The sequence below is a fragment of the Scophthalmus maximus genome, chromosome 18 (genome assembly GCF_022379125.1).
Source record: "Scophthalmus maximus strain ysfricsl-2021 chromosome 18, ASM2237912v1, whole genome shotgun sequence".
Lineage (NCBI taxonomy): Eukaryota > Metazoa > Chordata > Actinopteri > Pleuronectiformes > Scophthalmidae > Scophthalmus > Scophthalmus maximus.
The window spans coordinates 15,235,113-15,307,201 of NC_061532.1; the positions used below are offsets into that span (position 1 = coordinate 15,235,113).

The window sequence follows — 72,089 nt, forward strand, 5'->3', positions numbered from 1 at the left end:
GTATAACTCTTCTGCAGCAGGTCGTCTCTGTGCAGTGACTCCGTCTCTAATTATTTAGATGCATTTTTATGTTTCTCCTAAATTCCAGTTCAGAAATCCTGAAGACGAGTATCTAAAATGTTTTTAATTATATGAATGTTTTGTATTTCATTCTATTGATAGTGTTTTTTATAAAAAAAAATTCCTCCGGAAATCAACAGGTGCCAAAAGAACAGAAAGAATGAACAAAGCAGTGGCTCGACCAAAGACTTAATACAATCCTGTCTGTACAATCCTAACTGTATTTTAATGGGCGTTAAACATTATTTTCTGCAATTTAATCTACTCTCACACTTGACCTTGAAATTAGACCCGGGTCACAGTCCCTTTGCTGCCAATATACCAAATGAAAGACGGTAAATCTTTGATTTGGTTTTGTTGGTTAAAGGAAACTAAATACAAATCTTGAACTGAAACCCAAACAATATTTTTTTTTAAACTAGAATGTAAACTCTTCCAGAGGCAACTAGACGCCGAGGCTTTTATTCCATTCATGGTTTAACAGGAAAATGATACTGTATTGACAGTTCAGATTTTACAGGTTCTAATTTGTTCTAATTTGATTCTAATTAGTTATAAAGCATTTCATCACACCATTATGACAAGTGCTATATAAAGTTTATTAACGTCTGTCGTTTCAGAGAATGAAAACAATAGGCGTCGCAAACAAACAAATAATAAATCAGCTGTATGTAAAAGCTTCCCACACACGTACGACAGCGGAGCTTTTATTTTGGACAAACTCCTCGTTTCTCCCGAGGCTCCACTTCCGGGGCTCGTCCACCTCGGGCTGGTTGCTGTTGCCGAGTCCGTTGACGTGCGGTGACGACTCCACCGACTATGACTGACGGTCAGCTGGTCCATAGGCGGAGGCGATGTCCGGCTGCCTGTCGTCCCCGGGGACAGGGAGCCGGTGAAAGTGCTGCAGCGCCTGAGACACCTTGTCCGGACAAATGTTGTAAACTGGATGAGTTGGAGCCTGAAGCAGAAGAAGGAAACAAAACAAAAGATAACACGACATTAGTCACATTACATGTGGCTAAACTGGACTAATTCCCCAACCACTTATCTAATGTGGTGTGAGTTTAATTATAGTTTCACTATTACGTACACATGTCGTGACAGTGTAGTAGATACTCCCTATCAGTGCTGTGAGGTCGAAACTAAAGAATCGGTTTCTTATATGACACAATGTTATTTGTTGTATGTGAAACTTGAATACCCAGAAAAATTGAATTTATAATATTTAATTTTTTTTTAATCACCTATCTGCATATATGGAAGCTACAGACTTGTCTCAGAAACAATATTTAAGACTTTAAGTCTCAACAAAAAGATACAGAAGAAGAATATTGGTGGACTAAATCGAGAACACGTGAAACAAAGTGATTCACTACAACAGCTGTGTGATGAAAAATATCTTTTGGCTTTTTTTTGGTAGTTGCAGTAGTACCAGTCCACAGGGTATCACAATTTGTATTGGCTGCACATGAACATGATATTTCGTCCATACGCAGCAGGTTTAAAACTAAACATGCATAAAAAAAAAGAACGAAAGATATTCTGGCTTCTGCTTTTCAGAATAATGTCTGCGCTGATGTGGCGGCTGTGTTACGATCTGAGAGCCGACATTCATATACATGCATGGGGCGGGGGGGCAGACTTTACTGTCACCAACTGTCAAGTGCCAGTAATGCAACAGGAAACAGGAAAATAAAACCAACACCACCGCTGCTGCTGTTCACATCTTCAGATGTTACCACGTGTCATTTGTCTTATTTCGATTTGAACCCCACCCAATGTAAAAAAGATCGGCGTCCAATGAAATCGGATCAGGAAATAAAGTAAATGCACGGCAAATGTCGACAGGCTGCTGTCGGCAAATATTTAGCCAACAGTTTAGAGATTAACGCCACGGCTGCTGAGGAGACTTTTTGCAGACTCATTAATGATGCAGACTCAAACATTAAATCATCAGTAAAAATCGAATTAATTGGCTCAGATTAATCTTTTCTGAGCCAATACCGACGCTGAAATTTGGAGATTTAAAAGACTGGAGAAATCTTGAGCAGTTACCTGGGTCTCGTTTGTTTTTACTAAAAATAATACTAAAATATTTCTGAATGAATCCGCCCCTCAGTTATCCCCCCCCCTCCTCACCAATCTGTTCTCCTCCTTGCCGAGGATCAGCTCATGGTGGAGGTCCATGTTTCCAAAGTGCTGTGCGATGGAGAGGCCGCTCAGGCAGTAACACGTGTGGTAGAAATCTCTGGATCTGGACACACACACACACACACACACACACACACACACGATGCAAGATGGTGAACATTTGAATGATACGTCCCGAGTTAAACCACGTGATTAATATTTAACAGCAGAATGTGTGTGTGTGTGTGTGTGTCCAGATGGTGTGGGCTACTGACTTGCCGGGCTTATCCAGCAGGCCCCCTGTGGGGTTCTGACAGCAGAGGAGGATGTACTCCTGCAAGGCTCGCTGCTCGAACATCCACCGCTGCCGACTCAGCTCCGACTCTCCTGCACACACACAAAAGTCAGGAGAGTAAATCTGGACATTTATGGCTCAGGTTTTTGTCTCTAAACACAAAATGAAGAAATAAAAACGATTCAACGGAAGCAGAGGATCTGTGGGTGTTGGTTTAGATTTTTATCAAAGGGATGAAAAATGGCCATTTCAAGCAAAAACATTCTGTGCCTCAGCTACTTATTTGTAATCTTTCCCCAATTTTCTCTTTTTCACCAAAAGATGCAATTTTTTGAGCAGCGAGCTACATGATAACCATGTTGACGGCAAATCGTGATGATCAGCGCGTGATTATAAAATGCAGGTTCAATGGGATATGTTTTTGAGGGTGTAATAAACTGGCAAAGATGAAAATTGTACGCCGATATTCATTCTCTTCATCTTTATTAATATCAGGGCTGAATACCACTTATTCATATTCAGTGTAACAGACACACACTGCTGTGAGGCATCTGTACTGAACATGAACACTGTATATCCATGCAGTTTTTTTTATCAACTTTATTATTCACGATTACGACTTACAAGGAGGTTTTTGTTTTACGGTTAATTGCTGATTTTGCAGCGTCTGAGGAGAAAACTCTCAGTCTGGGGTGATGCGGTTTTCAACTGATGTTGATTCGACTCCTCAGGGGGAGAAATAAATCAGTAATGATTTGCTCGATAATGTGGTTATGAAGTAGAAAGTGATTTAACTGATCACAATCACAAAGCTTCTCAGTATTTTATTTTTTTCCTTCCTCCCGCGTCTGGCCTCGGCGATGGGGCAGGAGATACGGTACCTTCTTTGAATAAGGCTCTGTGGAGCAGCGGCAGGAGTCCCGCCTGCCAGAAAGAGTAGCAGCCGTCCACCAGCTTGTTGCAGCGGCCCTGGAAGCCGCCCTCGAACCGCATCTGTCTGCTGACCACCCACCGCTGAGGGAGAGACACAACACACACACTGTTAAGACACTTTTCACCATGGGACTTTTTCGTCCAGAGCTGGTCTCTGTCTGAATCACACTGAACCATGGTTCATTATGTATGTATGCTGGTTGTAGTAATATCATAATGACAGTGGCAACGAGATTGAACCCGGTTCCTTTAATTTTCTCCATTGAAACCAAAACACTATTACTGTACCCGCCGCATGGACAACACACCGACGTCAGACGCTCGCCCGTCTACAAACCAATCAGGTGCAAAAGATAATAAAAACCCACAGTAAGTTGTAACACATCTATGAGGATGTTCAACTCTGATCCTCTTGTCACTTCCAGTATAATCACATCCACCCTGAACTCAGTGACCAAGAAATTACTTCTTTATTTTATTTTTTTTTACACCACAGCTGAATCCCCCACAGGACCTGAGGTAGAGATATGCAAGAAGAAGGGATGGATGAAAGCAGCAGCGTCACTCATTTTCTTTCTAGATAAAGTAAGGAATTTATAGTATTGTTGCCATGGAGACCCCCAGTCTGCTGAAGAAGAAGTGACGCAGCGAGTTTCGGGGAAAAAAAGTTTTACAAACACCCGTTTCTACAAGGCAGATAGAAGTGCAGCATAAACGAAACACACTTCATAAATATGCATCCTCGTCTGTTTTTAGGCTTCGTCAGAGTCAAACCTTTGGCAAGAGGAAATGCGAAACAGGCATTTGCATCATAAATGCTTCAGGCATGTTGATGCAAACTTTATTTGATTTGAACAGAGACTGAACTGACATGTATTGCTTCCGCTTCTCTGTATTTGCGTGTGACCATGTAGCACCACAGCAACTTCTCCGTTCCATAGTCAAATGGAGCAGCTAACGTCTATAAGCAGGTTATTAGTTATCATATCATTTGCATGTTCGCATTTGGAGGGCGACTTCATGAATGACATTTCTGTTCATAACCCACTTAAACACATGACGCTTGATTTCAAGGAAACAAAATGTTTCCCCGAAAAAAAAGAAATGAATAAAGCTGGGAGCTCTGAAACTTGGAAAAAAAGATTGTGCGAATATAGATCCGAGACGACACTCTGTAAAGACAGACGTGTGATGTTTGATTATCAGATCAAGGTGAATAAATTCTGCTGGAACTACACAATCTTCATTATTTCATTAGTGGATAATCTGCTGATTATTTTTTGTTTTTGATTGATAGTTTCCAAAGCCAACATTCAGGATATAGGCGCCGCCAGTTTCCACTTTTGATGTCATCAGGTTCCTGAGTCAAACCAGTCGTGGTCTATTCTATTTCCATCGCTACGTGCACTCGACCAATCATAAGTCAGTCTCAGCTGTCAATCAGGACGTTTCACTTCATTATCATAGCATCAAATTACTCATTAAAACCAAACTAAGAGGAAAAACTTATATTTGTACTCCCTGAAATGACAGAAACCATATTGGGGAAAAATTTATTTGATGTGTACTTTTGGGACCCGTCATCTCTTCATATAAAATCTATGCTGCAAACCCAACAGACTCTGAAAAGGGAGTTGTGTTTCTCCCTTCGGTGGGAGATGTTAAGAAATGCTGAAGGCGTCACTATCTCTCTCTCTCTCTCTCTCTCTCTCCCTCTTTTTTCCGGACGACCTTAAGCTTCGTGTCAACGAGCATCCGTCTCCAAAGCTCCGGGGCTCCAGCTCTGATCTCTAACTTCACTGTGGAACCGGCAGATGACAAGAGAACTTCCCCACGGGGATAAATCACCATTTCCCAACAGTCACAACACAAGCCAGTGCAGTAAAACTGATGGGAAAATGTGCCAAGACCCTGGTGGCTGCGCACACAAACAAATGAGAATGAAATGATCTCAAGCAGCAGCTCTACGAGACGGAGGATGTTACTGAACAAACATCCACGGAGACTCATCGCGTTATCAGTCGTTTTCACTTCATGAAATCCCGCTCCGGGTCATAACACTGTATTCTTAATATATCACATCCATGTGTTTCGGCTTGGTCCCCCACAGCAGCCCTGGCACAGGGCTGTTACCTGAGCACAAAGGCTCTGCTGTGCCTCGTTTTTAGGACAAATACTACCTGAGGTTTCTCTGAGCAGGGGGGGGGCGTTTTTATGTAATTTTAATGCTTCTGCTTTGTTTAATAACCTCGGCGGGGGAGATGACATGTGGGGTTGCTCACCAGCAAGGCTTTGAGATCCAGCATATGTTCTTTGCCCAGGATGACGAGGGCGGCTGTGCCGCAGAAAGTGTAGCCACCGTGGGCTTCCAAACCCGGCACTCCACTCAGACCGCCCTCCCAGTTCTGACACCTGGACACAGAGGAGACCCGTCGCTAAAACACACAATAAAGTAAAGCAATTCTTGGATCACGGGGATGAACAACACCTCTTTAGCAAGTTCATAAAAACTGCCGCGGGGGTTTGTTGTACCTGAGGATCCAGGTGGTCGTGTCCTCGAACAGTTTCGGAGTGAGGATGTTTGTGAGCGTTGCTACAGATGCTGCACAATAAGCGCTCCTGAGAGAGAGATGTGGGTTATTTCTCCTCTTTTCTTTCAACACCAAGACAAACAAAATATAATTAATAATGCAAAGGGAAAGAAAGGGCAACAAACTCGTTAAAACAGATGTGTATAATCACTGTGAAAACTAGTTTGACTGCTGTACAACAGGGCAAACTGTTATTTAATAAATAATGTCTCATTTCTGAATGTTTTTCGTCCTTATTCCTCGTGTGTTGCGCCGACAGAGCCGATAATAAACTGGGAAAAAATGCACGAGAGAGAAGAGAACAGGGGCCGGAGCGGCGGAGGTAGCGAGGGTTTTTCATTCTCACCTGACATCAACCTCGCCTCCGACATGCATCACAAACGAGCCATCTGGCTGCTTCACTGACCATAGGAAATCTAGCAGCTTCTCCCTGGAGGAGAGAGAGAGAGGGAGAGAGAAGGGGGAGGGGTGATTGGGAAGAAGAAGAGGAAGAGATGTACGGTGACAACAAGAGAAGGAAAGGGGAGGATATTGGTTAGAGGAGGAAGAGATAACGCAGAGGAGAAACCGAGGGAGGGGTTTTGGGAAGCGAGTGGAATTGTGTCAGTGCTGCAAATTTAATAAAGCTCGAATGCAAAGTCAGCACGTGCAGTTTCGAGCTGCTTCATAAAGCTCCAACCTGCCGGTTACACTCATGTTAATGCAGAGGAATGTAGGAGTACGAGTCAAGTTAACACTTCCTCTGATACAAATGGTTGTATACGTTTCTTGGTAAACACATTCTTGAAGAGGTTAATTTAGGCTAAATCCATACAACTGGATTTTCCTTTTTAAATCTGAAACAATCCACGTCCAGACGAGCGGCAAGCTTCATATCATAAATAATCTCCGTCCATACTAACCCTCCTGAAATTTCATTTCATTTCAATTTATTCACGTACACTGGGCATGTGCGTGTCGGTGTAAACAGGAAGCAGATTGTCTAATCTACACAGTTGGTTGCTCAGTTATCGCCCAAAAAAATTGAATGCGCTGAAGCACAGAGCCCGACGAGCAGGAGATCGTGTCGCTGTCGTGTGACCCCGGACGTTACCTGTCGATGACACTGTAAGCCTCGTCCGTGCCGATGATGCAGAGGGCGTTGACGGCAGCGTAGGTGGGGGCCAGGTGGGCGTGCTGACCCGGTCCCCCGGCAAAACCCCCGGTCGGGCTCTGACAACGAGCCAGGAACTGACACACACTGGAGAGACAAGAGCAGAGGTTCATGAAAACATTTACCAGCACTAAAACATAAGATAAAGGCTTTCTGAGATATTTGAGTACTAAAGCTGCACTAATAAAAGTAACCCTGACCAATGGTGACTTGGGGATGAAAATGTGAACATCAAACATGTATAACAACATGAATATGATTTTTTTTAAAATTATTATTACAAAAACACGTGTTTGTATACATGTGACAATGTGCCTCACAAAACTTTGTTCGCTGATGACAGTGTCTTATCACAACCCTCGTGATAATGCCAATTGAAAAAGTTAAGGTCATGACAGAAATGCAGGACAGCAATCTGGCAAAAATTATTTTACACACATTTTTGAAAAATGAATGAAATCAAGCCAGTACGGTAGCTGCAAGGAGCGGAGCCTAATCTGGAAAACTTGGCTAACATTCAACGACAACAGCAAAGGAATCTACAAATCTGCAGTTTACATCCTATAGTTGACTGATAACATGAGGTTCACCAGTTGTGGGAAATCTATGCATATTGATAAAAAGCTATACTTTCTCAGAAACAGCTCTGGACACTGTGTCACTTCCTCGTGACATTGACTCCAGTTGGGATCATGTTGAGATCATTTCTGCACTTTTATCATGGTGCCGATATCCCGTTCTACAACATACCAAAAACGTTCTACTGGACTCATATCTGAAGGTGTCGAAACATTTAAACATAAATCAGATCGTCTGTGACCTTCGAACAATCACCCATTGGATTTAATGGGCCCAAAGCGAGACAAGAAAACATTCCCTACACAGCGTGGACTGTTGACACAAGGCAGGCTGGATCCATGGATCCATGCTGCTGACCCGACCATCTGCAGCCTCCGCAGAAATCAAGATTCATTTGTTTTTTTCCCAGTCTTCATCTGTCCAGTTTGGTTCTGCCCGTGGCGACTGCAGCCTCGGATTTCTGTTCTTGGCTGACGGGAGAGCAACACCCGGTGTGTCTTCTGCTGTCGTCGCCCCGTCGGCCCTCAAGGTTCCAGATTAGCAGACAAAACTGATAAAACACCACCAGGCCTTTCCTGACTCACCAGCCAGTGAAGCTGCTCAGTTTCAGGTTTATCCCACGTGACAGTGTGTGTAACTGGCAGACGAGTTTCTGAAATAGACCACGCTTTTTAAATTTAGCTTCATCTAAACCAATTTTTCTTACAAACAACACTCTCAATTCGTCGGATCGTCAGATCGTCAGAGCTCCAATTCTGTGTTTTGAGCTGCATTTCCACTGCGGGAACTTTCCCCAGGAACTCATTGGAACCTTTGCGGGAACTCTGTGATTCCAGCACAAGGTCCAGGGTCTGGATTAAGTTCGGAGTAAATCTTTTTATTTAGTCGCAAAAAATGAAAAGATGCTTTGTTACAAGTGTTTGTCTCTTTTCAGCTGCATGATTTGAATCTACTGCATGTTTATTTTAATGAATCTATGTAGTGACAGTTGTTATATAGTCTTAAGCATTACTGCCACCTGGTGGACTGGAGTGGAACGGCTTCTTGTACATACATCTGGCAGATTCACTGAAATCTACACTGTTCTTTCGCGAACAACGGTCTGTAGAAACCTCTTAGTTCCTTGAAAGAAGTAACTGGGACTAAAAATCAAAAAAAGCAGCTTTAGGCCTGCAGGGCCACTGCTTCTTTTCTTTCCAGCATCGGTGCACCGAGCAGCATATCTCACAGCTGCCGCAGAGAGAAAAAACTAAAATAAAAACAGAGAGCATGCATACATTACATTCCAAACCTACATCAACTTTGGCCAAAACCAGCCCAGTGGCAATGTTGACCTGAGAACAAAGTGCATTTCATGGTGCAGATACAAAAGTCGGCTGTGGGTTGCTTTGTTAGAAATTCTTCAACAGGGCCGCCAGTGTGTGTGTGTGTGTGTGTGTGTGTGTGTGTGTGTGTGTGTGTGTGTGTGTGTGTGAGAGAGAGAGAGCCACGCGGGTGTCACGTTGGCGCTGGGCAGTGCCAGCCGGTGTGTTGGCAGGCCTCGCAGTAATAATGAGAGTGTGGGTTGGCAGCCTGGCGTCGCTACTCACTACGGAGGTTTGCAGCGTGGGAGTGTTACTTTTGACTGGCAATAATTGAATCAAGTGACATTTCCGTGGCCGTGACAGAGACACTGTTTGAAGTCTCAGCTGCATGAACATCTCTACAATATTACGCCTGCTTATTCTGCTTATTACTGCTGTTAATCACAGTTATCAGTCATGAGCATCTGAAGAAAAAAATATATGAATTTCACAGCTTCTTGCATCAAAACCATCACTATTAATTACGGAGTGTTTCAGGAAAGTTAAGATTAATTGTGACTGTTACTTATGGAAACAACAAGTAAATTGTACGTTCGTGGCATGGTTTGCGACGTCTTCCTCACTTTACATTTAGTGGCTGAAACTTAAACATTTGCAAACTATATATGTTTCTGATTCTCTTAGACTGGTGTGTTGTTGTAGACGCATTAATTTTTTTTTTTTTTTATGTGTCTCAGTTTGAGTTGGGTATTTTGGATTGCATTACTTTGTAATATACACATTTGCGTGACACAATAAACAACAACTACCACTAATTCTGTTGGAGACAGTTTAGGTGTAGCTGCTGCTGTTCATCATCTATCAACAATTTTGCAATGAAGCCACATGTGCTTTTCAGCAGCAATTAGTAATTATGAGAAATATGCAATGGTTATAAATTATAAAACATATTTGGCAATGCGCAGGCTTCATTTGGCTCCATCTTATTGCCCCTTGGTAGCAGTTTAGTTGTAGAGTACGTGTGTGTGTGTGCATGTGTGTGTGTCTGTGTGCGCGCGTGCGTGCGTGTGTCTCACTCTGAGGCGACAGCAGAGGGAATGGGCTCCTCCAGCAACTCCAGACTGTGAAGAATCCAGAAGCAAAGCCACGGTCTGCTCGCATCCAGACACTACTTACAGAGACACACACACACACACACACACACACACACACACACACACACACACACACACACACACACACACACACACACACACACACACACACACACACACACACACACACACAGATCACAGATCACATCAGATAGGCATCACATGACCAATCACAGCCACATCAGTCAGTTCGAGGAAGAGACAAAGGAGAACAAGTCTGTCAGACAGAGGAGAGGCTGAGGAGGAAGATGATACTGCGGAGTCACTTATCAAATATAAAAATATCACATGTATTTTCAATGGTTGGTAAATATTTGATCATGTTTAGCATTTTTAGCAAAAACAATGCAGAATGTGATTTTTTTTTTGAGGGGGATGTTTTCATTACATAATATTATTATGACTCAGAGATATTTCCTTGTGGCACTGCTGCAAAATTTCATTGAACATAATACAGCACACAGTCACAGAACCATGAAAACACTTTTTAGTCAAATCAAATCTGGGGGGGAGAGAAATTATTTTCACTCTCTCCTTTCAGATGAGAATAGAGAATGGTTCACACACACACAAAAAGGGGCGACCTTCCAGAGCCGCTCTCTGGAAGGTCGCCCCTTTTTTTTTACTGGCATAATTTTTGTAAGGTGAATTCAATGGTGACCTATCCAGAGTCAGTGAGTGATACCGTCCTTCAGCTCAGTACAGGTTATTATTACTAACACCTCTGGTAGAAACGTAGCTTGAAGGGCAGAGAACTCTGCTGGATGTGTCAAAGTGCGACACCGTACCTCGTAGGCGTCTGATAAATGACGTAAGCCCTTCTTGAGATACTGGTAGTGTTGATCCCGCAACAACGTTGGCCTGAAGAAACAACAAAAAAAGAGGATAGTAAGACCAATCAGGAATATGCAGCAGGTAATACTGTAACAGAATATGTCAATACAGTCATGTGAGAAACACCAGAAAGAAGATGATCAACTCTTCTCCTTGATATTCTTGGCCGAGTCCCAGGTAAATTGTAGTTGGCTCAGTTGACACAGAGGTATGCTTTTTTTTCTATTTTAAACATATCACTAGTGACTTCAAGTCATAATGCTCAAGGTAGTACGAAATAAAAAATAGTTTTATGTTTTGAAGCAAACAGAAAAAGCTGTTGTTGATTTATTAAATCAATGCTTTTCATTTTCTGCTCACTTCTTTATCAATTTTCATTTAACAAGACTATACAACAGAATATTCAAATCAAATACAAAAGCTATATACTGTATAATAGCCAAGGTCAGCGTACATGAATGTGCCTTATGTCCATTGATATAGTGTGTCCAACAGTAAAAAGAGAAAAGAAATATCCTATAAAGATACTTCTGTTTCTTCACAGTCCTGGGCAAAGTGACAAAAGTGAAGCAAAAGTGTTTGCAGTGACTGTATGAAACAATAAGGAAACTATTGCCTTCCATCATTCCAATGTCAGTGTGCACCACAGGAACACCAGTGCAACTCTCATCTGCAGAAGTGTTTGTGTCCGTGAGTCAAAGACAGCTGACACACTCCCTCCTTCCTAACAAAACACCCGCCCACCCGGTCCTCTGCACACAGCGTCCGCTACAATGACTGTAATTGCGTTTCTACCTACACGGGGGTTAGTCACAGGTCGCTGCTCGTAGGTTTCACAGCGTCAATCCTGCGACCCAACAACGATCAGAGGGGAGCACGGGACCGGCGCTAAGCGGCTACAGAAAGGCCAGGACGCCCACAACCACGGTCATGTCAATCGCACGAGCATTCGACTCGGCTGTTCAAATGCCGAGGGCGGACGGGGCAGCAGGGCGAGTGTGCGCGAGTAAATTAAACCTATACCCTCACTCTCGAGTTGAGCAGAGGAATGAACTAAAAGAGAAAGTCCAAGCAGCAGAGAGTCCCGGCTGAACTCCACCGAGTCAACTGGGTCTTTTCGAACTGATTTTAATTACCTGCAAAGCTCTTGATGGCTTGGCACCCTCGTGCATCTCTGACCTTTTAATACCCTATCAACCACCAGAAAGCCCAGAGATCCGACAAAGCTTTTCTTTTGATCGTGCCCAAAGCACTCCATGACGAAAAGAAGAAAAAGAAGAAGCAGGGAGGCTGCTTTTATGAATTATGCACTTTAACTGTGGTAATGCCCTGCCCATGTTTGACAAAATAATCCAGATGACAGCTTTAAAAAATATTTACAACACATCTTTACCAGAGTCCTGCTAGTTTACCCATCTTAACTTGTTTTATCCATTAAACATATTTTATATTAAACAGTTTTTTTGTTAATTAATTCATATTTTATTAATTTGTTCCAATGTATTTTCATCTACGCTGTCATATTTATTTACTCTTGCTTTAATGCTTCAAATGTAAAGCACTCTCACTTTGAATGTATAAAGGGTGTAAAATTTATTTAAAGGAATTTCTTAAACAATATTCCTGGCATTGTGAAAAGAAATCTTGTATAACTAAGCCATTGAATGATTATGAATAAATGAGTGTTGGTGACGTTTGATTTCTCACCTACAGATTTCTATAATCCTGGCTGTGGCTCCAATTCTTGGAACTTTTCTTTTAGTATTGGCGACGGTGAACTAAAGCGCTACCTTCCTCCGCATGAGTAAAGGCAGAGTTGCTGCTATTAATTTCAATATGAGAAAAAAAAAGACAAGAAAAATTAAGTGCCTGCCCTTTAGAATATTTGAGAATTCTGTCCTAAAGAACTTCAAGAGATTTAATAAAAAGGTCACAAAAGAGACTGTCTTTGTTTCTTCCCTTTTAAATTATTTTTAACTTAGAACCGCTGCCCCGTTTTCCATGGGTATTTAAGACTTAAAAAATCCGTACTTGACTTGACACAGATTGGGACAGAAAACAACTAAACCCTGGATTAGATACCTTCATTTCATTACCTGCAATTAATCTCAAAACCTCTTCTTTTAACTTCTAGCCGAACGATGAAAGCTGACCTTTTCTCCCGTGTGCTGAAAACATGTGTTTTGACCCAAATGATAACTGCCCCAACACATGACTTCTACTGATTAACACCATTAATATTCACATCATATCACATACTACGTACTGAATAAACATCTCCCGACTGTCGGCAGTGACGGTGACATTCGGGCCCCGAGCAGTTGTCATAGAAATGAGATGAGTCACCCCATTAAAAAGGGAACTGATGACAGCTGATAGCAGGAGCAAAGCCTGAGGGCTGATCAGCTCATCATCTAGGTAACAGCCATCACACATCTCCATGTGGCCAGGTGTGTGTGTGTGTGTGTGTGTGTGTGTGTGTGTGAGCAACAGCCAATGAGCAGTGTTCTTGGAAATGTTTCACAACAGCTGTTTTCAACATTACGACAGCTCTTTTAATATATATGATCATCATCATCACTACTATGGAATCACAATATCTGACCAATTTATCACCGTGTTGATGTGAAAACAAATAAAACCCTAATGAAACTGCCCAACAACAGAAAAATCTCTTCTATTATCACGTAGCTGAGGCACTTTAAGTCTGAAATTCTTTTACAGTAAAGAAGCAAGAAATTCAGAAAATCCCAGTGTGTTAAGACCACGTGGTGAAAAGCACAAAACCTTGAGACAAAACTCTCTGACCTCAGACGCTTCCTGTGTTTGATAGACTTTGCTATTTAAGAGACAGCTAGAAGCAGCACAGATTTCCCACAGCATGTTGACACTGTGAATACTTACTGTGGTAAGCTGTGTATTTGCTTGTAAACACTGATGACTTCTTCAATGCTGCGTTCCACCTTTTTCTGATGAAAATAAAAAGGAGAATACAGCCATTATGTAGATGATAAACCAGTGATGAATAATCAAATTGTCAGATCTGGCTACTGAAAAAAAAAACCACGCACTGTTTCCAAGTCACAGTTACACATGCAATTCGATTAAAAAATGTCTGTTTGCAGCGGTGGCTGCATTGACTTTCTTCACGTACAATCTCAACAAACTATGCAATGTGCCCAGCGCTGGCAAAACTTCTAGTGACACACACGACATAAGAGAAGCATCAGTGAGGCTGTCGTTCGGTTACCACAATTCATAGAGGTAGGTTTTTTTAAGGTTGAGAGGTGAAAACTAAAGTGAGGAAAAGGGGGAAAACTATTCTTGCATGGGTTCTGTGGATTTAGTTCTGTGGCCCGGAACAATCTTCACCACACACAAACTAACAGTCATGGGTGTAAGATATTTGAGGGGAATGGACTTCTTCCTTAGAGTTTTATTAATGATCTCACTTTCAATTTACCTGGGCTGCATTTTTAGGATTGATCACCAAAGTATCAATAGAATCCATCACTTTGTTAGATCACATCCAGGCACTGACTTGCATTTGTAAAAGTAGACCAGTCAGTTTAAGGCAAATGATAAGATGGTGATTAAAACTCAAACAGTTTCATTGATTGATCAGTGGCCAGAAAAATCCCCTGCAAATCATAGTGAAATCTTTATGGTTTGCAAATCAATAAATAATTAGCAAATTTATTTGTTTTACATTTCCATTTTTTTTCCAAACAGCTAACCCCTAAACCAATTGGCAGCTCGATGGAGCATGGACATGATCGTTAGTCACGATGTGTTGATATCGTGGCCCTGCGGTCACATCTCATGGCACCTCCCTGTCCTGCTAGCAGCTAATTCAAACTTAATCCCATTAGCGGGTCCATGCTAGCTACCGAAAAAGCTCACGCTTGCTTACTCCAGCACGCCGAGGTGAGACGCACGAATACTCGTTTTCCTAAACCACGTATCAACTCATAAGTTAATACGGAATTGTTTTAAATCGATAAGTGGGTGTGTGTGACAGACACCTCGTCATCTGCCTCACTTCTTCTCTCCCGTCCAGGGTGGTGAGGGAAAAGTCCTTGCTAGCGGCGCTAGCATTAGCCACATGCGCTAACGGAGCTCACCTGCTCCAGTGAAGTCACGGTATCCACGCCGTCATCCGTGAACATCTCCGCGGGGTGACACTCGCTGAGGCACCGCAGTGGGGTCGGTAGGCCGTCCATCGTGGAGCTGAAGCTGAAGCTCGCCTTGGTTTGTTTTGATTGTTCGCTCACCGTCACTGGGCTGCGCCGCTCACTTCCTGCCGTGGGCGGAAACTGCGCGCGCACCCGCTAAGGCGTCTCCAAGGGAACCAACCCTCTGTCAACGTAGTGCGATTATTAAATCAGTTTTAGTCTAATATAAAATATGGTTACCTGTATGTGCGAGCGTGTGTGAGCGCGTGTGTGTGTCAAAACAGTTTATTGAATCCCTGCTCTGTCATTGGCCTTTAATATTGACGTCAAAATAAAGCAATGCAACCGCGCGTATTCCCGAAGTCAAGTCAACCACATCCACACAAAAATGCACCGGACGTGAGGCCTTTTGGTCTTCAAAATAAACACTTTCCCCTTTAACAATGTCACCTGGGTCCAAATCTGCCAGGTGACTCATGTTGCCTTCAGGTTCCAACCACCAGATCTGCTATTCTGGAAAACTACCTGGACCCTAGATCTCTGTGTGTCACTTAGTTCGTGGTAATTTGATTCAAACCATTATTTGAACAATGCATCACACAAGTACATGGTACATAACGTTTCTAGATACATATATATGTGTATATATATACATATTACATTTTTTGTCACATGACATTTCCTACAAGACAGTCCTAAAAGAGATAACACAAGAAAAGATAAGATATACCTTTATTCGTCCCACAATGGGGAAATTTGGGGATATACAGCAGCAAAGTGGACAGAAGAATATGGAAAGAAATTTTTAAAAAGCAATAGGTATGTACAAAATATAACATAAAATATAAAAAAAATACATATAAATAAAAAATACATCAAACTATAAATATCAAACTATAAAAACTCCTAAACATAAGTGAGTACATGCAATGATCAGATAATACTGTGGTGTGAAATATGAGTTTAAAAACAATTTATTTTTCATCATTATCATAATATCATTATGATATCTTAGAAAAAATATTCTGAAATCATCCTTTATCCCAACCTAAAAAAAAATTGTCTGTCAAAGAAATTCCTTTTCTCAGACGGCAATAGAGCTTTTATGTTGGAAAGCACCACCGGAAGTGCTCGCTCCTCATTGGCTTGACACCGGTCCGCCGCACCCACTGGAAGCTGGCGGCTGCCTGGGAACCCGGAGCATCCCTGACTTGTAACCCACCGACCCCAGTGAACACAAAGACGCCACGCCAGAGCCTCGTGGGGCACAGCCGAGCAGACATGGGATGCAGGCGGGCTGGGATCGGTCATGCATCGCTGAGTTAGCTGACTGGGGCTATTTTTAAAAAATTTAAAATTCAACATCCACCGCACCATGGCTAAACAGTACGATGTCCTCTTCCGACTCCTGCTCCTCGGGGATTCGGGGGTCGGGAAAACATGCTTGCTGTGCAGATTCACGGACAACGAGTTCCACCCGTCTCACATCTCCACCATCGGTAAGACTGGAGTTCATTTCTCTCAATTGTGTTGTGCACTGGTGTTCGTGTGTGAGCTGAGACACCCCCCCCCCCCCCCTCCCATTCGTTTCCAATGGATGTCATCATGCGTATGGGCACCCCTCTCCTCTGTTGTGTGGCCCCTGGATCTTTCAATGTACATCATACATAAGACTTGATGGTGGAGTTTGAAGGAGGCTGTGATTTGATCAGGGGACTGACTTCACGTGGATGAGAGAGAGCGTCCACTGTCGAACCCCAAGTGATCCCATTGGCTGAGGGAGCCCAGCCATCCAGATGAGTTTGATATAACTATCAGCACTTGGCACTGACTTCCACTCACTGTAAGGGTTCGTTTTGCTGTCATCTTACCTGGCCAACTGGAGTCTGGACGACCCTGGGTATCCCTGAGGGGTTCCTGCTCAAAGAGACTCATTTTTTAATTATTGCCATTTCCTTATTGCTTCATTTTTGTTTAGATGGCATCTGAGGTATCATCCTTAGAACAGGTCACAGATTTCTATACGAAATCTCATTTTGGGACAAAAGGGCTCAGGTTGCTACAGGAAACATCAGAGAAAATTAGATTTTTTTCTGGGGAATTTTTATAGATAGATAGATAGATAGATACTTTATTCATCCCAAGCTGGGAAATTCCGGTGTAGCAGCAGCACGTTTCACACAGCACACATTAAAAATTTAAATATATATACAATATCTACACAAATAAATTTAAAATACAAATTATTATGATTTTGACACATTCAGCTGCCTCTTCACATGCAGAATGAAGTATTCATTGCGTCACTTTGGATTTTGCCACATCCCTTAAAAAAATAGTAGAATCAGCAAAGCTGCAGCTTCCCAGCTCGTACAGTTAAAGGCTGCTCTATGTGTGTGCACCGTGACAGTCACATCCCCATGCTTCACTTTGTGGTAAGGGAAATGAGGATGTACAGTAAGCAGTGTTTTTTCTTCTTCTTTCCCCTTACATGCTGCAGTGGTGTCTAATCTTGTGTAGCACCTGCTCTGTCTTTCCCAAGAGTCTGTGTGTGTGTGTGTGTGTGTGTGTGTGTGTGTGTGTGTGTGTGTGTGTGTGTGTGTGTGTGTGTTTGTGTGTGTGTGTGTGTTCACCTAATAGACATATCGTCCTATAGGACGCTTACTTTTTTTGAGGCTGCATCTACTCTCTGACTAGCCTGAAACCCAGATGAATTCTGGGAGCTCATTTCATTTGCTCTGCCAGAATACGCATTCGGGTATTAGTCTGACTGCGCCAGGCTGCTTCCTGACATTGTTTGCGCTAATTACAAAGAGAAGACAGATTTAAGGCATCCCTCCCTGGCTCGAGGAGGAAGCAAAAGTATATGTTGTCCAAATAAGGCCAAGATTATGAATCATCCATCCATCCATTATCTATAAGGCTTATCCTTGAGAGTCGTGGGTGGTGCAGGAGCCAATCCCAGGCGAGAGTTGTTGTACATGACAAATAGAGAAATTCACACCTTCTGTTAATATAGTCTCCAATTAACCTAAGCTGCATGTGCTTGGCCTGTGGGAGGAAGCCGGAGTAGCCAGAAAAAAACCAACACGCCCATGGGGGGCATATCGGCTGTGAGGTTCGAAACCCCAGAACCTGTGAGGTCAAACCACTGCACCACAGTGCCGCCCCACAATGAATCATGAAACTGGTTCAGATAGTACAACCACAAGCGAAGCTCTGAAAGGAAAAGACGACGGAAAAAACCCATCGCTCCATCAATTTTTAAGTTGAACATAATTTATTGATCCTTTATTATCGACCATCGACGTGCTTACATGGACGCTTTGATAGTCAAATCAAAGCTTATGTGGGTTCCGAGTGCTCAGTGGGCTCCTGCAAACAGTCACAGCGTGAAGCCTCACCACGCCGAACCTCAACAACAGCCTTTTTTGTTGTTGTTGTTGTTGTTGTTTTCGCCTGCTCCACCCACTGATGATGCTCGCACTCTTATGGAAACTGCAGTATGCTATTTGAAGTTGTGCGCCCGCAGACTATGAAAATACAGATCAAATTGTGTAATGTATGTACAGAGGGCACAGAGTGTAAAGTGTAAGGGTTTAAGGTTGCAGTCCCGTAAAAAACAAAGTATAAAAATACAGTACATTTATTTATCCCTGACTGAATAGTCGAGGGCAGCAGACCGCGTCCACACGCCGTGCTGGGGGGTCTTTTTCGCGGCCCTGCAATGATTCAAACCCCTCCTCAGACTAAACAAGCCCGGCAAAGTTGGTCCTGCGATGGATCAATGAATCATTTTCCAACCTCCGCGGTGACGGAGGGAGATAAATTTCCCTCCCACCGCGTCCCCCTCGCCACGGGGGGGGGGGCGCGCTCCGTTCCTGTGACCACGGAGGGTTGTTTGTTCAAAGTTTTTACATGAAGGTTTGGATGCCAAGAAGCTGATGAGTGTCTTTATTAGCGCGTCCTGAATAACCAGGATAATAGATCAAACACTGGGAGCTCCCACTGGACTGTGTGGGGGTGAATAGAGGCTGACACAGTGTGTGTGGACACCCCCAAAAAAGACTTGATTTTCGCGCAGCATATTCCAAAAGCACGGGCAGTAACGATGGGTAGCAGCCTCCAGCCCTCTAGGGAAACTTTCCATGAGGTTCTCGGCCGCAGGGATCTCGCTCCCGTTCAGTCACAGGAACTTTACTGATGGTTTGGCGATGAGGCCCGACTCACGACGTTGTGCGTCGATTAATCCTAAAGGTGCTGGACGGGACTGAGCTCGGGGTAGATTCTTCACGCGCACGACAGTATCGTCACGTCGGGAGGAAAGTATATTTTAGCCTCGTGGTCGTGCGCGATAATAATGGAGAAGTTGAAAGACATGTCTGGATTTCTATATCGCACGACAGAGAGTCGAATCCAGAGAACTGTATATTCAATCCAAAGTCAAAGTGTCTTTCTTTGATTAGATGACAATGAACACGATTCTTATGATGATAGGACAAAAGTAAATAAAACAGCTGCCAATAGGTTGGACAAAGGATATGACTTCATCCCCTTGGTTACAGCTCAGCGTAAAATAAAACCTTAAAAAAGATTGAAAATCGACTAACTCTAGTATTGCACCCGTGCTCATCGGCGCTCATATTTTATTCAGGCAGGTCACCGTGTTCCTCGTGAGATTGTCATCAGGGCCGTCGAGAGCACACTGATTTAGCATCGGTACTCGGTCACACCGCTGAGTTTAATCTTCTTGGCCGTTACCTCGGCAGTCAGCGGACCCTTCAGAGCAGCCGGCTGTCGGCATATCTGTAAAGTATGAGCTCCATGCCATAGCTCAATAAGCAGCAGGCCTGGGGAACTCATTGGTCTGAAGGGGCCTGGCATCGGCCCCCAAAGACGGCCGTCCTGTTGTCGACAGGTTACCGACAAAGGGCATGATTTCTGTCGCAGTCTTGACTTTTCCCTGGATTCCTTGGAGCATTGAAGGCGTGAATCTTAAACACCTGCAAAGGCTCACAGGCTTACATGTCCCAAACCACAGCATCTGTCCGTCTGTCGCTCGTCCCTCTCTGCCCGCTTCCTGTCGCCGTTCCGCAGCGTCTTTCCAATATTTCAATAAGACGGTGGTGTTAGCGTGGGTCACGAATCAAGGAACAAGTTTGTCGGTGGTGCGGAGCAACAGTGCATGGCTATTACACACGTCTTTCCACATGCCTTTTAAACCATAAGGTGCAAGCCGCAGTCGGACCAAATCTGCACATTTGAGGCCAACACCAAAATAAATCTGAAAAATAGATATGGTCCAATATTATTTTCTAATATAACAAGTAAAACAACTACTCCTATACTTGTGGTGGACAACAGGGAACAGATAAACCATCGCCTCTTGACGTCACCCTCAATGGAAACCGATTGTTATCAGCATGCTGATTCACGAGTGTTATGTCGGCAGCAGGCAACGCGTCGCCCGCCCTGATCCGTCTCGCGCAGTCGAACGCGGTCCTCCTGGTAATTAGCCAGGGTCAATTTCTGGGGCGTGTTCCCAATTAGGGTTTGACACGGCTGTCACGCCGCCGAGTGTGAACCGCTGCCGCGTTGAATTGACCGCTGTCGCTCGTATTGTGCTTATATCCCCACTGTCACCGGTCTCCCCGAGGGGAGGAGGGGGGGCAGCGCTTTTTTCAAGCCGTCCTTCGGGACAGAATTCTTATAAAAGGTTTAACAGCTGAATTTGAATAAAACTGGACAAAAGCAAAGGCCTCATCGGAGTGAAGTATGAGGTTTGCTTTACAGAAAACACACAGGTTAAATGTGTTTAATTCAGTTCACCCGGGTAGTCCACTCTGTATTAAAGGAGACACATCATGCTCCTATTCAGGTTCATCATGTTACTCTGGGATATTACTTGAAAAGGTTTACATGCTCTTTCCAGCCTCCAACAAAGAAGGATGTTTCGTGGAACCGTCGTCCCGGAGTTCCAGCCGCGTCGTGTCGGAGGGGTTTTCATTTATTCGGGCCTCAATTGCTCAACCCGTTTCTATGGAATGTTCTCATTTGTGCTCAGTCCGCTACGAAACAGCGCAAAGCAATCGGACGGACGCCCGTGGAATTCATTTGACGGCTTGGAAGCAGACCGCGTGGGCGGAGGCTTTGTTCAGTTTCTCCTTCCTTCCAAATAGAACAGTTTAAGCGACTTCCCGTTGACGTTTGTTCTATAACGACTTGCCGCCTGCGGTCCCCTCGATTCATCTTTTCATATCTACTTTTGTCTGTGGATGAATTCAGACGGGCGCTGAACGCAGTGCTACAGACGGCTGGACAATGACGCGGGGAGACGGACTCTTCCTCCTCAAGCCTCGGGCAAGGCGAGCCGCTGATTGCTCCGCTGACCTTTCACTGGGTCTTGGTCTGAACGGTCCCCGGCGACGACAGGCAAAGGTCGCCGCACGACTTGAACGAGGCCTCGCGCTGTCGAGTCGGCGAGCCAAAGACTCTGTGGAGTCTTCGCCTCGACTCCGGCTTGTTCTCAGCAAACACACACAAAATAATCTTAAAAAATCAGCCCGGGCCGGCTATGGTGCGTCTGTCAGCTCTTACCATATGTCAATATTTTTTTGAATTTTGACCTTCTGCAGAAACGCAGCAATTAAAAAATCTCTTCCGGTCATTTGCATCGATTTGACGCGGTGGCTCTTTCTCCCGGCGCGAAGCTGCCTGTGAAACCTGACTGCTGCTGCTGAGCATCAGCTTAATTGGGATGAACTGTTAATTGATTTCCCGCAGATTAGTGTGGTCTATAGAATCTTGTGGCTTTGCTTTTGTTATTGACCGGAATGCATTAGGGTGAGGAGGAGGCAACCACGGAGGAAAGAGATAAGACACAAAAAAAACCCCAATGGAGTAGAGTTGAGTGTGAAGAATCAGATTCTATTATTGAGGCATTTTTGATTTTACGTCCCATCAAGAAAAGAAAGAATTGTTAGTGTTGTCAGAAGCGTTAGTTGTATTGTGTGCAGTCGCACCGTCGAGGATGATGAGGCCCTGTAGACCATAGGGCTGCAACTTACCATGTTTTTCATTATCGATATAAAAATAATCTTTGGATTATATTTAGTGTTAGTTGTTTGGTTCATAAAATGTCATAAAATGGTGAAAATTGTTGATCATGTTTCTCAAACCCCAAGATGATGTTTTGTTTTGTCCACATACCAAAGATATTCAGTTAACTGTCACATAGAGGAGCAAAGAAATCAGAATATATCCACATTTAAACTGCTCAAATCTGAGTATTTTTACCCTTTTTTGTCATATAACTAATTGGATTTAAATTGTTGCTGTTCTATTCTAGGCATAGAAAAACAAATATCTTGAAATCGGACTAAATAAATAAGAGATTTGTATAGAATCACCCACCTGGAAATAAAGGAAAGGAAGAAAAAAAACATTTGTACCATTACGTAGGAAACAACATGCACCGAACATTATAATTAAAAAGTTCTGAACATCCTGAATGTCCTGAACAGAGACCTTAACTGCCCGGGGGTCTGAGGAAATACATTTCTGGGGGACGTGATCGATACAACAACAACAACAACTACAACTCAACATCAGGCACAAAATGTCAACTCTCAGCGACTTCTCCTCGAGAACATTCATATCAGTACTGAGTCTCTGTAGAAAAAAGGAAAAACAAATTGGCCCTGTCTGTTATTTTCTGTCCATGAACAGTGTCACACCGAGTCGTCTGAAATAGATCGGAGATCGCTGAAGCATTAGCGACTGCCTCGCTTAACCCCTTCCTCCTCGCAGCAGCTCCTCTCTGGTCTGTTCCTATGTGGCCTGGCCCTCCTCCTCCTCCTCCTCCTCCCTCGTTTCACCTGCCATGTGTGATCGATGCAAAGGGCTGAACGAGGAGGACCCCCCCTCACTGGATCATTAGCCCCGTCCTCTAAGAGGTTGATTATACAGGGATGATGTGATTCTCTTTGTGTTAATGATCCCTATGATGTTACAAAGCTGAAGCAGATACTGGTGAACCTTTGTCTGTGGGAGACAAGCTGGTATTGATTTGGGACACTTATTGGGTGGGAGGTGCTCACGTCTCAGGGAATATTCACAATGCTGCACTCACAAATTTCAAATAAATACATAGAGCCCCCCCCCCCCCCCCCCGTGAATCCAATATTTTAATATTTGCTTACCGTATCTTCTCTCCGTCTTGCAGGCGTCGACTTCAAAATGAAGACACTGGTTATAGATGGTATCAAAGTACGGACACAGATATGGTAAGATATTGGAAAGTCCTTGTCCTGTACATGAGATTGACACGGTGTTATTAGACTTTACTCAACGGTTCCGACTGAGAGGATATTCATTCATATTAGCTCACCTTGAGGTCATGACCTCTGTATTTTTTTTCTGGGAAATTTCTACAGCACATCTTTAAAGTTTTTGTGACTGTATCTACCATCTATTGTGGTGACAATATCTGACAGACAGATATACGAAGAAAAAAAACACCTGCCAACTGCCTCTGTGGAAGTTTATGTTATGATCACACACATATGCACGAACACACACACACACACACACACACACACACACACACACACACACACACAGGGAAAACAATACAGGCACTGCTGTAATGGCTGGTAAACATTTGTCTTCCATTATCAAATTTTCCATCTGGAAATAGAGTCTACAGAATCTACAGCGTTATGAAGAGGCAGATATGAGCAGAAGGGTTCTCTAAGGTGAATGCCTACGTGCTGATGTTGAGCAGGTATACGTTCCTGGTCAGTTTCCAGTGTGGGTGCACTGGGGTGCGGACTTGCGACCTCGTCACATTACTGTTGTGTGTTTGTCGTCTATCCAGGGACACCGCGGGCCAGGAGAGGTACCAGACCATCACTAAGCAGTACTACAGGCGAGCACAGGTATTTGACCTGAAGTCTCCTCTATTTACTATTTGCTCTGTCACTTAACGGAATCTAATGTATTTCAGATGAACCATTTAGATGCTTTTCAAGTGATCAAAAATATCTATAAGCTTTAAATCATCAATATTGTTCAAAACCATTTGCTCAGCGCTCCGTTTCCTCTATTAAAAGAGCACATGTCCCTTTACCTCATCACACACAACCACTGCCGCTCTGCCATAGCTGTACAGTACATTCATTTTTTTCTTTTGCTTTGGGCTCCTAAAGAGGTTAAACTGGTTAACAATTGAATTGTCCATTTCCCAGAAACCGGAAGAAAAACGTTTTCTCAGTACAATGCCTCGCAGGCAGACGCTGGTCTGTGGTCTGGTCTATTGACAGTAATCATATCAACGTTTCCAAATGAACTGATTGTACTTTTCCGCTTCTCTTTTAAAGCTCGTGAAATCGAGAACACAAGTGCTTCAAAAAAAAACAAAACACACTGGCTTTCATCTGTTTCAATCTTTGTTCACCTCTGTTCAGGGAATCTTCCTGGTGTACGATATCACGAGTGAGCGATCCTTCCAGCACATCATGAAATGGGCCAGTGACGTGGACGAGGTGAGTCACGCAGATCCGGGGATTTAGGAATTAGATAAATCAGGCACAGACAGTAGGAGAATCAACAAGCGTTGCACAAAGGGCAAAACTGACAGGACGACTTTGCTGTGCCGAGGCTCCAAGTTGACAAAGAACAGATGTGATAGAAACCAAATGTTTTGACCTGACATTCACGCCACGTTTATTATCTTCAGGCTTCATTTTCCAAATACCTGTCATCATGTTGTGAAACGTGTCGTCATAAATATTGGCGGAGAACATTTTTTCCCCTTGCAGTCATTTTTTTTTTTCTTTTACTGGCTCTGAGTTTTCATCAAGCAGTCTCGTCTGCCCTGCTTCCCCCCTGATTTTATTCTATTAATTTAGTAATTATGGGCCTCATTTCCTCCGTGGGTTTATCTGAATGTACACACTATCGATCTTGGCACGCTTCCCACTGATCTATGATCTAGCCCTCATTTCCTGAGCGCTGTCGCCCCTGTGTTTTCTTCCCCTGTGACATTTAAAATCTCTCTCTCTCTTTATTCCCATCTCTTTCGTTTTGTTTTTCCATTCCCCTTTGCTTATCTGCAAATGTCCTTCCTCATATATCCGCGCGACGGACCCCCGCAGTACGCTCCCGACAGGGTCCAGAAGATCCTCGTGGGGAACAAGTCGGACGAGGTGGACAAACGGCAGGTGGCCACGGAGCAAGGTGTCAAGGTGAGGACATGGCGACGACGCGAGCACTTCACTGTTCCTGGGTTCGCCTGAGGTTAACATCACTTAACGCCTAGTATATGAATTCTGAATTATTTCAAAACCTTTGAAAAGGTCCAGCACAATCTCTCCGGTGTGTGTTCTTGGTGCAGTGAGTTTACCAAACACTTCATCTCGTCACGTTTGCAACTTTACGGGCCGACATTTGTATCCAATCCATGAACAACCTCTAAAGGCTCCGATGCGCCAATCTGACCTCAGACTACTGGTGCAGACACATGGTGAATCACCGCTTCACCTCCCGTTGCCCCGCAATTTTCATTAAAAAGCTGCACTTGAACACATCACCATCCGACCGCCAGCCAGCAGACAGGCATGCGTGCGTCAGCTGTCTGTGCTCTCCTCAATCAGAAAGACCAAAAATAGAAAAGCATTCAAATTTTTCCCTTCAGGAAAGTAGAAAAGTCTGTGTTCATCTGTCTTGCAGTTGGCCAAGGCCTATGGAATGGACTTCTTCGAGACAAGTGCCTTCACCAACCATAATATAACAGAGGTGAGGTGATCCAGAGAGAGTCACTGTCCACGCACATACTAGATAGACAGTGCATGCAGGGCTTGATTATATAACGGGAGGAAATGACGCGATGGATGCGGATGCGAGCTAATCCCCCGTCTCCGTCTCCTCCGTTTCCCTCCAAGGCTTTCACGAGATTGTCGGAACAGGTGCTGGCGGCCAACAAGAAGGACCTGGACCTTCTCCGGATGTCCAGTAACGACGAGCTGGATCTCACCGCTCTGGAGGAGGAGGAGGGACTCTGTGACGGCGCGGCGGACGACCAGCGCAAAGGCTGCTGGTGTTAGAGCGACCGCGCGGCCACACACTGTGGACCACTCTTGGAAAAATGTGTCTCCTTTCTGTAGCAAGGCCGAGATAAACGCAGCCCACGAAGTACGTAGGTTCCACAGAGCAATGCCAACAGAAAAAGGAAAAAAAAAGAAATCAATTTGCGAGCAGTTTCAAGGGCAAACATTTTTTTCCACAAAGTGCCAAGTGTGTGGTGAATTGACCGGCCGAAGGTCCAAGGTTTTTTCCCCTCAGTGGCTCAGAACGTTCATTGTCCACAGCACTAGATTCCGCCCGCTTCACGTTGCCCGTGACGTGACCAAATACAATCCCTCTGCAAATTCAGCAATTAACGTGCAGTTAGAAAAAAATGATAATACTGGTACTGAAAAGTAGATTGTCTCTTCTTTGCAGATTTTACACAGCAGCACGGATGTAGGGGGGACAGGGAATGACTTGGAACTGTCCGCCGCTGACCTGAAAATTGTTCACAACGCCGTGTTTGATATGCCTTGCGAATCAACTGTGTGATCGGTTACATTGGGCCTTCCTCCAGCCCTTGAATGCAGTAGATGTGGTGTAGGACATTTCCACAAGAGGGTGCTACATTACCTGCGGAAGAGAGTGGCTCAAAGTTTTCATTTCTCATCATGTGTCTGATTTTGGTTGTGTACTTGCAATTATGGAGCGAAAAATGATTCCTAATATATGCAGCCATTTTATGGTTTTGCTCTGATATTTCCACGCACAGGAAGTTTTTACAGCTTGTAATGTTTTTCATCTGATGTTCCCCTTAGGGTGATGAGATGGAAGGAAAACCTTGTGAGCAAAAATTCTTCAATTTCCCTGTAGCAAAATATGAGTTTTTAATTTTTTTTTATTTTGGTTATATCTCAGAAAAATCCTATCGTTGGATGGTTTGATAACTGCCCATTGCTGCATTGTACATACCAGGTTTTTTCCACAGCATTGTAGATTGATACAAAGATGAGGATACACGATTAATTTAAAGTATTTTCATTAGAGGGCTGTATAGAAAAGAGTCCACAGTGATATATTCTAGATGGTATGAAATATTCCCTCTGTGAATATGATAATGTCTTGGTCATTCTGTCCTCACTGTTTTGTACAGTCCAGTGGAGATTTCCATTTCTTTTTCTTCGCCTCTTAGATTAAACAAGGGACAAGTGAGAGTTTTGCATGCGACTCACTCTTCTTTCCTTTCTTTTATCGCAACTTCAGTGAAGTTAATAATCAGCTGACCGTAATACAAGTATAGCAGTTGGCCAGAGTTGCCCGATGGAGACTTTGGCCCTTTCTTCTTTTACTTTGGCAACTAAATGCAACTCCAAACAACTGTTGACGTGCGAAATGACAGCGCGTCGTACTGAATGAGGCTGGATGCACAATGAACCTGTGTCGTTTTCAAGAACTCTTTCCCCTCCTCTCTTTTAGACTACTTTTAATTGTATTTGTGGAGATATATTACATGCAACATGTAAAATGCAACATGTTATTCCTGGAGAGAAGATGTCAGATGTTTATGAGTAAATAATTGCACATGTGACTCGGTGCCAGCTCGTCTTCTTGCTTAGGCCGAGGCCCACGAATCACCCATCACGAGAGAGAGATACAGGGGGCAACACATGACAGACGACAACATATGATCATTTGTGTGGTGTAATCACTGAAATCTGCAGTAAAAGCTTGACTATAAGATTATTTATTTTTTTACATAGCACCTTTCATAACAGCTGTGACAAAGTGCTTCACAAAGAAGCACAAAAAAATAAATAAAAACAAGGAAACAAATCAGCAATTATCACAATACAGCATTTAAAATCAGATACAACAAAAAAAAGACTTTAAAATTGAAGAAAATAAGTGATATTGCACGTAAAAGTAATGCTAAAAGAAAAGGATAAACATATAAAGAAAAGGCTCAAAACAATTATGTAAATGCCATTCGGTAAAAGTGAGTTTTGAGAGATGATTGAAAAATATGGAATGGATTTAAATATTGAAGTACAGAAAACGCATGAAAGTTAACACACTTGTGGACTTTTCATAGCCTTATGAATAAATAGCACGATATGCTATTAGTATCAATATGCAATTAAGTAAACAAGTTTATGTTCTGTGCACTTAACTGTGAATTTGATGTCATCACAAACCCCTTTTTTTTTGCACAGGCTACGTCAGACTTCATTCAACTCTGAATCCTGAAACAATTTTTTGTCACACTTCTTAATTTGACCACTAGATGACAGATTCACCCCGTCGTCTGGTCCTGCTCCTCAGAGTCACACAGTCCTCACTGTGGAGAGTGAAGGGCACTTGCACACGGTGTCATGGCGAGAAATGCACGAGTCATTTTTGTGTGTTATGTACAAAATCTGGAAACAGGAAACAAAAAAAACCATCAGTTACAACAAATATGGTTAATTTCCAAACAGGTGGTCACTTACATAAAAACATAACCTGAGCCTTATGGCCACGTTATTCATAAACACCTTGAAAACCTGTTGTTTAATGCTCTACAAATTAATTCATCAGAACTTAAATGTAAGGATATCAATTTGTCATTAGCAGTCGGTGGTGGGGATTTCTCTTGAAGAATCACAGGGGGAGGGAAAAAATGCTGCAAAGCTTTTGTTCGTCACCTCATCTGAGCTGTTAATGCTGCGAACTCATTAAAGCTCTTCGGGCTGAATTTTGCATTACGATGAATATGCATGCGGAACTGTTGTCTGGTTGACAGATATGACAGCTCAGTATCTATCACAAGGCTGAGTGACACACGGACACACGGACGCATGAACGGAATAACAATTCAGCCTGCACGCTGACACATAGCACACCCACGCACACACACACACACACACACACACGTACTGTATGTGCACGAGGAGGGAATTCAGTGTTGTTGTTGTTGTTGTTGTTGTGAGCAGAGGCCATCATCATCATCACAATCATCATTGTCTGCAACACAATGCCCCTAACACATTACTCCAGGTCTTGCAGATGTTTGACATTCAGACATATGGCGTGTGTGTGTGTGTGTGTGTGTGTGTGTGTGTGTGTGTGTGTGTGTGTGTGTGTGTGTGTGTGTGTGTGTGTGTGTGTGTGTGTGTGTGTGTGTGTGTGTGTGTGTGTGTGTGCGTGAATGTTTGGTAGTCGGGGTGATATAACTGTATCTGTGTGCGTGGGAATGTGGGAAGGACAGAGAACGAAGAAGAAGACGATGTCGGACGAGGACAGGTGTGTAGAACACCGTGAGCATGAGTTCACGTAAGAGATGGAGCTGAATTCCCCTCGATCTTAACACCGTAGAGGTTTTTTAAAACACGGCCTCCAGATTGCTGATATTTCCCACAGCCGGCAGAATATATAATATCAGACTTTATGCTGAGACTGATGTGGATGTAGAATGAAGAAGTTGCAGAGCAGCCATATGTCCAGCGGCATGACTTAATCATACACAGCGTTGAAAGATTTTCTGAGAAGTGCATACCTAATAAGGCAAGGCCAAGATAAAAATCGATCCTATCACACATTTTTCAACGCTGTACTGAAGATATTGAGACCATGAACTCCTCAGGGAAATGTTTTTAATGGCGTTAGAAATCAAGTGAGAAGAAGAGTCATTGTCTTGTAGACTTCTTAAGAAACAGACTCATTTGTTTGCAACCAGCGAGTCGCCCTCTGCTGCTGGTTCCAGAGAATGCATTTTCCAGGCCTGGCAACCGAGTCCATTTTTATATACAGTCAGTGGTATGTATTATACACGTAACTCAAAAGGACCTGGGGGCTAGTTTGACCTTGTTTTTTTTGAAGTGGAGGCAGGTTTTGACTGCAGTCTGCGGGGTGACAACTTCATGTCAGGGCCACCTCTCTATAGTCTCCACACACCCACTCCTAATCCTGAAATACCTGCCTGGCAACTTTAATTAACCGATGTAGCAACCCGCCAAGCCAGACACAGACGTCAACAACCCCCCCCCCCCCCCCCCCCCCCTCTCATTCTGCACTTCCTAGTATCTTCCTCAAAGCCTCTATTCCAAAGGGAGCTGTGGCTTCATGGTCACGGAGAGCCAGAAAATCAGAGGACAAAAAAAGACTCCCAATCACACATTGAGATGTAGCAGTGTGTGTAGGTGGACGGTTTCTTCTGGAGACAGATCTAACACTGAATCATTTTGTCCTCCCTTCTTTTTCTCATGCCACCTGTGGTTGCAATGTGTGTGTTGTTGTTGCTGGGGTCTTCTTTTTTTTTTACCTGTGATCTCGAGAACCACTTCCTACCTCCTCTATCCTCTTTAACAATGTCTAAAAAAAACCCAGCAACAACAAGCTGAGTGGGAAGGGGTATAGTCTGCTCCGATGTCACCCAAAACAGTGAGCTGTTGTCATGAGCTCGGACTCAGAGGAAAAAGAGAGCGTAGTTAAGGGATGATGGAAAATTTGAGATGAGAGGAGAGATCGAGGGAATACGTGATTTAGCTGGTATGTTCCTCCATTTATAATCTAACACGTCCAGCAGGTTTTCTCGAAGGCATCAAAAAAGCTCCGGTAGACAAAAAGTTTTAAACGGCGAGCATCCCCAAGCATTTCGCAGGTTAAGCCAACATTTTTTGATCTGATGGTGGAGACCAAAACAGAGCGATTCCAATGAATGCTGCTGCAGCTCCGTGTCCTGGTTGTGTAAACACTGTAGGCATCTGTCTGCCCACACGTTGGCCTTATCCACCATCTGAGGTTAAAACGTGTGGTTTTAAACGGTCGCGTTCGCAGCGTATGCTGATGCGAACATTAACAAACAGTGTCTCTTTCCAGGTTACATCGAGGTTGTGTTTTCAGACCAAATGCGCACAAATCCAGAACATGTTGTGGGATTTACGTGGAGCACTTGGGAAGCAATTTGTCCCCTTTGTTCAACCTTTGCATACGCAACAACAAGATGGAGCTAACACGAGAGTGAATATTGAAGTTACATTCATTATGTGGCCAGAAATATGTCTCCAAAGTAAGTAATGCTGATGTTGCTTTGTAATTGCTGGTCGAGGATATGACAATATTGTGCCCATAGCTTGCCCCCAATTTTGCATTTTCTATCTGCTTATGAAATCAGAATGTCATATGAATCACAGCCACTAAAAGCACTTGATTTGAGATTGTTTCGCTGCAGCAGCCATGTTTGCATGACTCAAGTGTGCATTTATCAGCCCCGATAACTATTTTTAAACGCCGCCAGAGACGACGCAGCCCTCGTCGGAAGCACGGTGAAAAGTGATTTTTTTTTTTTTGCTGTTGTCGGTGAATCACCGCATCGGCAACTCGTCTCAGAGATCAAGCGTTTTTTAATCCTGCCTTCTTTGCTCTCAATCGCCTTAGAAACACCGCGGATGCGAGTGTGTTCTCGCGTTCGAAAAATGCAGCACGTATGGGGAGATTTCTGTTTTGAGAATTAATCACACTTCCTTCTTCTACTTGTGCTGTCGTCACAGAGGCTGGAGCTCGGCCCGTGGCACTGGGGGGGTGAATAGCATCTGAGTCAGGCACCTTTTCCTTTCTGGGTTTTTCTTTTTCCTCAAGCCTCAGCCCCCAAATCGTGTCAGAGCATAACCACACGAGGGGGCGCGGACGCTTGCCCCTTCCCTCCCATGAAGTTGGAAATCAAAGTCATAACGGCTCCAATGTCTCTTCAGGACAACCAGTGGTATTTGCAGTGAGGAAATGTTCATTGTGTGTTTGTGCATGTGCGCTGGGGGCGGTTGGTGTGACTGCTGAGAGGCAGGGGAGGAGGAGGAGTGTGTATATGTATGTATGTATGTATATATAAATGTGTGTGCTCGTGCCCCTATGTGCGCGCTTGAACGGAGTCCAACTCCATGGGTGCTGTGATGTCATCCTCCCACCTCTCCGTCCCCACTTTTTCTATTTCTTCCACACCAGTGTGGGTCACAACAGCTCTCTTCGTGTGTGTGCAGTGACAAATGATGGGAATTTTGACTTTGATTTCCGTCTGTGCCTCTGCCTTTTTCAAACACACCTTGTGATGTCTGTCAGTTCCTCTCCTCCACAAAGGGATGCTGGGATTGCGAGGGCTCACAGCGCTGCATGGGTTTATGACAGACAGCCCATGTCAGTCCTCTAAGAAACCACCTGCCTTGCTATCACATGCAAAGACATAGAACAACATGTATACACTATATACTCATCTCTTTCTGTAACACATGAGTCTCTTCATAAGTAATTCATCTTTCAGTTTGCCAGTGGAGTTCGCATGCAGCATGCACAATGATGGCAAAAATCCCCATGGGACAGACCCATATAGGGGCCTGTAGCTGAGGAAAAGACTGAAAATGTGGAGAAAGACACAACATTTCCTCGACCAGTTCTACACAGTTGCTTCAGCAGTGGGAAATCAGCAACATTAAGTGAGCAAGAGAAGAATTAATGAAAAAGTTTCCCGCATGTTTTGCTGATTTTACTGCCGCATTGAAAATGGGGTTTCAACCAGAGAGAAGATGAAAATGCAAGAGGAGGGGAAAGCCTGCTTCTCTTTATTCTGCTTTTATTTCTAACTTTCATTCAAATTGATTCAGTATCCTTTTGGCATACACCCATAAAATATGCACATTAATGATTAACCCTTCCCTCCTTCGTCTTGTCTTTGCCTTGTTTGTTCCAGCAACTGCCATTCAACTTGGCTGACAGGAATTTGAGGAGTGTTCAAATAAAGTTGGTGGCACAGGGCCTTAATGGAGAGGTTTATTTGTCTAGCTCTAACCGTTCCCAACCAAGGACGTCTGAGCCATACGCCCCCAGGCTACGCACCGGTAAGACCTTCAACATCTGTAGCTGTTAATCGACCGTCCACTCCCCAAAGTGTGTATCCCATTAAAAGGTCATTGTACTGACACTTGACATGAATAAGAAAAACTTTTCAATGTTCCCCCAAATTTTCATCGAGCGACTCCACATTATCAACGTCTTCACTTATCCTATGAAATTTGACACATATGTTCCAGACAGTCACACTGACTTTTGTTGCACCATGAGTTTTTTTTCTCTTTTTTCTTCTTCAGTGGACTATCTTCACATCTTTTCGATTGGTTTCCGTGAAATGTCACATTCATCTCCCCCCTCAGGAGGAAGTTTAATAATGTTTCAACTTTCTATTATTGTTTCGCAGGTATTTGTGCTACTTGTATTTCTGCTTTGTGTACAGCTCTTGCATTGGATGAACTATGAATGTATTTTGCACGTGTGCAATTTGATCAACATTTGTGAGGACTGAGAAAAATATAGAAATAAGTCATGAGTCTGTGAGTGTTTGCTCTTTCCTCTGAAACAGCAGTTGGACAGAACACCATCAGCTGCCGTTCTCCTCTCCTGTCTATTTTAAAACTTCTACCGCTCACTCAGCCGAGCAGATGAGCCTGCCAGTTTATCTGCCTGCCAGTTTATCCTCACGATAAAAATGTGCAACCAAACACTAATTGCACACATACTCCGATCAACACAGACTCCTCAGCGCTTATGACAAACAAGCGCATCGAATTCTGTCTATTTCCAGAGCCCCCTGTCTGCATTACGCCCCTTAGTAAAAAGGGACAAAAGAGCCAGTGTACGTGAAAACAACTTGTCGCCTTTCTTCATGTCAATCTCCATTAGTGTAGGAGCGCCGCTTGAGTGGAACTTTGTGAATGGGGCCCATTCTTTTCATTCCTCTGCTTCCAGGGGCAACCGAGCCGGGAACTCCGCCGCTCTCCCTCTCTGGGTTACGGCGGTCATGTATCCGATAGGTGGTCGCCCCATGTCTGACTTCACAGTTTGACATCTTAATACATCCCAGACAGAACCTAATAGTCCGCTGCTGGTGCTGCTGCTGCGTCACCTCGTTGGATTCTGTGATGTCAAGTGCATTCTGTCTGTCGTAGATAAAGGGTTAAAGACTGCGCTTTACAACAACCGTCCTCATTAATATTCCTTCTTTCCTCACAGACCAGTCTATCAGACCACCAGCAGAGAACAGGAAAGACAATTGTGGAGGCATGCAGTTTACCTGAAGTCGATCAGGACACGTATTGGATCTTTTCCTGTGCAAAACAGAAAAGTGCACAATTCATAAACAGTATATTGAGACAATTACTACAGTACAATAAGTTCTATTGGTATGTTAGTAAAGGATAGTGTATACTGATGTCAAAACAAATATAAAGGTATATCATAGGTGTTTTATTATGGACTAAGGACTTTGTTTTTGGCCTGACGAGGGCTGTGTTCACATTCACACAAACGTCTGTACATTTGTTAGTTTGCATGTTAGAGTCTTGAGGAAACTGTTGATGGACACTGTGGTTAAAATACGTTGTGTAGGATATGAAAGACCAGATCAGATCTAAAATAGCAATTATGTAGCGAATATATTTAGTTTCTTTTAAGTTTAAAATTTGAAATTATTATTAGATTTTGTTGTTCATCCATCAGCACACACGATGCACCAATTCAATATGTCACGTTTGTATCACCACTGAAACTGACACCAGGTAGACAGGATATAGGACAATGACATGTCCAGTCCACATTAAATATGTATTTTTAGGCAAAAATAATCAGTGTTTCCATCACCAGTATTGTATTGTATTGGTACATGACTTGGATTTGGTGTTGGAATAAATATCAGTTCACTGAAATAAACTGGAAAGTGAGTTCTGACAGAAAGATGCCAGCAGCCCGAAAAGTTATTATTATTTTTTTGCATCACACTGAAGAACTCGCAGACACACAAATGCAAAAGCTGCAGTTGTCACCTTCATGAGCCGTTACTGCATGAGCACAAGATAGATGCACCAATCTAATAATGACATTACTTGCAGTTCTGGGGGGCTGGGACATTCATTTTACACTCTTCTCATAAACAAACGGATTAAAGACATAGGACACGATAAGTAATTCCACCTCTAGTGTTCACAAATTGTCACGGCTTCCTTCTGCCCAAGTAACTGATGCATCATTACTTTGTGTTCAGAACTTACAGGAACATTTTTATAGTCATTGATTGTTGGTGATAGATCTCTTCAATGCTTTAATCCACACTGAATTGCATTCTGTCGCAAACCCAATTACTCCACTTGAGCTAATCCTGTGGGAGTAGTTTTTCACCAGAGAACAATACAAGCCACCCACACAAATATCCACCCCATGGGTAGAGTTAAGACCCATAGAGCTACAGGAATAGAATGCGTTTAATGACGGAAATCTGTTCCCCCTTTGTCTTAATGAGATTCTTATGCAATCCTGGATGACATTTGAGAGCAATGGATGCTCGTACAGAAAGTGGAAAGCAGAAGAAAGTCACAGGTAAATGTGGAGTGACGGAGTAAAGGAAGATGAGAACATGAACTACCGTCACTGGGCCCAGATTTAATAATTACAGAGAAGAAAAGACAGTCAAGAGTGTGAGGACGGGGCGTACAGAGAACACGGTTGTAACTATTCACAGGTGATTATGTAGGAGAGAGAGATGAATTCCTGTGACTCCTGTACTGTTCACCCACTCCTGGCGTTGGTACCTGCTGAGCTTCTTTATCTCATCTAATTAAAATGTTAAGATGAAATAATTACTATGTAATTATTACTATTACTATTATGTCCCTTCACAATCACATATATACAGTCAATGCATCTTCGTTAGTGTCTACAAATGATATTTAACATATTAATGGCATATTAATGATCCTTGTTACCTTGCATTTATTTCATATATAAATTTACACTAGTTGTTCTCAAGACTGTCTCGTATCTTTTGGCACTTATGTTTGCAAAGGTTTTGTCTGTTGGGTGCCATGAACAATCATAAAAAAATGTGAACGCACCCTGTAAACATTTTGATAAAAGAACCTTGCAGATGCTCGGATGCACTTTTCAATACAATCAATATTGTTGGAAAGTAACTAAGTACATTGAAAATTGTTCCTGAGTACAATTCTGAAATATTTTTACACACTAATACCTATCTTATACTTTACTTATAATTTAACAATACCAATGCAATGATAATGTAATGTATAACCATACATTTGGATTTATTTAAATACCGCTGACTAAATTCAAATGGCACTGAACCATCCAAATCCTGGTTGGTGACTTCTGTGGAACGACTTGATTATTTGCCCTTGACAAACACAAGTTGTTCAAGTTGACATGTTCATCATCCCATCTGTGTCATACCAGGGTTTTGTGTGTAAAAGAGGCGTCGTAATAACATGACCAACACATTCAGAGAATCCTCAGGGGCAAAATTGTTTAGCCGTAACAACGCATAACTCGATTCTTTTCGTTCAGCCTCATTTCCAGCCATATAGTGAGCAGCTGTTTCCACTGAAAAGTGTTCTGATTAAAAACCCACCCGGCAACGAATTGCAAAAAAGATGAGCAAATAAATGGTAATGGCTTGTAGATATAGTCTTGCAGAGTTGGTGGAAATAAAAACAGTACCCCTGCTCAGCTAATGGCTGCGTCTGTGTGCTGCTCTTCAATGGAGGTGTGGCGATTAACCAGCTGTTCTTTTGTCAGCCCTTCATCCTCGAAGCCTTTTTCTCTTGTAGAACTGAAAAAATACAGTTTGAAAACACTTGAAAACACTAGTCCCACCTTAATGTTATTGTCTCAGTATGGTTTGGTGTCTCTTTATGGTGCTCTCTAAGCCATAACGGTCCAATTATTAACCCCTGGGATCAGAGGCCCACTGGTGCTTGACAATTGTTGAGAATTGCTTGTTGTATTTGCTGTTTCTGTCTCCCAACATCCACAAAGGGGCAACAAAGTGCACATTCCACACTCGAAAACAAAGGTTTATGAGATTTATGCTTTATTGGAAGCAATGTTTTGGGGTTTTACAAGAGAAAAGGAGACAGGCTGAAAATCTGCGGGTAGATTTTTAATGTGATGTGCATGCAAGACAGGCAAAAATATACATATCAGAATTTGTGTTTGAAAGCTGCCATATCTGCCAACGAAGGGTTAAGACTGCTAAATACTGTCTTATGGGCCCAAACTTTTTCACATGCCACAATAACTGTATTATTATGTATATTTTTTCTTTAAAATAAATGTGTTTGCTGCAGCTCTGATGGGTTGTGTGCACCTGGAAGCAAACTGCAACAGATGATGCAATACCGGCCAGCAGGCTTTCATCATATGCAGTGTTCATCATCATCATCATCATCATCATCATCATCATCATCATCATCAACAACACCCAAACCTGCCACACAACCGCCAGTTGCTTGCAGATTGGAAGAGGAGTTTGTTTGTTGCAGCCACAGCCAAAGCTTTCCCTCTCTCTCTCTCTCTCTCTCTCTCTCTCCCCTTCCCCTTCCACTCCCGGAAGTATCGCGAGACTTGCGCGTGTGGTGAGCGACACTCGCGGTGGTATCGCGAGAGTGGAGCGCGCCGCTTGGGGGAGGAGTCGAGAGAGGCGGTGACCTCATCGTCGCGGCGAGGCGGAGCGAGCGCAGCGAGGCGCCGCAACTTTGGATGAAACTTCTGATTTGAACGAACCGAGCAGGGCGGTCGGTCGGTCGGTCGGTCGGCAGCGAGGAGGTGAAGAGCCGCATCTCTTTATCTCCATATCCGGTTCGTTGGTTTTCCTTTCTCGTCACCGGGGCCAGCGACGGGTGGCGTGTGCAGGGGACCGACGAGCGAGAGCGTTATTTTTTCGTTTTTCCCTCTCGAAAACGAAAAACGCCGACAAGGTGGAAATGAATAAAGGTGAGTCCTCTCCTCCTCTCCTCCTCTCTCTGACTCCGTTAGTTCTGTCTGTATTTGATCCTATATCGAGCAATAGGCGAGCTGTTCGCGCTTTATTCATCACCTGTGTGTGTGTGTGTGTGTGTGTGTGTGTGTGTTTGTGTGTGTGTTGACGTGAGAAAACTATACCGGAGCCCAAAAAAAAAAAAAAAAAAAAAAAGTTAAGCTAGGAGTCAGGTTAGTGTTAGCAACATTCCCGAGTGGCGTATTATCATGATGCTTTAAGCTAACACCTGCTTTTTAGTTGACTGTTAGCAACCGCGTCGTTAGCTACACATGCCGCCCCCCCCCCCCCCTGACTGTGCCTCTCTCCGGGGACACAAGCCCCCCAGGTTGAAATGGAACATGCATCCTAACAGAAGAGAAAAAAGAGCAGGAGACCTCGCTCAAAGAAGAAAGTCAGGTAAAGGTAGTTGTTGTTTATTGAAGTGTCGGCTAGCTGCTGCTGCCGCCACCCGATCCTCTCTGCCCTATCCTCTCTGTCACTCTGGCCGATCCTCTCTGCCCTATCCTCTCTGCCCGATCCTCTCTGTCACTCTGGCCGATCCTCTCTGCCCGATCCTCTCTGCCCGATCCTCTCTGTCACTCTGCCCGATCCTCTGCCCTATCCTCTCTGCCCTATCCTCTCTGCCCGATCCTCTCTGTCACTCTGGCCGATCCTCTCTGCCCGATCCTCTCTGCCCGATCCTCTCTGCCATCTCTGCCCGATCCTCTCTGCCCGATCCTCTCTGCCCAGTCTGAGTGTCATTTCTTCTCCTGACGTGATTCATTCAAAGCAGATCGACGCCGTCGCAGTTTCCTTCTCTCTTGGAAGTCGCAGTGCAGAGTCCTGGCAATTTTTCTTGTTGTTGTTGTTGTTGTTGTTGCTGTTGCTGCTGTAGTCGTCACTGAGCCTCGTTTGCAGATGTTTGTTGGGGGCATTTGCAGGAGTTCACCCAGAGCTCAGCAAGGTGTGGATTCAGACAGGCGTCGTTCAAGAGGGGGTGTGTTGGGGGAGTTTTTGGACTTTTACAATCAGGCTTCTTGGGTATTAAAAATTAAAAAAAACAAAAAACCCCAACAAATATTAATAATCTATAAATGGAAAAGGGAATGCACATCCAGGAACTCACAGCAAATCGATTAGGGAGTACATGCAGACTTTTCTACCCAATGTCGTGGTCAAAAGCGGACTCATTATTCAAAATGGCCGTCCGTCTAGTCCTCATGTCACATCTAAAATAGTGATGTATATCAGTGCCACGTCTAAATCGTGAGCGTGGCACGGATGCTTTGACCGGCGATCGATGGAGCCCACAGCAAACCATTGTTTGAGACAAACTCCGTAACGCTCAGTAAAGTTTGATCGTATGCAAGTTTATTGTTTATTTGCTTGTGTCCGGGCTCTTGTCTGCCTCGGTGACACCCTGAGAGGGTTTTTATTTTTAATTGTAAGTAAGACCCCCTGTAGCCGCTCTGTATGCTGTTATTGCCACCATCTCCACCTGTGGAGTCTGTCCTCAGGCTACCAGCTTCGACCCTTCAGGGGGCTCACACACACACACACACACACACACACCCTGCTTCCTCCTTTGACAAGTCCTAAATGGACACGTCAAAGAGATCTCATCTCTATTCATGGCGGGGGGTGGGCTGCATTCTCATCTTGAAACACAACAGCAGCGTTAGGTATTTTAACTTGCTGCAGCCACTGTCAACCCCCCACAAACTATTAAAAAAAAAATGTATGAGCAGTCAGACATCTCGTGCCACCAGGTCTCCCCTCGTCGATGCCCGTGAATGCCAACGCTGAGTGGATGTGGCCGCGGTGTCGCGGTTACAGCATGAAGTAGGCTATTCAAATCGAGTGTGTAGGTGGAGGCGTACATGTTCTGTAACACATGGAGCTGTCGATTTGAATGGGAGGGAGGGAGGGGAGGGTGAAAGAGAAAGGAAAAATGTCAGGGTAGCTGATGGGCAGCTAATAGATTATCAAAAGGACATCTGAAACATCTCTCTGGGTGTTTCCTGGATTAAGTAGTCGGCAAAAAAGCTGTCTTCGAAAGGGCTTCAAATCTCTTCACCATAAACACAGCAGGGGGTCTTATTGGGACTTTCAAATGGAGAATTTCCCAGAGCCCTAGTTAGTCTGTGCGCGCAAATTAATTAAAAAAAAAAATCTGTTTCCGATGCATGCACTGTGATCTGGATATGGTCAATCTTTAAAAAGAAAAGAGTCTGTGGTGTGTAGCTGGAGCCTATCTGGGACAGGCAAGGCTTTTGGCAGTGCCCACAGAGAGAAATCTGGCAAATGAAAAGTCGGGGAGAAAAAAGAGGACATTTCAATCCCAATCTGACCAGATTGCACTTTGACTATCTACATGCGACACGTCACTGACGGAAGCAGAAAATTCCTGTTTATCCGTCTTCAACCACCCACACTAACCACCCCCCCTTCGCCGTTACCCGATTACTTTCTCGCACCTCTCTGCCTCGCTTGTATCACTTCGTCTTTACTCTTCACTTCCCACGATTCCCTTCTTCTCCCATCACTGACGGTGTCTTTTCCCCTCATCTTCCTTCTCTCCTGTTGTGGAAGGCATGCCAGGACTCTGACATTCTCATAATCTCCGTCCACATCCCTCCACCGTATCTCTACTTCTCTCGTTCTCCCATTTCCCCCCGGCGCTCCCACTCGTCTCCTTTTACTTGATTTCTCCTTTTCCCTTTCTCTGTTTCTGCCTCCCTCCCCTTCTCCGCTGTCTCTCTCTGTATGCTGGAGATTGGAATGTGAGTTCCCTCTCTTTAAGGTCTTGGGGTGGGCTGTCTCTTGAGAAATACCAGAGCCACAAACACTCCTCAACAGTGAATAGATTACACTGCGTGGCAAGATGATTTAATGAAACTATGAGGTTTTTTTTTCCTGCATAGAGAATTTAAAGGTGGCCATGTCACTCAAATGCTGTGCAGATAAATATATTTTTACTTTAACCTGTGTGGTTCCCATTAATTACCTAGATTGTCTGCTCGACAACAAAAACGTTGACATCATGCATTTTGTGCCGTTGCTTCATTGTAGAGCTGTGTGCAGAGCATTGATTGCCTCAGCCCCTCTGTTGCTCTCTCTCTATATAGCTCTCTCACACAAACATATTGACAATGGACCGGTCTGTAATAGTTGTACTGGCCATCAGGCAGAAACACTGGCAGCAATCCTGCCGTGTCTGTGGACTGTCAGAAAAAAAAAAATCCATAAAAAGTATTTGTCGTCTTCGGCAGGCAGGCTGAACTCCTCATTGTATTTGTGGTGTGTGCTTTAGCCGTGCGTGTTCGAGCGACGGGCATGCGGTTCTCAGCAGGCGGGCAGAACCTGGCGTAACACGGCACAGCTCTGTGCTGAGTGCATGCATGCAGAGACTGGGATTACTAATCAACCCTCACCCCCCCCCCCCCCCCCCCCCCCCCCCCCTTTATTTTAATATTTATCCTGCGCGATGGCATAGCGGGGAGTATAGGGTATTGTTTTCAACCCCGCCGGTGTGTGTACAAATAACTCAAAATCTCAGGGATGTATTTTCACCAGACTTGGAGGGAATATTACTTTATTGATTTAGTTTTTAAAAGTACTGATGAACATTAAATCAAATGCAATGACTTACAATAAAAACCCAAGGTTTAAGCTCTGAAACAGTTTATATGTCATGTTTATATCTACTTCGGAGGCTGAGGAATAAAGGTTTTAGTGACCCTGTAATGTTCAATGGACCCTGTAATCTTTACCTCTGGCTTGTGGTGATACTGGCTGTTACTCGCCAAAATCCACCTCCCTGCCTTTTTTCCCCGTTTCTCCCCCCCAGTGAGCCGGGTTGTTGTTCAACAAGCATGTTGGAATCTGTGTCTGCATCTTCTTAGTCGTCATCCAAGTTACTTCTCTTCTCCGCTTCATCGCTGCTCGTGTGTCTCTCAGGTCATCTCAACTGACTTTAAAGGCAGGCGAAAACTTGCCAAAAAAACAAACCAAATACATTCCCCATGAGGCTTTTCGTCTTCCTGAGGTGAATGTCTGTGACTCTGGATACATTTCATCTGTCATATTTCTAGAAAACTCACCTATGGCCTATCCGGGCTGTAAAGTGAGAATTACGCAGATGTTGCACCCATTCCTTAAAAGCAGGTAAAGGCAAGTGTTTCATCTGGTGTGAAGACTTGAGTGCAGCCTTTGTTGAAAGCCTGGGTCTCTGTGCTCTGACAAATTTGAAGTGCAAGCCGGCATATTGTTTTCACTTAACAAAACAGCCTTTTCAGTGTTTGCTCTGATTTGTGAAATTGCTTACCTCTTTTGATCCATGGGTTTTTGCAGACGATAAAATGGGAGCCCCGCTGAGGCTTTCAGTTGGCGATGTCAGGGCCCCTTCATAGAAGCCAGAGACGGAAAGAGATGGCACAAGAAGAAACAGTTAATTTACTTATTCAACCTGAGGTGGAGGCAATTAAAAGCTAAATTTTCCGTGTATTGGATTCCGTTCTCTTTCTCCACTTTCTACTCTCTGTCTGGTGAAATAACTTCCTAATTAGGGCTATAAGAGTGGATTATAGCACATGAAAGTGGTGTGGATTACAAAAAAAGCTTCCATTTCAGTTGTGACAGATGAGCAAAAAAATCTAAAAAAAACATGACGAAACAATGACTAGGCACGCTAATCCATGTAGAAGTAAACACAAGCAACATATTGTACAGATGGGAGAGTGCTCAGAAAGCGGGGGACCGAGAGAATAGCCTGGATATTATAGGAACAATACTGAAATACTGTCAACAGTAGCAAGGAATTATCATTCTTATAATAGTACAAGCCAGGGTGAGTAATCAACAACAGACAAAGGCATACAAGATAATGCTTATTTTGGGCTAAACCAACCGTTGCCTACAGCGTTGGATGCATTATTTTGGTTGTGTTGGGAAAAATACGGCTGGCTAGTGGCATAGGGGAAAATGACAAGTTGATTCAAACAGATTTTAATCCCCCATAGTTGATTTAATTAGGACATTTGATGACAGTGGGAATGTAGACACCAGGACCTCAAGAGATTTTATAGTATGTTGACTTTTTGAACTTCTGAAAAAATGTATTAATTCATGTAGTCTTTGAGTGTAAACCAAAATTTTCCACAGTTGGTAATTATATACATTGATGGCACATCCTGTCGACCACTTCACCCTCCATCTATGAACTCCTTCTCTGCTTTTGGTTTCACAAAGTAATCCAATATCTATATCTAATAGCAACAGGACTTATTTGGATCGGATTGTTATAGCTTCGTAGACATTGGTGGTGTTTTCTGGCCAATCACAGAGATGCTCAGTGGTACTCATCAAATTTTTATGTTAATTTTTCATATATATGAAATAAAAACTATCAAAATCCCATGCTACACTACTGTGTGGAATTAGCTGTTTTAATTAGAATGATTTAGTGGTTTAGTGGTTGTGATTGTTTTAAAAATACAACAACAACACAGCTTGAAATAAAAAGTCAAGTGCAGGTGAACCATGTTCATTATCCTGCATTAAACATGGGTTTGTGCTTGAAATTGATCATTCCTGTACTCATAACTTCCTCTATTCAACTCCACAGTGACATGAAAAGAATGTGAAATGTGTAGGAGCACATTTACCTCAATTCCCACCAACTGCCTTGCCATCTGTTTCCAAGCAGACAGAACTCTCAAATTTCTGTCTTGCTGGATGGCTAAAAGGATGTTGCTTCTCTTTGCTGCCCGGGCTGGTAGTAGTGATAGAAGTGTGGAGCTGCAACCTGAAATTTATGCGAGCTATTTGTCAGGAAATGAATGTGATTTGGTTGAATTTCTCACACACCATGGGCCTATTTGTTTCAGCAGAATTAATATTTAGCAACTTGAGCTTATTCTCCATCATAGAATTAACTGGAATTTATCACATGCTTGTTGCAAATTCTGAAGACTGGCTTGGCATACATTTTGAGTCGAATGTTAGCGGGTAAATTCCAGTGTAGTTTGTGTGATTTAAAGTTTTGAGAGTGGCCGAGCCTTTTGGTTTTGATGTTGAGGATATTCATTTGTTGCACAGAAATGCCTTCCCATTTTTTGTGTCAACACAGAAGGGCAATACTTGCTTTTTGTCCTGCCTCCACTTGGGGCCATTCGGAACAGTTTCAAACACTTTTTTCCTTCAAATGTCTTATAAACCCATTTTTACAGGTGTAACATCGACGCCATCAAAATTTTTCTCATGTGTTTCATGATTTGCAGATAGAGTACAAATACAAAATACAGGATTTGTCATACTTGTCACACTTTGCAAAACTGAATTTCATGTGATAAAGGTTAAAAAATTCCATTCATGCATTATATTCAATTTCCAAGTTATCTCCATTAGAATGGGGGTTTAATTGTGTTTTATTGATCATGCATTAAATTATTTGCGAATTCTCTTTAAGTTTGGAATAAAAAATTGTTTAAAAAAGTCCAAATAACTTAATTTCAAGTAGTAAAACACCAAAAATGTTAACTCGACTAAATGTTTTGTACATCTCTCTCTGGCTAAGAAAAGCAAGAGAGGAGAGTTCAGGACTCAACAGGAGGTTTATAGAATTGTTTGAATGCGGATGTGTGAGTTGGAATCAATCCCTTCATGTTGTTTTGTACAGTGTGAACCATTTTGTGTGACGGTGAAGCACCAGCCTGAAAGCAACGTGTGAAGTGTGACAAAGCACCATCAGTTCGAATACAGAAATGATCCTTTACCCAATAAAAAACCCCTGCTGTAGTCATTCTGGATAGCTCATCATGGTTCGACAGACTTGGCTGTACCTGAAGCACTGCATGAAAAACATCATGGTATCTCATTAGTGTTCAGTTCCAATGTCTTTGGAGAGCTGAATTTAGTACTTTTTAAGCCCTTGTTTAGGATGCACAGTACAGTATGTCAGTGAATGCCACTCATTAGTTAAAAGAACTGGATGAGGACAAAGACGGTAACAGTAGACGCTGTCAAATGCATTTGGCAGCTGACGGCAGCAGTAAGTGCAAAATTCGAGAATCAAACGGCAGAAACCATGGCAACAATTTCAAACAGTCCACCACATTGCACGCTTAATCTAGGCCCGCCCAAACTGATTTGTAAAGTGATGCCAGGAGCAAAATCTGGAACCAAACCATCCTACTATCTCAGTTCAACAGTAATGGCCTCCAGTCGGCAATGCTCCAGTAGTGAGTGAAAAAAATCATGAGAGATTAAAGATGGAGAGATATATTTTTGCCAAGGACTTTCTATTAAGAGATTTGATTACGTTTTACCTGAGGAGGCCCTGTAACTAGAACTTTCCTCTCCCCATGCCAGTTTTATGTGAAGCCCTTAAATGCCCAGGCTATGTTGGCCTTCTCGTGTGAATCGTGGACCTTGAACTGAAATGTTTAAGCCATGGCCAACTAGACAACTCATCCTTTGCAAATCCTGTGCTCCCCTCATAGCTCAGTGTCATGTTGGAAATTCCATTAGCGCTGCATGCAAATTGGACTCTGTGGGGTGCAATGGAAGTGGTTAGTTAGGATTTTGTGAACCTGAAAAGAAAGGTGATTAACACAAACAAATTTGGGGAAAAAAAGAAACTCTATTGTGCAAACAGTCCTTGTAATTTCAGTAGCTTTCTAGCATTGTATCGAGGCTGTAAACTGTGACTGTAGAGTGTGTAGAGGGCTACTCATATTTGTCAAGCTGGCTGCTTATAAACCTGTCTTCACATGGTCACATGGCCCTGTTTAATATGAACCACCTAGAAACCCCACCGCCAACTTGCGTTTTTGCACTATAATCACAGAGCGACACAATATTTACAGAATGTATAAGTGTACTGCGTTTGAGGCTTCAACCTGGACTGTGCGTCGATTCCTATGCAGAAGAATAATGTGCGACTTCCTTAACAGACCTGTGTTTTTCTCTGTAGGGAAGCCGTCTCTGACGACAGTCACATAAGTAGAGGAAACACAGGCACGGGATTAAAGGAAGACGTATCCTGGTCATTGTTCATCACTGCTGGATGGAGATTCCTCTCTGCCCTGACTGCTTGAAGTTGGGGAAGCTGTCATCTGTTTGCAGTAAGTTTTCTTTTAATGATCAAATGATCAACACACAATCTGCAGTGTAACACTTTGAAGCGGCGAGAGTATTTTATGTGACGACAAACTACAAGGAATGTTGTTTTCTTCTTCGTCGTACCGCACATTGCAGATCTGCCCCTGTGATCAGAGGGAGGGGGAAGAAAAAAAATGTGGCTTTAAAGTCAACATGGTTTTGAGTTTTTTCCCAGCCTTGAAATTGATTCATTAAGTGTGCCGTAATCGACGGCCTCTGTGATTTCACTGTCACTTTGAGTTCTCGTCCTTGGCTGTAATGCCCCACTGAGCCTCAACAAACCAAACAGATAATCATGTGGCCATGTTGATGTTTCTGGTAGCGCCGCCACTTGGGAGGGGTTAAAATAATGGAACACACATTTCAGGCAGAGATGTGGTTTAGTACTCAAGGTACTATAAAAATGTCACTTGTCTCAAGAACTAGGACGTGGACAGTTTTATGAAGAAAAATAATGATTATTTATCAATAACTGACGAAACTAAGCAGCCAAATCAGGACTGTGGATTTAGTATGATTTTCTTTGAGTCCACAGCATGTACTGAACATCCGCCCAGTGCATTTTGAAGGCTCAAGCCTCCCATGACCTTGAAAAGAGTGAACAGAAAATGGATAGATGGATTTTTCTTGCTAACAGTGATTCATGTGCTGTTATCCACCAGCTACCTTTCTGTTTGAGGCTGAGCGGTGGGTGCATGTTTGTTTGGGTGTATAATGTTCATGTAGTGATATAAATATCTCAGTTTAAAACACAACTACTATTTATCTGCTCCAAGAAAAGTTATCTGTATTTAAAAACAAAAACAGTGGAATGAAAAGCTAGATGCATATTATCGTCCTCTTCATCTCTCAAAAAAGTTGAATGAAGCTCCAGAACTCATGGTGCCAAGGAGGAAAGATCCCAATAATGAGAGACATCTTGCTCGGGTTTGTGGTTTCCAAGGAGGTCCTCAATTGTGCCAGGGGTGGTAAACACATAAATCCAGCTTGATTTAGTGAAAGGCAGCAGCAGCTTTTGGCTGAACCCTCTACAGTCTTCCTGCTTTGCAGATCCATGTACTAACACAAAGCCAGAGATTATGCTGATCGTAGTGAATTCCTCACGAACACTCGATAGAGTAGAGTCATTATTTTGTTGTTTCCACGTCATTTTTCCGACTGATTCCTTTTGTCTGTAAAATGTCTGAAAATACTTTAGAGTAACAGGCCAAAATCAGCTAATTCTGTTGATTCCAGCGTCTTTTCAACAGACATACAACTGGGCTATAGGATCGGACTACCTCAAATGGACCCGAGGACAGTTTTCCCCCTAAACCTGAAAAATTAGGTCACAATGCCCACCACATCTGGCTTGCAGGCGGTGGAAGCAGAAACCAAAACAGGAAGGTGGCTTGTCATGATCCAGAGAGCTCACTGCAACCTCTGCGGTCTTTGCTCATCCAAGGGGGGGGGGGGGGGTTTGGCGTGTAAGGTCACTCTGGCCTTGCAAGCCAGAGTGGAGTTTTTCTATTCTAGGTTTTAATAGATTTCAGGTTCGTGGCTTGATAAAGACTAAATGTTTGGGAGAAGTGCATCAGTCTTTTAGCTGAGCCATGAGTGTCCAATGGCACGTAGGGGAATGTGAGAGGAGGCCGTGTGAGTACACAATAAGGATGACCTCATCGTTTTCAACTTCATCTAAAGCTCAACATGCTGAAGAACAATGAAATCTGCATGCCCCTCTTCCCCAGCCCACCCCGTCCCCTTACACTGTGTTTGTATGTGTTCATGTCCCCACCACTAAGGTGTCTATTTACCTTCTAGTTTACAGAGGTTCTTAAAATATTTACCCAGGGTGGAACTGGTTAATGATTATTTGGACAAGCGGGATTGCAAGTGTTGGGCGACTCACACTCGGGACATTTGTGTGACATCGTTGCAGAGAAATCCAGCTCCAATGGGCTTTGTTCCTGGTGTCGGTCAGTGAATGCAGTCCTAACCTCCCTGACTCTCTGTGGGTTAGAGGTTGACATTTTAGCTCTGGCTTTATTGTCAATTACAATAGGGTTAGGGTTGTTTTTTTTTTTTTTAAATAGTCTTGATATAGACGAAAAGTCTTCACATCATGGATTATTATGCTCATCAGTTTTTAGTTAATCATTTGTTCTATATTATATTAGAAAACCGATACAGCCCAAGGTGACATCTGTTCAGACAACAACAGTAAACCTCAAAGAATTCAGTTTATCTTATTTGAAACAAGAAAAATTTACAAATTCTCCAATAGGTGGAACTATAAAATATATCTTTCTTGATTGGACTATTGACAGAAAATGAATCTGCAACTATTTTGATAATCAAGTATCAAGTTTTCCTATTTGTTTATTAATTAGAGCAAAAATGCTAAATGTTCTCTGGTTCCAGCTTTTCCTTTATATTTGATATAATTTGATTAAATCTGAACATCCTTGGGTTCTGGACTGTTGTTCAGAAAGAAAAAGCAGATAATCAGGAGCACAAGAGGCAGACTAATTGATAATGAAAATAATTGTTAGTTTCACCCCTATTTTTTTTTGTCATACCATTGACATTGATATTTCCCAAAGTTTAGTTATTTGTCATATCATTGACATTTCCAAAAGTTTAGTTATTTCCAACCATTTTCACAAGACCAACTTACTATTGTCTTTTCTACCAGTTACCTTCAGTCATTCAGAAAACCTTTCTCGACTCAAGAAGCAAGTGACGGTGACCTTGTCTGTCAGAAAGCCTTCCCTGCAACTCTGCTGTGCTTCTTCCACTGCATCTCTCCTCGTCAGCATGAACGCAAACTGTTGCTGCCTCTTTACCCAGTCACTCAAATCGTGCGTCTGGCTGCTCTATGGCATCGGACATGCAATTCACCACATGACATTTTGATCCATTCCAATGGCGTTCTGACAACTTCTAGCTTGATTATCGATATGACACGAGTGAGCTTAAGCAAACTGCTGTATTTCTGTAAGAAGCAACTGGTGCACTGGGGGGAAAAGTTGACTGCCCCAGCAGTACTTTTCTAATCACAGCTGGGCCAGTTAAGAAGTATTGGGGTTGTTTATGAAGTGATTGCCTGAAGCCCTTTAACACCTCTGTAAAAAGCACTTCGAGAGAGGTTGAAATGAAGGGACTCGCCTCAAACTGCCTCCCTTATTTTCTGTATTTGTCATCCCTGACTAACTGGGTTTAAAGAAGTGGCCTATTCTTTCCCGGTGATCCTATACTATAATCAGTGACTGAAGCAAGTAACCTGTCAGGGGGATACTGCGGCTCTATGAATTTTAAATGTATGAAATTTGTGCCTGTGTGTGAAATGTTGATGACTGTAAGAATCCAGGTGCACGGATGAAATGGGACATCAGCTTACTTGAATAGCATCATTGTCCTTGGACATCACAGTCTGTACCCGAGATGAGAAGAGTATCTAGAGGGTTGTAGCTCAAAGCACCGCTGGTTCTCATTGCTTCCTGATATGAGATTGAATAAGCTAATGTTGCCAGGCAACGGGTGCAATTCCACTTTTGGCAACTATTGCTTAGTAACAAAATTTCCTCCAAAAGAAGTAAAGGCTGAATCACTGGTGGAATCAATGATGGATGCAACCCTGGAATCTAATCGGCCATTTTAGGACTTTTAAGCTCTATATGCAGTGTTGAGCCATATAATTACAAGCTAGTCAGCTGTAACTGTTAAACCTCCTCTGAGGGGAGTATCTGGTGAATATAGGCTTCCTTATGTTTTATTCACTTGAATGAATTTGAAAAACAAAGGCTGTGGGGGGGGAAAAAAAGTATGGACACAATAAGCTTCTTTCCTAATATTGTTGGCCAGCCAAACACCAAAACTCAATTTTCTATATCTATGGATTTCATGTTGAATGTTTGAGTTTTTCCAAAGCTCAATCCTCCACAAATATCCCCACAGGTTGTGTCAGCGCTGAAGCACTCTTGTCTCCCGGTGCACCGCTGCCTGCAAATAGCCAATGGTGCACCAGTGGGAGGCAGAGTAGGAGGAGAGGGGCGGTGTGAACGGGGCCTGCGGGGGTGGTGCTGCGTTACATAATATAGCCGAACCCAGCTGTGCTGTCTTGTTCAGGCCATGGGTGAAGTGGTGCCAGGCGAGCTGACTGATGTGTCCACCTGCGCTCGGCAGAGTCCGCTCAGCATCCGGGCACAGGTCAGTGAACAGATTGACACCGAACAGACAGATCACATGCAGGCAGCGTGGAAAATCATGAAACGGCATCACTTCCATCTCTCTACTGTTGCTATGGCAGCACAGTTGTTGTGTTATCAGAAACCTCAGAGTGTAATGATAATGCAGGATTCCGACAATGGTAATTACAACCATTCTTCGTTCCTTTTTCTTTTTTCAGCATCTGAGGCTTCCTCCTGTAGCACTCTACCACTCTTAAGTAGAGCAATGCACTAAAATAAAATATCCTTTCATCGTTCTCTGGAGAAAGGACAGCTCACACTAGTTGGTACCAATGCACACTTATCTTCTCCCCTCATGTAGCCAATGTGTTACCCAGTGATTGTGCACAGGAACTTTTGTGTGTGAAGATTCAGCTACTGTTAATTTCCCCCAGCCGGCTGGTGTGTTTCTTTTGGCAAACTCCGCTAGCTGAAATAAAAACTGAATAATGCGTGTGCCATTCAGGAAGCAGTCTATCACCCTGCAAGCTTTATTTAAAAAAAGAAAAAGAAAAAGCCTGTACTAGAGTCATTAAAAACACATCATGTTGCCTTCCCAGACCTTTGTAATTAAAGGAAGAAGCATCTGTGTTGCAGCTTGAACCCTGTCTCTGATATGGCTACACAACTAGACAAACAGCCAACGTTTTCTCACAGATATATGTAGAAATTTTGTAGAAAACACTGGCACAAACTGTCAGATTCCTCCTATAGACATCAGCTATTCAATGACTAGAACCTGGAACCGCTGAAGCTTGGTTTGTGTCGTGCAACTATATAGATTATATATCCAACTAATATGTCTTCTTTATGGTTGGTGGAAATGGTCATCTTCAGTAATATGCTATATTAGTTTATGTATCTATTTCCAGTGTATTTCTTTGTATTGATGAAAATGTTACTGGGGAAAAGTTGATATAAGCTTGCCAGTAGGTTTGAAATTGCGCCGTTTACAATGGCAGTGTTAGTAGACTGGACACAATTTCTCAACATTGAGTACACTATATTGAAGAGAAAAAATCTGGGACCACATAAGACAGGTTTCGGGCTCTGGGCTTTAGGGTGAATGATGGATGGATGAAGCAACAATCTTTTGCGCGCTGCCAAAAAACACTTAGCAGGAACTATTTTCTTCTAGGTTTGCCTACAGCAAGGTTCTCCTGACTTTAACCGTCCCTGGCATTTCTAGCAAGGTCAAATTGGAGCATTGTGGGTAATGGTAAAGGCCTACTTTGTTGTTTCCTGTGGAAAAAGTTAAAACTTTGCTTCTTGCACTGTGTGTCTGCACCCAGAGTCTTCCTAACAGCTCTGTTTCAACCCTTAAATGAATGGGATGATAAAATGGAAGAGGTCGGGGAAAAGTGGGAGATCAGAGATGGCAATGGAAAATTACACAGGAAAAACATGTGTAGGAACTGAAAAGTGGATATACAGGATAAGGATGAGATAAGGAAGCCCCCCACAACACATCATTGTTTTGTTTGGCCAGGAAAAAACCCAGATGCCCGTAGTCAAGCAATGGCTTGACCTTTTCTTTGGTTGTTAGCTGCTGGGCTGAGGGCACTGCAAAGAAGTCGTAGCAGTGGGTCTTTCATTCAAAGGCCTTTGCCCCTCAGGGAGGTACAAAAGCCTCATATCTGTCAAAGTGTCACAGGGTTTGTCGTCTGCAGCCCTGTCCTCCTCTGCTCACATCCTTTATGACAGCCATTACCCAGGAACCCCTGCACACACACTTTCTCATGGCCATCAAACATGCACTTGTCAATCTGCCTCCTCCTCCTGTGACCGATGGCCTCAGTCTTTGACTCTCGGCGGGTTCAGGACAAATCAATACAAGTGCAGATTTTCTAATTCAGTGATCTCCTACCATGGGCCTGAGAAACGCATATATTCATGGTAACGGTTCTTTTAAGGTGCTTTATGCACATTTAACTATCGCTATATATGGTGGCAGGCAACACCAGTGTTGAATCATATAAGATGGGCAAGAGTTTTTTCTATATGCCAGATAAAGATTTTTGAAGAGGTGATTGTTGCTTTGCTGTTTACATTTTGAAGCTTACGCTAATATTTTTCAATTATTCAAGTTTGCTTACATGCCACTTAGATCATTTCTGCTTAGCCAAAGCTATAATAAAGTTTCATGGGATGCAGTCATGAAATCGCCGGACAGATCGACATATGATTTATGATGACCACCAGTGAATCTATCGATCGTCGAACTTTTGAGACAGTGTTTTTGACTTTGCCTGTTAATGATGCTGCTCGGGACTGTGTCTGGTACTTTCAGATTATTTAGCGTGTCAGCACAACAAAGGGAAGAGTGAGAACCAGACTCTGCACTAATTGCTTTAAGTACTGGGCTTGTGTCTTCAGATGTCAGGATTAAAAGCATTAGTGTGAGCTTTCCTCTCTCCCCTCTTCTATTTACATTGACGCTAGAGCAGCAATTATTCCCTCATGTTGTCAATAAGCCATTCTTCTTTGCCAAGGGTGTGTGCGTAGTTGGTAAAATTTGCACACATTTCTGGCTAGCAGAGTGACTCGGATTTCTCGACTTTGTCATAAGAAATAAAACATTTGCAGACTTCATGGTAATAATACGTAATTTGATTCCAAATAGAAGGAAATCTGATCATATTAGAGATCAGAGACACATTATGAAATTGATTTGCAAACATGAGTGCCATGCCAATCAATTATATACAGCTTCATCCAATGTTGTATTTAAGCAAACAAATAAAGCATGTGCTTCCACTGTACAAAACGCATTACTGACAAATTGTTTTAAAATACATAGATCCTCAATCAAAACAATGTGAGTGTGTGCATACATATGACTAGATAAGCATAATGCACATGTGCAAGGTTAAATAAGATTTTTAATTTTTTTATTTTAAAACAAACAAAATTGCTTACCAACTTGAAAAATGACTTCAATTGGTAACATACAAGTGAATTAAGTTTGTTCAACCTAAAGTTAACAAGTTACATCAATTGATAACTCTATTAATTTGTGTGTTAATTGAAGTATTTTTATTTTTTCTAAGTTGGTGAGCAATTTTTACAATCACCTTGGAGACACATTGTCAGGAGAAGACCAGAGGTGAGAGTTTTTGTGGGGGGACTTGGTTGTTCTATGGCTACCCCCCCTCCACCGCTCTGGTTTATAGTGCGAACGAGAAGGAAAAGAAAAGACACAGAAGAAACTTAAAATAGGCTGTTGTGGGGCGGCGTTTATGAGCTTTGAGGCTTGGGATGTGGTAGCTGTGATTTATAGCTTTCATTATTAAGGTTTCACCACACAGTTCGCTCCCAGTGGGCACCGCACAGACCCACACAAACACACATTTGAGATACACACTTGTGGGGGGGGGGGGGGGGGGGGGGGGGGGGGGGGTGCTTATGTTCTGCCAGATTGTGGTAACACTGAGGTGCTGAAGAGTTAATGTTTTTTAGGGTGCAGCTTTGACCACAAAAATGAAAGCCACCTGAGGTGAGGCCTCAGGTGGCTTTTTGAGACACACACACACACACACACACACACACACACACACACACACACACACACACACACACACACACACACACACACACACACACACACACACACACACACACGGACAAGTACACACACTTCCCTTGCTACCTGAATCTTTGATACTTGTGCTTTCCTGTGCTCACTGTAAAGTGCAGACACACAGCAGTCTGGAGACAGAGGAGTTGTGAAGAGAAGGTTTTTCCAGTTGAACTTTTGAACTCAAGGTAGGACTGACTCTTCCTCTTTAATATCTTCTTCTCTGTCTCATTTTAACTTTTTAGATTTATTTCTGTAGCACCTCTCTCTGACCGCCATCCCCTCTTTTTCTCAGATTTTGCCCATTTACACTTTCTGTTCTTCTGCGCCTTTCTCCACATCACCTTCCCCTCCGTATCGTACTCCTCCGCCAGGTCTAGTGAGATTTACAGTTTTTGTCATACTTTCCTCCTTGCCACATTTTTCTAAATTCTCGTCTTTGCACAGATGATTCCAAGGCTTTTTTTCAGGCACTCAAATACCTTCTCTTTATTCCTTTCCTTATTTATGTTTTTTTCCCCCACAGTGTTACTTGTCTCAAACAACAACCGCAACACTGCTTTGACACTTAACCGTTCCTCTCCTTGATACCCTAATTCTGATTGATATGAATTCTGTTAATAGGCTCTCATGAACATTTATGGAAAATTACACAAAGCTGCTCGGAAACTCACATGCAAATGCTTCTAAGCACACACCTGATGACTATTAATATGATGATGGCATGTCAGAGGTTTTTGTGGCCTTTGGGTGAACTCCTTCTGGCAAGTCAGGAGCTTCACGGATATCTTGGCCCGTCAAAGCTCACTGTGTTTGCCGTCAGTGCAAACACACACACACACACACACACACACACACACACACACACACTTACCAGGATTCGCTGAATTGCAGAAGCAGCAGCAACTAAAAGCTGACCTAATCCAGGCTCCATTCTGAGGCAGATTTAGCCGACAAATAGATTTGACACAGGCGCCTCCGCCAGCCCTGCATCCCTGTTTTCCACAGGGTTGTAGAGTGCGGGAGAGGAAAACTGAGGCTAACGTCCCCATGGCCGAGGAATGTGAAGAGCAGGCAGCTGAGACCTGATGGAGAACTGTGGGCCAAAACAATGAGGGATAGGTCTAGAATGGGCAGAAAGTAAGGACAAGGTGGCAAAGGAACAAAGCTGCTTGCGCTTTGAAATGTCCTGGAAATCAAATCCACGGAGAATCTTATGAGTTTCCCTATGTTCCCTGAGCTTCCACAAACACCTTCTCGTGGCTTTGTGCTCCTCGACTCCCTCCGTGTGTCACGGCCTACCTCACACTTTATCGACTCACTCCTCTAATGTGGTGAATTCTCTTAGTATGAGATGTGAGGTCGGTATTTTTATTGGCCTTTAAAAAAAGGTGTTGATTTTACATCAGTGTGGTGCGTCTGAGAGCAATCTTTCTTGTGGTATGGCAAAATGATGAGACAATCCAGACCAGCCTGGCAACCATACAGTAAGAAATCAGTCAAACAAGTTTCAAAATGTAGAACTGAAAGGTATTTTTGATAAAATCTTTTGACGTCTGCCTAAATCTTTTTTAGAAATACAGTGATTATAGTATTGAATGTTGTACTAAACTATTATATCTTAAATTTCCACATTCCTCAAAGATTTATAATTTTGTATCTTTATAGTATGTTTTTTTTTTTAAAGTTGGGCCTTCAGGCCGTACATGGCCCACGAGACCATTCTTAAATACAGAAAAGCAGTTCAGAAATGCAAGAAAAAAACAACAACTCATGACGGCTATTGATTTAGAAAATTACATATAACGCTAAAGAAAAAATCTTTTAGATTGGTCCCCTTGGCTCAATGCCTGTCAGTTCACACTCAGTAATGAACACACACTTAGCTTTTATGGGAAAGAAAATTAGATGCGGAATTTCGCACTTTCCAAAAGAAATGGACAAACACTTATTATTTAAGGCTGAATGCAGCTCAGACTGAGATTAGGTGATCGACTTGGCCAGTAAAGACTGTTCCACCTCTTCACTTTAGTCTAATGATGCATTAGCTCGACTCGGATCACGCAGAGTGTTCCTGTACACATCTACATTGATCTTCTCCACTTGCTTGGTCGCCTTCTAACTCCTCATATTGACCGGCAACTCCACCTCAGTTGAACTCTCCACCCTCAATCAACTCTGAGCCACATGTTGAAACAATACACATCTGCCCAATGAGCTTTTGATACAGAAAGTGTTCAATTACTTTTAAACCTTTGTTCCACACAGTTCTTTAAGTGTTGACTTAAACTTGCTCAAATTGAAGCTAAGACAAAAAAATTGTGTAATGGACAGTCCATGTACTTGCAGTCCGAGCTGTACATTGTCCAGGGACCATAAATTGGTCCATTGGTTCGTCATTGGATTTGTTGACATAAAGAAAAACATTCAGCTCAACCTATGGAAAAAAAAAAAGAAATCAGGATTAAATCCCTCTGAATTCTTGGGTGCTTCTCTTGTAGTCCCCAATGGGGGATTTGGCTCTCATTGGAATGGAACCATGGCCACCAGTAGCCCGATTTGGAAGAGAACTAGCTCCTTAAATCGTCCTCTGCGTTCTTGTGTGTCCTGCCAGACATCTGGACGTTGTCTGTTTTACAACCTGCAACATGAGCTAATGCCCTGTCTGAATCCAGTATACCACGGCATGATTTGTATTGTCAAGCTGTCTCCCAGAAAATCTTGCCAAAGTACATATTGTTCGTAATAACAGCCTTGGGTATAACATGCCTCGTGTCTTAGTATTAACCGTCTTGAGTTTACATTTATTTAATGTTTTACATTGAATTTAAATTTGGTACTTGATCTAATAGTTTGAACATGATCTTAAAAATTAAAGGTAATGTGATGCTGAGAGGCCAGAATACATTTTGATAATGTGTTATGAACAAAAACAGATTCAAGTACAGTGAGGGACCCTATGTGTAGCGCCAGGGGCTTTGGGTAAAAGCATCTGGAGAAGGTTGAGACATTGGCCTAAGACATGAACAATCCTGCCAGCCCCTTCCTGTTTTGTCTTCCCCATTTTCTTGCTTTGTCCTTTTCTCTCTGCTCTCCAAAACCTGCATCTCCTTCCCATTTCTAATCATCTGTCTGCCCTCTTTATGAAACTCAGCGTTGGTTCTACTGTAGTTGCAGCAGCTCTTCTTTGCTTCCGCGGACTGAGCCTGATCAATTATGCATTTTCCTTTATAGTTGTCATCCTATTGCATTCCTACTGACAATTTACAAGTAATGTTCAATAAGTGATTTGAAAACCAGAATCCCGGACAGTATTTTTGAACTACTACTGGGCAAAACTGTCATGTTTCTCTCTCCGGTGTGCTGTATTAAATGTGGAGAGACAGGGCTCCCAATCATTAACTAGTAATGCAGAGCATGGCTAATGGATAAGTTCATGTGAGAATGCGGCCTCGCTATGTTAAGTTAGATGAGGCAGCACAGCAGTCAACACCAGCGTCCCACTGTAAAACTGGTGAGATGGAACAAAAGGTTGTCCGCAAGGTTTACTGTACTCTCATTCAAGTTCGTATGCTCACTCCCATATGCATATTTGGCTTTTATTTCATGGATATGCAAGTCAGAAATGTCAGGCTCTTGCATCATGTTCTTAACCAGAAAACTTTTCAGCTTTTCTTTTTTTGGCTTCAGGAGCTTGTCATCCCTCAAGTTGCCTTGACCAGGTGCTGGTCAGTTGGCTACACTAAACCCGCAGAGAGGGTCTTGGGGTTATGTTTGTCCTTTCATCAGCCAAGCAACTGTGGATAGTGGTAGACGGGGTGAGTGATTGCTGAACGACTAAGTACACGTGTTCCAGTTTGCATAGAGTAGAAGGTTTCCCCCGGATTGACATGGGAAGACCATTAGCGGGCCTCATTAGGCTGAATGCAAGCGTGCCGAAACAGATCACGGAGAGGTCCAAGGTCCAGGTCAGCAGTCTGAACTAACCGTCTGTCATATGAAGAATTAGCAATGCAATACAAATGGATACAGTTTTTTTTTTATACTTATGTTTGGGATATAAAGATAAGCACTAGCTCTTTATTATGATAAGCCATTAGTAATAAAAATAACCTCCAAGTGGGACTGATTATTGCCTGTTCCCTTGTTAAAACGTTTCTTCTGAATCATCAGCACTTTTTGTGGCAGTTCAAAACAGCATGTTATTTTAAAAAGTGTATTGAATATTTAGAATATTATTGCAGGGTTCCTGCAGCATGTTACCTTTTGGAACTTGTTGCCTTGCAGGAAATTAATCCCTTTCTCATATCGGTAGGAATTATTACAGTTTGATAAAATGCAACTTTAACCTAATCGATCATGAAATGAGATATATCAGCAATTTACAGATTGAGCCGAGAAGACAACATCAAGCTATTGATTGTTTGCTCATGTAGCTTATCCCAGAGGTCAAACTATACATTCGCCGTGTCTGTCAAAATGATGGACAAGGGGAAAAAAATTATATATATATATATATATGATACTAGTACTTAATGCCTTGCCTGAAACATTTCCTTGTGTAGCCCAGCTGTCATTATTTTTTTTCTTCATATTAGTTATTTCCTTTATGTTAATATTACTTAACTGGGTCATTTTTCAATATACACAAATTTGTCTTTGGTCGAGCTGGTTCAATTAAGATATCAAGCCAAGCAGACTGTGTTTGTCAGATCTGTCGAAACCATACCGCCTCGAGGTATCTAACAAGATAATTACTGGATTGGTTGATATCTGGTGGGAAGCAAATCATTAAAGTTGATAGTCATGAGTTATAAAAACAACCCACAAACCAGGTCAAATCGAATGAATTCATGGAGGGACCACATAGATGTCTGTTGATGCCACGATTTTCCAGGAAATCCAGCCAGACTCCACAGAGAGGAAATGAAATACATGTGAGTTACCTTTGTCCCACACAGCATGGTGACTTCCCAAAGCTATGAATACACTGGACGCTGAACTCAAGTCAACCTTTTTTTGACCAACTGTATGATTAGCATTCTTTTGGGCTTGGAGCATGTTTTGTAATTTTTATTCCTTTGATGTCCGGCAGCCACACAAGCCTTGGTTAGAGCATTATACTATAAATGTACGTAATGGATGACATACTGTGACGAGAAATACTTTTTGCATTATATTTGTGATGATTGTCTCCGACGGTCCTTGAACTTGGCTGTCACTCAGGGATATAAGGTTAAAATTGGCACTGCTATTTTCCCCAGAGGCTTTTGGAGCAGATTTTTTAACAAGCTGAAACATTTTGAGTCATCCCTCAAAAAAATATGAAGTGTATCTTGTTATTTGATGTTGCCTCATTCATTGTTCAGTCTTTTAATAGATTGTCAATTCATATGCCAAAGTGCAAGATGCCCCAATTAAGCCATCTTTAATATTTGAAATGCATATTTAAAAGTTAAACACACACGCACATTCCTTGGTCACAGTTCAGAATTTGCATCAAGAGGAAAGCCAAGGCTCTCTGTTTTTCCTGTATCAGTATCGCTGTTTTTGTGTCAGGTCTGTTGTAAAACAGGTCATCAGTCTCTCTTGGATTTTGCGTATTCGTCCCTGAAGGAGAAGATATTACTAAAACCATAATTATGACTTTCCAGTGCTATTGGACAGGTTCAATCTTGAGGAATATGAGAAGATGTTGACGTCTGAGCAGCACCTGTTAGAAATATAATCGAAAACACCAGATCTGGTATTTCAGCCCACAGAGTTGGTCCAGAAAGCTTTCCTCTAATTATGTTTCCATGGTTGATGGCCTGAATCGATTATTCAGAAATGATGACTAAATATGTGAATCACTTTTCAAGCAAAAAAAATAATTTGCCATTTTATCAATATTGACTTGAAGCTTTAAAGATCTTGAACAGCATGTAAACTAATAAATCATTTTGAATTATTTGATTTTGTAACACAGCTCTTTCACTAATCACACACCTCCAATCCTGCTTCCAGCCTTTTCTCAGTCACATTGCCTGTTTTAACTTGAATTTACGTTTTGTTTTCTATATAGTTGCTGAAACCCCTGATTCTAACTTGGCTGACATCATTATATTCATCATTCTTAATCTTAAAAAAAGTATTTTTTTTCTCTTTCAGGCTCATCATAAAGCTGTCAGGCAACATACTGCGATCTTCAGTGAGTATCCAACTTTCTCACTTGGGTTTAGGGTGTAACAGTTTGTGTTTCATCAGACAGCACTTAAGATCACTGCACCGCCTCACTCTTTCCAAAAAGGCATCTCACGTGAAGATATTTTGCCATCATTAAGATTTAAGGAAACACGCTTCTCTTTTTTTCATCCTTTCTTTGAAGAAATGGCTAGAATTTTTTTTATTCTTAACATTTATTTCTTGGATATTGTTTGTTTGTCTTGTAAATTTTTTCATGAAAAGACTTGTGGTTATGCAAGTGTATACGTGGTTGATGTTGTGATAGTACATTTAAAAAGTCACCTTCATAAAAGGATAATTTAAACTCTGTTCTTTTATTTGATTGAGGATTAAATCCCCCCATTTTCAGCCAGAGTTGTTGTATCCCATTAGTACAGATTGGGTAAAAAACCAAAACAACATTTATTGTAAATGTGATATTATGATCGAAGAATGTTGAAATATGGTGATCTACTGTACTGACACCGGAGAGGGTGTCAATACTACTAGTCCATATGCAAGTATATAATGTCCTGGTTGCCGAAACAATAAATAAGATAAACGTATAATATAATGTATCAAACTAAGGGAATAATATAGATTGTAAAATTGAGGAGTAATCAGAATTGAGATATAAAAAGCGTTGAGTAGGCGACGAGACTGAAACGTCATGTTTTGTTCCTGTAAATGCTTCACTCCTCTCTTTCTCTCTGTGGTTCTCTTCCTCTCGCTTCTTTTTCTCTCTCTCACCTCCTCCACCAGCCAGCTCTTCTCTCCCCTCCCACACACACACACACACACACACACACACACACACACACACACACACACACAACTAGTTTCACACGATTACGAGGGAGAGAGGAATGAGAGATGGGGGGGTGAAATAAAAACTCACCAGGGAAGTGAAGATGATAATAGAATATGGAAGAAAGGAATTTAATGAGATAGCGAAAGAGATCGAACAACATTTAAGATTTATTTTTTATCTGTAACACCAGTGCTCAATAAAGTCACCTGATGTGTAATCATTTAGAGCAATGTAAGTCACGGCCTGTTTTAAAAAGATGATGCAATTGAAAATTTATATTATACTGTAAATGCAAGACAATGTAATATATGATAATCCTAGAAAGTGGGGTGTTGTATAATGAATACACATTAAAACTTAATTAATGTGGCTCTTAAGTTCTGAAGTAAGCACCAAAACAAACCCTTGACTCTAAATTGAAGGTTGTTTTTTTGCAGGCTAAAAGATGGCCATTAACGTTTTATATGAAGAATTAATTAGTGGTATTATTTTATGTTCTTTCACAAAAACAATAGTCAAAATTGACACTGTAACACACTTAGAAAGGACTGCAATCCAAAACATTCCATTAACTCTCAGTTAAGGAGAAACCCGCACTGGGCAATGAGCGGCTGAGGTGGAAGAACCATTTATACTAATATTCTGCATATTCTATCTATTTTCAAGCGCAAGAATGACTGGTAGACAGGGATTGTGCTGCATTTCGATGCTTAGGGTAATGTTTGTTGTATCGATAATGAACTGGGTCTCTGGGATTATTTGAACAACCTCTTTCCCCAAGGGGCAACATTGATTATATAAGGATTATATGCGAATGTGAGTCGTACAATAACTACATTCAGCCTGATACAATGCTCAGTCCATACAGGCTCATTAAATGTTGCCTGAATGGAAGTGAACTCTCTTTGAACAGAATCCTCCCTTCCTGTCATGTGTTTTCACTGGCTCTCCAGGTTTCGCTCTGTCCATGGGTGAATGCTGCACAGCCTTGATAAAGTCTCACAGGTTGTCTTATAAACTTATGGTCTGTGGTTTGAATGCCTGTTTCGTTATGGGCGGTTCCCCCGAGCGCTACGTGTCTAGTTGTTTCTACGGGTGAGATCGACATAAACAAGAGATTGAGTTGACTCTCTGTATCCATCTCTCTTCTTTCAGTCGCAGCATATCTCCTCCCACGTGCTCTCACTTTGAGTGAGGAATCAATCCTTCTCACTTCCATTAGTTCTCCCCATTTCTCTCCATCACTCTATCCGCCACTTCATTCTGGCCATTCTGCACGAATCGAACGCACATGCCGTAGGAACAAATGAGTGTGTCTCTCCAGTCCCGCGGCAATCTTACCACGTCCTCATTACGTCTTTTCCAGTGGCACGTCTTAGCCCACTTTATCCCTTTGCCACTATAATTGGGCAGAAAGCTCTGCCCACCTGTCAGCAGGGGCCCCCCATACAAATGATGCAATTTATTCTTTACTGCCACAGGGTTTATGAGCAGCCTGTAGGTTTTGACAATGTCCTCAGTGCAATCAATGGGCCATTGCTGTCCAGTGTCAGTTTCAGTAAATGGATGTATCCTAGTGAGTCAGATCTTATTCAAATGATAACCACGACCGTTGCGATTTGAATTTACATGCTGAGCTATCTAGACACACCAAGGGGGGCGGGGGGCGGGGGGCAGGTCATTGTCTACAGTAATAACAACATGCAAGAAATAAAAAACCTTAAAAACAAAACTGATAGTATAGCAATGTTGGCAGCAGAGCGCACATCCTAAAGCCTTCGGCATAGTCTGTTTGGAGGCTCTGTACTTTAGCTTCTCTGAGTTGTGGTAGTATGTTTTGCATATAGTTGCAGCTGCAGAGTAGTGTTAACACAACCCAACCACTTGAGAAGACAGTCTGTTGTTCATTGAGGTATTGCAGAATCACTTTTTGAGTGGTTTTTGTTTTTTTATCTGTGAAGATCAGTCTCACCCAGACTTCAGTCTTGAGTGTTACCCAACTGCAGTCCAACCTGTCACTTCCTCCGGGGAAGCAGGAAGTGGCTGAGATGTGTTTCCTGCTGGAATGTGAGACCGCTTCCTTGGCTGCAGCACCGGCTGTCGCTGGCCTGGATCGGAAAGCACCAGGAAGGAACAAGGTTTCCTTACTATATGTTCACGGCACATTACAGCCACCTGTATTTAACTTTTACTTTACTCACAACTTTTATTATGAGGTTCGAATGGCTTGTAACAGCCTTTTTAGTCCGTTTGACTTTCATTTGGATCATTATCCGGCTATGATGTTTCACACAGTAGAGCTGAGAGATCACAGAGAAGGTTAGAGGTGACACTGGTTCCTCATAACTTTACTGCAATGCAGCCCCCGACCCTTCACAGGGGAGGGTCACAATACTATTGTTGCACCACGTTTGTGCATCTACCTTGTACAGACTGAAGAACTGCTTCTTCCTTAGAGCGATGGCCTCCATCACCCTCTTTCCAAACCCCCCACTCACCCCAGAGGTTTCTCCTCCCCCACATAAAAACATGCACAAACACACACACGCTCCTGCAGCTGTTGAAGACTGATAACTATTACAAAGTTAAGACTCGCTCACTCACTACATACAATACATTTTACACCTGTAATTTAAAATATTCATACTACATTGTTTTAATGTTAGAAGTTTCACCTGCAACATAAGTGCCTATCTTTTATTATATATCGATGGAGGACTTCTATGCTCACGTCAACTTTCTTTGTAATATGCAAAATCATTTTACTCTACTGTTTGCCCTGTTAACCTGCCTTGTCAAAATGCTGTTATTGGAGATAGTTTTTTTGGGGGAAAAACCCTCAGTTTTTTGGTGATAAAATATTGTTTAATCGTGGCCAGAAGGCTGAAAGGACAGTTTGGAATTATCTGGCTTAGTATGAAATTCAGCTCGTGTCGGAATCTGTTGAATTACACAGTGGCTTCATTCACTTCTCCCTCTCTTATTTGTCAATTTCATGCCTTTCATTCCTCACGTCTTGCCCTTGTTATCTGTCTGTCTGTCTGTCTGTCTGTCTGTCTGTCTGTCGGTCCTCCTTTCTCTCCTGACATAAAAAGCGCACATACACGAGTGTTGAAGAGTGAGCTGCTCTCATTCTTACTCCCCACTGTACTGCAGTGCTGTTCGAGCTCACTGTTGCCCACGCAGAGCAGCGCCATTTTGGGAATCTGCAGCTCTTCTCTGATGGCTGTAAATCCATGGCTCAATAAGTCACCTGTGCTGCTACGAGGCATCGGATATCACAACATCCTCATTTGCTTCTCTGGACTTGTTACATATCAATTGAAATGTCCCCTGTACTACCAGTGAACCTTGCAATAACAAACGTGATTATCATCTACTTATCTGTTTCTGTTCCTTCCCATCTCTGCACCACTGTCTACCACTAATTTGTCAGGAAATGAATGTGTTTTCCTCTTAAGCAGCAGTCCAAAACTTTCTTTGGATTTATGGATTTTAGGTTGATTCACATTATATATTTATTTGTTCACAGGAACGTCCCTGTATCATGACACACTGTATAATTGGAGTGTGACAGTTTAAGTCCGTAGCCAGGATTTTATTTACTGTTCAGTTTTAATGACACGCCTGTGTTTTGTTTGCTTTCTCTTACTTTCTCAGTTTCTCTGTTTTTTGTGCTCATTTCATCCAAAATGTTCCTTTCTGAACCCCCCCCCCGTTTTTTCATTCACTTAATTTCCCTATCTCTTCTCCATATTGTTTCTCAACGCCCTCACCTCACACGCTTTCTTTATCCCTCTACAGTACATCAGCCTCCAGCCACCATGTTAATTACACCACAGTTCTTTTTCTCCATTATTCACCACTCTCCTATTTCTGTCAGCCTCTCTCCCGCTTTCGCTACGTCGCTAGCATTCTGCGAGGGTCTGCAGTGGCTGCTGATATGAGGAGGGGGTGTGTACTGGTGCTCAATTCAACAACAAATGGCTGTTTAGCGTCATCTGATTGGCACAGATTAGAGGGCTCTCGGCGGCGGTGCGGAGGCGGCTCTTGCAGAGGACCAGGCGGTTTCATTGCTGCTGTCTGAGCACAGCTCACTGAGCCATCCGCCCAGAACGCGTTCTACTATTTTAATGGCATTTTTGCTCAATTGAAGTCAATTGAATGGATGAAGACATTCATCAAAAAAATGCACATAGGATGTCAGTTTCACCCGATTAATGGTTTTATTTTTAACAAGGCCACCTCACTGCTGATGTCAGACCAGCCTACAAACAGATGCGGCAGCTCTGACAAGCAGGAGTGGGAAAAGTAATCACATCTAAAATGCATTTCAACTCCCTCTTGATCAGTTTGGCTCTGATGTACAAAACTTAATTGGAAATCAGAGCGCTCCCCGAGGCTATTTGTGCATAGTTCACACTACACGCTGACAAACTTTGGAGGTCACCTGCAAAAGCCCCAGATTGTAACCAAATCGGCGTTTGATCGGCAGTCGGCAGTCACCATATGTGTGAACTCTTCAAAGACGTTGTTCGACAGGCTTGCTGACACGTCACAGCTACCGACCGGCCTCCTCAGCAGGCTAAAGATCCAGACGAATGCATGTAGGAGTCTGTAAATTAGCTGCAAGGGGATGTCAGACAACGACATCGGGCTGCTGACACTTTCTTTTAGTTACATTTTGGTTGTTTTCTTTTTTTTGGAGACTAGATACACTAGCTGGGGGTTTCTCCTGCGCTGAAAGATTGTGTAGTGTGTGACCCCCTGTTGCCGGTCAGTCATGAAGTATGAACCTGCTGCAAGACTCGCAGCCACAAGAGAGCAAGTCCTGTAGCGTGAACTGCACAGCAGTTCAAACTACTTGACTTTAAAAGTCAAGTAGTTTGAACTTGGGATTAGTTAGCTTACTTTATATACCTTGGTGAAGACACATTTTTTTGATTTATTTTGCTCAGTTTAGTTAGCTAGTCCGAACAGGTGCATTGTATAATTGTACAATTAGAGTACCACGCACACTCACACGCTTACACACAATGCTGCCGCTGCCAAATCCCTCTGAATATGAGGAACAGTGTCCTTCAAGCTTGATGCCTGCAGCTTGGTTAGTTTCAGCTGCTTATTTTTAGGCAGCAAAGCACTATGGTAAATGGATTGGAACCTCTCAGATAGGACTCCCATTCTCTCTTTTTCTCTCTCTCTCTCTGTCTCTGTGTGTGTGTGTGTGTGTGTGTGTGTGTGTGTGTGTGTGTGTGTGTGTGTGTGTGTGTGTGTGTGTGTGTGTGTGTGTGTGTGTGTGTGTGTGTGTGTGTGTGTGTGTGTGTGTGTGTGTGTGTGTGTGTGTGTGTGTGTGTGTGTGTGTGTGGCTGGCTGAGTGCATGAATGTGTTCTCCACTGTTGACTTATTTATTGTCTTATGGAAACACCCAAGAGAAACTACCAAGGTGTCCAGAGAAAGAAACTTGAAATCCTGAGATTCTAAGCAAATAACTTTTCATCAATTTAGCCTGTTAGATTTAGCTATTGCAGTGTAAGCTTCTATCGATGCTAGAATCATATACTTAATATCAATGTCGCTGCACTTGATCACTGATTGCGGATAGCGCCAGTTCATGATCAAACCAAACACCTCAGCAGAATTAACTGGCACCCCATGGGTCTTATGCTTAATGAGATGCATTCTACCTGCAGTTTAGGGTTAGGGTAAGGGTAGCGGAGTAGCAGGCATGGATTTCTTACAGATTGAAAAATGACCTTAAATAATACCAACACAGACAGGCCAATTCTAATAATGCTCATAACAAACAACAAAAAGAAGACATTCAGTTACAGTGAATGTATCATATTTTTGACAGAATCGGACCGAAACCCACATTTGAGTAAAAAAATGTGACTAATTTGTTTGTGACCCCATTGGGCAGCCAGTTGTGTTCCCACAGGATTTGTGGTGGAGGAATTGTTTGAAATCACGTTGTGCCTAATTCAGTCCATTGAGCGGCCACCTGTCTGTCTCATGGATGGGTGGACAGCCTGAACTGAAATTCTTTTAATGGGGTTTGGTTGGCAGAATGACGTGGGACGGAAGAATCCTCATGGCACAACATCCCGCAAACATAAGAGCAGATTCAAGAGGCCCTGTCATTCACAAATCAAACCAGTGCAGTTAGCACAAATGTGGAGCTTTCTCAGTGTTGCCTGCCCACAATATTATAGGGAAGAGAAAGGCTGAAAACATTTTGACATGTGAGGACATGCCCACAGTCCTCCATGTGAAAATACTGTTGGCCAAATGTGAAAAATTACATATCAAACTTGCATAATGCTTGATAGTTTAAGTTGTGAGGCAATGTGGTTACAGCATTATGAGCCTTGGTAAAAAAAACCCAGATTAGCCTGGAGGGAAAATCACTACCTATCTACCAACCAACGCCATAAATAATACACCATCCTGATTCATCAGTGCTTATGTGACCCAGATACTACTTTCCTCTGTGTCAAACAAACGCTCCCTTGGTGGAAGCAAAAATATCTGGAACCATGGAAAAATTCAGATATTTCACTGTTACACACCTTCGGTCAAAGGTTTATGCTTATCTCCTCCCACTGCTTCCATTGCCATTCTGTGATAGTTGGGGACAGGGGGAATAGGATCCATAGAACGCCTTTGCAATTTCACACTCGAGAGGAAAAGACAACAACGGCGGACTTCAGAGAATCCAAAAAGCCCCTTTTACATTTCAATGAACCAGCGAGGAGACCCCACCCCTTTTCCAAGCGAAGCTCGTTTATCTTTCCACACAATTACAATTTCACTTTGAAAGGCTCTGAGCTGAAACACTTCGGCGTGCCTGCTGCCTGGCGGCTTTCAAAGAGAATAATGTTTGATTTATTTTTCTTGCTCCTTATCTTCCCTCTGTGTCTCGGCCTGCCATTTCCACATCTGTACTCGGACAAGCTGAGATGCAAAGCTGTCTGTCTCTCAGATGGCGTCTTAGCGTTTAAGAACACAAGGCTGCTACGATAACATACTGTCACATGAAATTGGCAGATTTTTTTATGTTGGGTACGTTGTCGCTTTGTTTGTGAATTGCTTTTTCCACACAAAACTATCATTATCTCTTTGAAACATTCTGTAGATACTTTGTAAAGAGAAGCTTGACTATGACTAAAAAGTTTTCCCATCTGCATTCCCAAAAACATTGAACCAATTGGAAACTGAGAGCCACTAATGCCATTGAGCCTGGGAAACATGAGTTGGGTAAAAAAACAAACTATGTCACGCAACATTATTCACCATCTGGGTCCTTTGTTTGTGTGTGAGACAAAGAAGGAGACACTTGTTGGGTGCACACTGAATATCTGAGTCACAATCTGGATCTTTCCCACATAATTTTTTTTTGGTCCCCATGGATCTTTGTTACCTGCTGTGGCTTTGCACCCACAGAAATACATGTGCACACAAACACATGTTTTTCCTTTACGGCCACGCCTCTGCCCAGCAGACTCTTGGCAGCAGGCGGTTGATAGGACATTTGAGTCAGTGTGTCTCTTTCTGTTTGTAATTGGCATTTACCCACCTGCAGCTCCAGCTGCATTCCCAGCCATCTGAGATGAAGGGTGTTTAATTTTTGAATTTACTCTTATAATTAATTTCTTTTATGCCCAAATGTTTTATTTTCTCCTCCTCTTCTCTTTAGAGCTCGGGCTGGGTCTGAAACGGTTACTGTTGTGGCCCCGTGAAACCCATTGAGACATTGTTGTGTGTCGTCAGCATTTACAGAAACATGACATGACTTGTCTTGACTCACCTGTCTGGGGAAACAGGTGTACTATTGCTTTTGCTAACAGGGAAACATAAAAAAACAGTACAGTTGACTGTAGCTTACAGGTTTCTGATTATTATTTCATTTTTCTTTGAATTAATTTGTTTTCTTTACTCCCCTGCCTCCATATTTGCACCCTGGGGTTTTGAAAACTCAAATACTGTCCACGGTGTTTCCAGAAGACTCCGTTTGATGGGCTCAAATACGCATCAACATGGCAAAATGCATGCGTTTTTAAAACTAGCCTATGACTCACTCTCGTTGAGCTGTAGCCTCTGTCAGTCAGTTAGTCAGCTAATCAGGTGGGTGTGACTCACTGGGTCTGATTCATAGTCGCTCGGTGCCCATACTGGCACACCTGTGATTAACAACAACCTGTAGACTGTGGCATCCAGACACGTTTGAAACGGTCTCGAGCAGGACTGTGGTTCACCTGTTCTCCAAACACAAAGTGGCAACGAAAATGACGTCATGGTTAACAAGCATCGGTGAACTATTTTGTTAGGATTGCTCATCAATGTTTTGGATTACTTCAGGGGTCCCATAGTTTCTGATGATTTCAGAGAAAATTAACTGTTGACGAAGTTGTAAATAACTGGAAGATTCCTGGCAATGACTTTTTGAAAATTTTAGATGGTGTCCACGCTGGTACATGTCAGTAGCTCAATAAAGTATCTCCAAATACTTTTCCAAAAACTAATTTAATCCGAAAACTGTCTCATATCTGTTTTTCTTACTACCTATACATAGTACCTAATTATTTTTTTTCAAGAAAACTTGCTAGGAAATTATTAGCAAATCAGAGATTTATAAAGTAAAACGTGTGCTTTAATGATGTCTAGCAATAACAAGTCCTTGGGGTGCTCAAAAAAACCCAGCACAGCGTTCACAGAAACAAGCACATTAGTCTGAAGTTGTCTTGGTATTTCCCACAGTCGTATTCATCCTGACTATTTCCTCACACATCAACATGGTAGCAGAATAAATTGCTCCATTGTCTCTCATTATGACCGTGGTCTACAAAATGTCGTTACAACATAATTACCTGTTCATTAATTAACTGTTCATTAATTAGTTAAAATCAGACTCTGATCTCTTCCCAGTCTTTCTCAGAATGATCTAGAATACCCCAAAGGAAAGGGCAGCATATGCGCTGTACCAAACCGTGATACCTGTGTGTTTATAGAAGATAAATGTATAAAAAAATAGATTTTTTAGTAGAGTCGTAAAGTCTTATGTTTTGCCAGAGATTGAGAATATTTAGGCAGCTTCCTGTTCTACTTTGGATCAGTTAATTTTGCTACTACTACTACTACTACTACTACTAAAACAACTACAACATCAAATCAGTACTACTACTACTGATTGTTGCTGCTGCTCTGTATGTAGTATTTACTTATATCTTCTGTACATATCTTATTGCTTTTTTAAAATTTCTGCAATTTACTTTGCTGTTGTAACACCCAAATGTACCCGATGCGTGACGAATAAGGATCTTAACTTATAATAAATCTAATATTGACAATGATAATTATACATCCGATTCATTTAGCACTTACATAAAACTACTGCTTGTAATGTCATTCACAGAGCAGTACTCGTGCAAAATAAAGCGGTAGTATTTCAGTTTATTAAAGCATAGCTTCCCATCTTAGTAGTTCTGTCTTGAAATATACTCATGTGCCCATATGTTCATTGGAGGACGTATTGGCCACTGTAATTATTTTTTTTTGTGTGTGATCTTGAGTGAGTCATATAAAGAATCATCCAAAGTTAGTCTTTTATCACAAGATTTTCTGCTGTAGATAATTGGTTATTAAACTCACTCTCCTATGAATTGCAAGATTTAAATTTATAATATGAAATATGATGACAATGCTTTCAGGTTTGGTAATTTCGTGCGAGTAGTCCCAGCCCCCTGTCATCTGTAAGATGCAGACGAGTCCCTCTGCAGACGACTTCAGCAGCACTTAGCTGCATTGAGCTATGGTTGCCACATATTCACCTCAGGAATTGACCCGGTTTAGACACTGCCAAAGGTTACCGACTATCTGTCAGAGTAATTGGTCCTCTGTGACTGCAGAGAGACACGCAACACCACATTCATTCATTTAAATTCCCAGTCTCCCGGTCTGACATACAGTATAATCCTCTCCTCTCTCGCGCTCTTCTCCAACCCTTGCTCTCACTTCCGCTCTGTTTTTGGCACTCTCTCCAGCTCTCATTAAAGGATACTGCCCAGTCCTCTATGGAGAGAGAGAGAGAGAAGGCACTCTGCAGGTAGTTATTTGGGATACACTGAGTGTCATTCTACAGGTGTCAATGGCTTGTAGTGGAGGGCAGCACAGTGTTGCCCCTAATTTTTTTGCTCTGGTAGTTTAATGTGTGTCTCAGTAGTCAAATGATGAAATCATGATGTCCCTTTCTTGATAAATAAATAGATTTGGAATTACATTGACAGTGCTTGGTTGGCAGATAAGAGTTTGCTCATGCTATCGTGCTGAGCTTCACTGCATTAAATTCAAGTCCTTTTTTAATAGTTGCATCCCCAAAAATTGTTAACTACTGATAAAAAAGAAAGTTTTTCTTCCCAGTTTATAATGTCACATGGTTTTAATTTGATTGGAGATGAAGCGGTTTATTAGTTGGCACATTTCCACAATGCTGTACACTTTCAACTTTGCTTTCCTGTGCTTGGATGAACGCTACTTTTGGGATGGTGCTGATGCTTGATCTGTGAAATGTTATTTTGAGGATTCTAGTCTAATCAAAGCTACGTTAAATTGGGACATGCCAGCGTTGCACTGATTTTTTAAGTTTGACAAGTTCAAATGATTCTGCAGGCGTAGACAAAAAACCCTCTGAGGAGATTCATCTATGTTCATGCTCTTTCAGCTCCACTGCTCACAATTTCTTCTGAGAAAGAATTGAATTTGCTGAATTATTATACACCCGCGATGTAGGTATAGCTACTGATGCACCACTTGAGACAACTCGCATAACTGCTTAAGAGCTTTTAGATAAATTTACTGTATGTTTTTTTCTTTCAAATATGACCTCCAACAGAAAACTGAAATGCCCTTTTTAGCATATCAAAAATGTTCCGACAACACAAGCCTGCAGTATGTGTCTCTCAAAATGGAAATCTCCTTATCAGACTCACATGCACACACCAAGACCTCGCTGCGCAACGGGAAA

At 42.6% G+C, this 72,089-nt stretch overlaps 3 protein-coding genes and 1 long non-coding RNA gene across 9 annotated transcripts in view; 3 read left to right on the forward strand and 1 right to left on the reverse strand.

The window, feature by feature from the left end:
* Positions 1-640: 640 nt before the first annotated feature.
* fntb (farnesyltransferase, CAAX box, beta) lies at positions 641-15,438 on the reverse strand. Its single transcript, XM_035616781.2, has 12 exons — positions 15,158-15,438; positions 13,938-14,002; positions 10,988-11,060; positions 10,122-10,213; positions 7,103-7,249; positions 6,356-6,439; positions 5,951-6,037; positions 5,701-5,830; positions 3,367-3,499; positions 2,466-2,577; positions 2,200-2,314; positions 641-1,018 (listed from the first exon to the last, which is right to left on the reverse strand). The coding sequence occupies exons 1-12, from the start codon at positions 15,254-15,256 to the stop codon at positions 878-880; spliced, it is 1,278 nt and encodes a 425-aa protein (XP_035472674.1). The 5' UTR covers positions 15,257-15,438; the 3' UTR covers positions 641-877.
* On the forward strand, positions 14,875-15,304 carry LOC118289781. Its single transcript, XR_004786245.1, has 2 exons — positions 14,875-14,960; positions 15,094-15,304. It is a non-coding gene; the product is annotated as an uncharacterized LOC118289781 (long non-coding RNA).
* An 830-nt stretch (positions 15,439-16,268) lies between the features above and the next one.
* rab15 (RAB15, member RAS oncogene family) lies at positions 16,269-27,863 on the forward strand. The gene is made up of 7 exons (XM_035618402.2): positions 16,269-16,707; positions 23,433-23,493; positions 24,087-24,147; positions 24,676-24,753; positions 25,366-25,455; positions 25,940-26,005; positions 26,152-27,863. The coding sequence occupies exons 1-7, from the start codon at positions 16,584-16,586 to the stop codon at positions 26,311-26,313; spliced, it is 642 nt and encodes a 213-aa protein (XP_035474295.1). The 5' UTR covers positions 16,269-16,583; the 3' UTR covers positions 26,314-27,863.
* A 9,966-nt stretch (positions 27,864-37,829) lies between these two features.
* sipa1l1 (signal-induced proliferation-associated 1 like 1) overlaps positions 37,830-72,089 on the forward strand; it is a 65,226-nt gene continuing 30,966 nt past the window's right edge. For 2 of the 6 annotated variants that reach the window (XR_004786231.2, XM_035616741.2), the window contains exons 1-3: positions 37,835-38,077; positions 46,078-46,228; positions 60,204-60,243. The gene's annotated coding sequence lies outside the window, so the exon portion shown is untranslated. Of the gene's footprint in view, positions 38,078-46,077; positions 46,229-60,203; positions 60,244-72,089 lie in introns of all 6 variants that reach the window. The other 4 variants (XM_035616739.2, XM_035616736.2, XM_035616742.2 and 1 more) reach the window with 4 other exon arrangements.

Bases quoted from the DNA above. Each gene is read 5' to 3' on its own strand.
- fntb (XM_035616781.2), bottom strand. From the start codon at position 15,256: ATGGACGGCCTACCGACCCCACTGCGGTGCCTCAGCGAGTGTCACCCC. The intron at 6,038-6,355 runs GTGAGAATGAAA...TCTCTCTCTCAG, and splicing joins GGAGGCGAGGTTGATGTCAG to GAGCGCTTATTGTGCAGCAT. The intron at 2,315-2,465 runs GTCAGTAGCCCA...GTGTGTGTCCAG, and splicing joins CTGCTGGATAAGCCCGGCAA to ATCCAGAGATTTCTACCACA.
- rab15 (XM_035618402.2), top strand. From the start codon at position 16,584: ATGGCTAAACAGTACGATGTCCTCTTCCGACTCCTGCTCCTCGGGGAT. The intron at 24,148-24,675 runs GTATTTGACCTG...ACCTCTGTTCAG, and splicing joins AGTACTACAGGCGAGCACAG to GGAATCTTCCTGGTGTACGA. The intron at 26,006-26,151 runs GTGAGGTGATCC...TTTCCCTCCAAG, and splicing joins CCAACCATAATATAACAGAG to GCTTTCACGAGATTGTCGGA.